Below are 72,089 nucleotides of genomic sequence, written 5' to 3'. Positions count from 1 at the left end.
AATGGCGAATAGTTTGAAAGAAGAAAGATATATATTGATATATTTTTTCCTCTCTCTTGCAGACTCGGACCTAACAATAATTACCACAGAAGGTCAGCTGTCACCACCTGAAAGTGTCGAAGCTCCAGCCCCTGAGACTCTAGGTAGGCAGGTGTTTGGAGAGTTCCTGTCCTCTTATTGTATCGCCCTTTATCCATAGGTTTATCTATATCAGTGTTACAACATTACCTCCTCTGGTTGAAGTTAGAAAATCCGGTGTGATTACCAAAAGTGAGAGAGTATCCTTCCATGTTGTGTGTAGTAATAGTGTTTAAGGGAACTAATCTGTAAAAGAATATGCATATGTTCAGTTCAAAACAATGTTTGATATAGGGAGGAGACTTTTCAGCAAATTTTTAGATTTCTTCTCGTTATGATCATTCACTTTAAGGTTAGGGATGAGACTTTTCACCATATCTGTAGATTTCTTTTAGTTATGCTCATATTGAAGCTGTTTTTATGTAAATCTAAGGATAGATAATTTAGGGGAGGGAAATGATATCATAGGTTTGTCACCAGTCAAATTTTCCTTGTAGAGTAAAGAATTTAACTCTGAGAAAAAGTAACCTCTCTTACCAGTTCAGTCCTTATGCATGAAGCACTTTTCATCCGAGCCAGTGACATCCTTTCTCGTAAGATCATGTAGACATACTCATGCAACACTATCAGAATTCGGTCACAAACCAATCAAACCCATATATAATAAAGTATGAAAAAGCAACTGAAAATCCATCTTGAAATAACCTCACCCTTTCTCCATTCTCACTGATGCTTTCAGTGCAAGACTAATGTGGAGATGTGGACATTCTGCTGTCGGTGAACCACTGTATGATTTGTGTGATGTGTTACTTGTGTGTTTTTACTCGATGTAGTATGAGGATGCTGTAATGTGATTGTGAGGTCATCTGCATATGAAAGAACTTTGACACTGGTTTGTAGGTGGTGGAAGATCATTTTTTTTTTTTTTTTTTTTTTTTATACTTTGTCGCTGTCTCCCGCGTTTGCGAGGTAGCGCAAGGAAACAGACGAAAGAAATGGCCCAACCCCCCCCCCCCATACACATGTACATACACACGTCCAGACACGCAAATATACATACCTACACAGCTTTCCATGGTTTACCCCAGACGCTTCACATGCCTTGCTTCAATCCACTGACAGCACGTCAACCCCTGTATACCACATGACTCCAATTCACTCTATTTCTTGCCCTCCTTTCACCCTCCTGCATGTTCAGGCCCCGATCACACAAAATCTTTTTCACTCCATCTTTCCACCTCCAATTTGGTCTCCCTCTTCTCCTCGTTCCCTCCACCTCCGACACATATATCCTCTTGGTCAATCTCTCCTCACTCATTCTCTCCATGTGCCCAAACCATTTCAAAACACCCTCTTCTGCTCTCTCGACCACGCTCTTTTTATTTCCACACATCTCTCTTACCCTTACGTTACTTACTCGATCAAACCACCTCACACCACACATTGTCCTCAAACATCTCATTTCCAGCACATCCATCCTCCTGCGCACATCTCTATCCATAGCCCACGCCTCGCAACCATACAGCATTGTTGGAACCACTATTCCCTCAAACATACCCATTTTTGCTTTCCGAGATAATGTTCTCGACTTCCACACATTTTTCAAGGCTCCCAAAATTTTCGCCCCCTCCCCCACCCTATGATCCACTTCCGCTTCCATGGTTCCATCCGCTGACAGATCCACTCCCAGATATCTAAAACACTTCACTTCCTCCAGTTTTTCTCCATTCAAACTCACCTCCCAATTGACTTGACCCTCACCCCTACTGTACCTAATAACCTTGCTCTTATTCACATTTACTCTCAACTTTCTTCTTCCACACACTTTACCAAACTCAGTCACCAGCTTCTGCAGTTTCTCACATGAATCAGCCACCAGCGCTGTATCATCAGCGAACAACAATTGACTCACTTCCCAAGCTCTCTCATCCCCAACAGACTTCATACTTGCCCCTCTTTCCAGGACTCTTGCATTCACCTCCTTTACAACCCCATCCATAAACAAATTAAACAACCATGGAGACATCACACACCCCTGCCGCAAACCTACATTCACTGAGAACCAATCACTTTCCTCTCTTCCTACACGTACACATGCCTTACATCCTCGATAAAAACTTTTCACTGCTTCTAACAACTTGCCTCCCACACCATATATTCTTAATACCTTCCACAGAGCATCTCTATCAACTCTATCATATGCCTTCTCCAGATCCATAAATGCTACATACAAATCCATTTGCTTTTCTAAGTATTTCTCACATACATTCTTCAAAGCAAACACCTGATCCACACATCCTCTACCACTTCTGAAACCGCACTGCTCTTCCCCAATCTGATGCTCTGTACATGCCTTCACCCTCTCAATCAATACCCTCCCATATAATTTACCAGGAATACTCAACAAACTTATACCTCTGTAATTTGAGCACTCACTCTTATCCCCTTTGCCTTTGTACAATGGCACTATGCACGCATTCCGCCAATCCTCATGTAAGATCATGTAAGAAGAAATTGAAAAGGGTTGGGAGAAACCGTTTCTTGGAAAACTCCATTTTAGAATTTAAGGATTTTAGAGGTGAAGCATATGAGTGACTTTGGCTTAGCATTCAGCAATGAAGTTGGCTGTCTGCTTTTTGTCATTGTTACACAGGGTGGTCTTGTGTATCTTTTGTGTGCGAATATATCGAGGAACAGTGTCAAATGTTTTGTTGATGTTTTTTGCCACTAATACTGTCTGGAAATGGGCTTATGGTTGGTTAAAGTCATCTAGGCTATGTTGGATGAGGTCTGTGTGTAGAGTAGTAGTGGAGCAATTTGGTTTAAAGCCATTTGTATTTATGAGATTGGAACATTTTCCTGGATTCTTTTGTGCATCAGTTTTTCAAAAAGTTTGGAAAATGAAGACAAAAGTAATAGAGGGCAGTGAGAGAAGGGTAAGTTGGTAGTTTGAACTGTTTTAGGGCCGGTTTACAGTTGTTTGGGATTGGTCATTTAGCCAGGAGTGGTTGAAGATGAAAGTGCTTGGATTGCAATTGGGAAAGAGTGTTTTTCTGTGAAATTCTGATATGCTATCAGAGTCTGTTGCAGGTTAGTTTTTAAGGTTTTAATTGCATTGCTTGTATTAGTAGTGGTGAAGGATGGGTGAATTGTTTCAGGATAGATTTTGTTTAGGTTTTCATGATTTTATTGTTTAGAAGTTTGGTTGGTTAGAGGCTGAGTTTTGAGTAGTTTTTCTTGAATATATTTATGTGTTCATTGAGAGAAAGGATGTCTTTGGATTGGATGAGAAGTGCTTCATGTGCAGGGGCTGGTCTGGTACAAGTGGTGTGGATTTTCTTTAGCAGATGCCAGAGTTGGTTGCTGTGAGTTTTGTAGTTCATTGTGTTGAGGAAGGAATGGCAATTGGATTTCCATTTTCCAATGATAAGGTTAGTGAAAGACTTAAACTTGCTGCCAATGCATATATTCTTTTTGTTAACTCCAGACTCAGCAGTCATCACCACAGAGGGTCAGCCATCATCATCTGTGAGTGACCAAGCTCCAGCTCCAGAAAAAGCAGGTAGTGAAAATTCAAGTTCTGAATTGTTTCTAGTAGAATTTGCCTCATTTTCTACCCAATTTAATTTTATCTATTGTGTATGCTTCATATAGGTTTAAGAGAAGCCCTTATGATTATCAAGTAAACAAGAAATTATTCATTTATGCAATAAGAAATACCCTTTTGTAGGAATTTGGCCTGATGAATTATAAGAAAATGGCCTTCGCTGCCCATCACTAATACTTGACCAATTGCATCAAAATTGCTGATGCACTCACAAAGTGCCTTTCAAAACACTCTCCCTTCTTCCTCACTCCTCTGTTCACTAGGTGCTTCAGCACATACAATGACCCACATCTCATAACTTATTTTTGTTTTCCCGTGCATCATTCTAGAGCCCTTCTCCTAATATTATTTTTTCACTTTCCCTCAGCATGATGGTACAAGTAATTGATACATGAATATATAAAAACTTTATTTGGAGTCATTACAAAAGTGATGTCAGTTAAAATGGATTTCATGTTAAAGATTAGTTAGTGACAGTTGACACTATGAGTAGGGAGTAATAAGGATTTAGGATTGAACAGACTATGTCAAAAGATTTTTTAGGAAAAGAAAGAAATATGGTAGGGGAAGAATGAGATAGTTTTGGATACAAGCAAATTGAGATAGTTTTGGATACAAGCAAATTTATAGATATACATAGGCATATTTTTACTGCAGTGTTTTAGAGATTTGTTAACATAAGTGGAAATTCTCATTATGAAATATTAGATTTTATTATCTTGTTATTGACCAATGATTTAAGGAATTCTAACATATTACAGTGGTTTCTGATCTTGAGGAGAGATTGGCTGCAGGTGAAATTGCACAAGATGTAGAGAATGCTGTTTTGAGTCATGCTTTGGAAGATTTGGAAGCTCAAGCACAGAAGGACATCAGTGCTGCACTTTCAGCTGCAGAGAATGCTGCCACAGCCATTAAACAGCATGCTGAAAAGGCATATCAGGCTATAAGTGCAGGGCAAGATAAGGAAGATCTGTATGGTGGTGTTGCTGAGTTGTCGAAGAAGCGAGCAGAATTAATCAAGATAGCCCAGGAAAAGATTTCTGCAGCTGGGTTGGTAGTCTTGTTTTTCATGGATGATCATGTATGTCATTTGAGAGGTATTGCTATAGCAAAGTGTCATGAAACAAGAGATGACGAGGGACTTTTTTTGATGATTGTCCAATTATTTTGAATAGATAGATAGTCCCCGGGGAATTGAAAGAAAGGACAGTATGTTTCTGGCTGATATTTTTATTATACTTTGATGCTGTCTCCCATGTTAGCAAGGTAGTGCAAGGAAACAGACGAAAGAATGGCCCAACCCACTCACAGACACACATATGTGCATAAATGCCCTCACACACACATATTCATACCTATACATTTCAAAGTATACATACATATACATAGCAATGGTTGTGCAGATGAGGGTGGATGTTTTGGAAATGAGATGTTTGAGGACAATGTGTGGTGTGAGGTGGTTTGATCAAGTAATTAATGAAAGGGTAAGAGAGATGTGTGGTGATAAAAAGAGTGTGGTTAAGAGTGCACAAGAGGGTGTATTGAAATGGTTTGGTCACATGGAGAGAATGAGTGAGGAAAGATTGACAAAGAGGATATGTGTATCAGAGGTTACAGGAGTGAGGAGAGGTGGGAGACCAAATTGGAGGTGGAAGGATGGAGTGAAAAAAGGTTTTGAGCGATCGGGGCCTGAACATGCAGGAGGGTGAAAGGCGTGCAAGGAATAGAATGAATTGGAACAATATGGTATACCAGGGTCGATGTGCTGTCAATGGATTGAACCAGGGCATGTGAAGCGTCTGGGGTAAACCATGGAAAGTTTTGTGAGCCCTTCATGCTAGCCCAGCCATTTTGGCAAAATCTAGCAGGTATGCAGAAGTAGGCTCTCTCTCTCTCTCTCTCTCTCTCTCTCTCTCTCTCTCTCTCTCTCTCTCTCTCTCTCTCTCTCTCTCAGGACAATCCACCTTAGAATAGTTTTTGCTCTTCTCTCTTATCAGACAGGGCGTTGAAAAATTCCGTGAGCAGATTGCAAGTGGTCTTTCTTCAAGTTTGACAAAGGAGAACAAGAGCCTTATTACTGCAGAAGAGACTTTGGGAGAACTCCAGTATGCTTTAGAAAACATCATAGCCATTGTGTCAAATTCAGAAAGAGATGGTAAAGTTGTGAGTAAGTATCAAGATTATTTCTTTACAGGAGTTAGGAGTATTTCTCTTATAAATAGTTTATTTACTTGATAATTTTGTGATTTGTAGTGTTGAGAGTATTTAAATTAGAATTGCTTGTGTTCCAAACTTTTTCTTTCTTTCCCTAGAGTGCTTCCATCATAATGGCCGGTAGACTGAAAGTTATCTTCCTAGGGTTTTTCCCTCTTTTACCAGAAATGGCATCTTTTGCAGTTTGACAGAACATGTTTTACACAAGTTCTGATATTCCCAACTTCCTTTCATAGTTCAATAGCATGGAGTGCAAGAGATGTGATGAAAGTGTTGACTTGATTATCTTCATCATTATCACTTTTACTATTATTACTGTGATTATTAGTATTATCATTTTTATTATCATACTGCTCCAGGACCCCTTTCATGGGGCTTCTGCAGATTGAGAGCTTAAATGTTGCACTCAATTCAGAAGCATGGAAATTATGGATTTCTTTGGAATGAAACATTCTTAGACAAGACTTTATTTTTTTCTGTCCACTAATGGTGACACTTTTACAGAAGGTGACATCTTGCTTGTAATGTAATAACTTTCAGATGCTCTAACAATACACATTGTTTGCATTAACATTGTGTGAATGCATGTACATGTTCACCTTTCATGTTTAAGTATACACTTTCAGTAAGAGCACCAAAGCTCAAATGGGTGCATAACAGTAGTGAATGGTCATGGAAATTTTAAACAAGACACCTTGTAGAAGCACCTAGTACAAATCCCCATTGTGTAACAGTATATATTAGTGTTTTGAACTGAAAGTGAAAATATGTATTAGAGGATGTTTAATGAAACATTTATGAAAATACTCTAAGATTTATTGGATAAGGACTTTGGTTTAATACCTTGTGAATGTTGAAGGTTTTGTGCCATATACTTATAATGAAGATAATAGCAGTTAGAAATTAGTGAGAATAATATACATTTGTGTAAATATGAAGTTTATGCTTCGCTTTAACATGGTCATTGTTTGAGGAAGTATATGATTATTTTGAGAGGCTCTGTACTTAAATCATGCCCTTTGAAAAATCAGCAGCAGATCTATTGACAACAAACACTTAAGAAAAAAATAACGTGTGAGGTTATTGGTTGATGTAATTTCTCTTTATTCCTGTTAGATGATTATCGTGATCTTGTTGAATCTGGTCAGAAGGAGTTTGAAGCGGAACTTAAGTCACTTTTACCAGAAGTGAAATTGGGTGAGACTAGTGACAAGTTGACAACAGATGAACTTAACTTATTAATTGCCCATGCCCATCGTAAGGTCTTACAGCTTCAAAAGCAACTTGCCCATCAGCAGGTAGTTATTCTTCAATTTGAAACATAAGTATGAAATTTATTTTGTTATATTTTGTTGTGATATTCTGATATCTGAAAACTCATACTTGCATTGCATGCATTGCATTACCTTTGCTTCTTAAAGAGTGTAATATTTATACTCTGAAATCAGTTTTACTATCTGATTATTTTCTTTATGTTGCCTTTATGTTTTACAATTTTAAGCTTTGTCTGATGGGAATGATGATTAATTTTTTTTTTTTTTTTTTTTTCATACTATTCGCCATTTCCCGCATTTGCGAGGTAGCGTTAAGAACAGAGGACTGGGCCTTAGAGGGAAAATCCTCACCTGGCCCCCTTCTCTGTTCCCTCTTTTGGAAAATTAAAAAAAAACGAGAGGGGAGGATTTCCAGCCACCCACTCCCTCCCCTTTTAGTTATTCATATGATTATTTGTATTTACAGCATTTTGGTCTGTTTAGATAATAGGAGTACAAAACATTTCATATTTAATTCCCATTTAGTTTTCCCACCTTAGCAAGATAGCGTCAAGAACAAAGGAACAGTAACCTCATTTGCATGCATCCATTTTGTAGCTATCATGAGAAATGCACTGAAATCAGAACCTTTCATTCACATCCAAGATCTGTAAACCATTCCATGGTTTACTTTCACAAATTAATCTGTCACGGTTCAACCCACTGACTACACATTGCCTACCACATTGATTCGATTCAATCTGCCCAATGCATGCATCTTACCCTCATGGATGCTAATGCTTCAATACTCCAAAACCTTCACTCCATTTCTTCATCATCTCAATCTCCTTCTACCCCTTGCTGCTTCCACTACTAACCTATATATTTTCTTTACTTACCCTCTCCATATGCCCAAACCATTTCAACACACCCTCTTTGGCATTCTCAATCTTACTGCTCCTACTTCCACACCTCCTTACATGATCAGTCCATCTCTCACCACATTTCATTCTCAAGCATTTCATTTCCAGCACATGCAATAATTACCATTCCTTTGCATTCAGAGCTCAAGACTCACACCTGTACAACATTTCTAGGACTGTTGTATTCATCTTTGCCATGATAGACATTGCCCTCTCTTTCCACGTGCTCCTCAATGCACCCAGGACCTCACCCTTTTCTTGTACTGCATTACATCCCTCAGCCTATATGGTTCCATCCACTGCCACATTTCTCCCATTAACATTAAATGCTGCACTTTCTCCAGGTTCTTCTCATATAAACTTACACTCAAACCACCCTGTCCTGCCTCCTGCTGCACCTCATGTTACTCTTGTTTCATGTTAATTCACTTTTCTCCTTTCCCACACTGCCAAACTGTCACCAGCTTCTGGAGTTTTTTAAAAGAGTCTGTCAGCAGAGCCATGTCATCTGCAAATAGCAGTTGATTTGCCTCCTGAGACCACCACAGCATTGATGTAAAATTCATTTTGTATGGTGCTTGTTTTCAGTATTTTACTCATTATTATGAATTTTACAGTTTTGTACCAGCTAAACAGCAAATGTTATCTTAAACTCTGAATTCATTGTCTAGAATAAGAAAGTGAGAACATGGGATATACCCAGTTTTACATGAGGTTTGGTCCTTTTGTTAAGGCACATCAGTATTATTGACTAATTTCTAGATCCAGCTTCAGTTTTAACTTTTCTCTGGATTACTGTTTGCTTATGAAGTTAACCTCTGAATTTTTATGCGACATTAACTTGTCACTTTCCTACTGTTTTTTAATTATCGTTGTTTTTCTTCACATCTATACCAGGCTAATTTTGAGGTGGGTATGAGCATTATCTGAATTAGTTTTATCCATAGATATATGAAATTGCCTTGATAATGTATGTCATCATTACATCCATGCTTGCAAACTTGAACCAAATTCTTCCTTTGTCAAGAAGTAAAGTGACTGATGTTAGTTCATTACCTACTTCATGTACTTGATTTTTTTTTTTTCTCATTAGCTTGGCAACATCCTAGGCAAGAAGGAATTAACATGCATTCACATGATTGGTGACTTGTCATGAGCTTTGCTCATGGAGCAGCATTGCCTGCATAGCTTGGTGTTTAGGGTGAAACTCTGATCTTCAAGTTGTCTGTTGTTTGTATGCATTCTGCTGCACCAAATGAATCAAGATCTTTCAGATTGTTATACAATATTAGTGCCTCAAGTTCTTACTGGGATCCCCATGAAATATGTAAACTCCAAGAACTCTGATGTTCAGATATGCAATTGCTTTGCCAGCTTTTATTTTTCTTTTGTGTGCGTGCATGTGTACATGCAAACCTGTGTGCTACATGGTAGACTATCCTAATGGCAAAATTCCATTGCTGGTACATATAGGTACTCCTTGGATACCTTAATTTTCACTTTATGAAATGAAAAGGTTTGCGGCAGGGGTGTGTGATGTCTCCATGGTTGTTTAATTTGTTTATGGATGGGGTTGTTAGGGAGGTAAATGCAAGAGTTTTGGAAAGAGGGGCAAGTATGAAGTCTGTTGGGGATGAGAGAGCTTGGGAAGTGAGTCAGTTGTTGTTCGCTGATGACACAGCGCTGGTGGCTGATTCATTTGTGAAACTGCAGAAGCTGGTGACTGAGTTTGGTAAAGTGTGTGAAGAAGAAAGTTAAGAGTAAATGTGAATAAGAGCAAGGTTATTAGGTACAGTAGGGTTGAGGGTCAAGTCAATTGGGAGGTGAGTTTGAATGGAGAAAAACTGGAGGAAGTGAAGTGTTTTAGATATCTGGGAGTGGATCTGGCAGCGGATGGAACCATGGAAGCGGAAGAGGATCATAGGGTGGGGGAGGGGGCGAAAATTCTGGGGGCCTTGAAGAATCTGTGGAAGTCGAGAACATTATCTCGGAAAGCAAAAATGGGTATGTTTGAAGGAATAGTGGTTCCAACAATGTTGTATGGTTGCGAGGCGTGGGCTATGGATAGAGTTGTGCGCAGGAGGATGGATGTGCTGGAAATGAGATGTTTGAGGACAATGTGTGGTGTGAGGTGGTTTGATCGAGTGAGTAACGTAAGGGTAGGAGAGATGTGTGGAAATAAAAAGTGTGTGGTTGAGAGAGCAGAAGAGGGTGTTTTGAAGTGGTTTGGGCACATGGAGAGGATGAGTGAGGAAAGATTGACCAAGAGGATATATGTGTCGGAGGTGGAGGGAACAAGGAGAAGAGGGAGACCAAATTGGAGGTGGAAAGATGGAGTGAAAAAGATTTTGTGTGATCGGGGCCTGAACATGCAGGAGGGTGAAAGGAGGGCAAGGAATAGAGTGAATTGGAGCGATGTGGTATACCGGGGCTGACGTGCTGTCAGTGGATTGAATCAAGGCATGTGAAGCGTTTGGGGTAAACCATGGAAAGCTGTGTAGGTATGTATATTTGCGTGTGTGGACATATGTATATACATGTGTATGGGGGGGGGGGTTGGGCCATTTCTTTCGTCTGTTTCCTTGCGCTACCTCGCAATTGCGGGAGACAGCGACAAAGTATAAAAGAAAAAGAAAGATGAAATGAAATGAATGTCGAACTGATTATGGATGTAATGATGAGGGAGATATTACTATTACTACCCTTTTGGGTATGATCTCTACTTGTCATCATAGCACTTGACAACACTTAACTCACACAGCTCATTCTTCGTAACCCTAGATTTTCCTGCAGTGAGAACTATACACTTTCCCTGCCTTTTGATAAAATGATAGGAGCAGTAGATAGAAGTAATAGGTAGGAACATTTAGGCAGGAGCATTAGGTAGAAACATTAGGTAGAGGTTATTGGTAGGAACATTAGGTAGTAGTAGTAGTTAGTAGGAACATTTGGTAGGAGCCTCAGCAAATGCTGTGTTAGGTTTGCCCTCTGCTAGTGGCCTGTTAAGGATGAGGCACTAAAGGCTAAGAAGCAGCACTGGAGTTCATTGGTCATAGAAACTATTGCCATGGCCACCCCCTTGAGGGAGTTCCATGTGGAAACAGGCATCAGATATATAGGTGGATAAATAGATTGAGAATGTAAAATAGTAATAGAGAAGCAGATTAAGAGGAACAGTTGAAGAGAATAAAGAAACTGTGAGATAGTGACCTTATTGCAAGTAAAAGTCCATGCTAGGAAGAGAGAAGAATACACTTGACTATATCTTTACTAAAGATGTGGCACTCTTCACAGACATTGGAGTAGAGAAAACAATTAGATCAGAGCATTATGGAGGTACCTGCAACTCCATAGTGAAAATATGGTACAGATTACATTTGTGAATTAAATGATTGGAGCTTTCATTTTGATCAGATTAAATGGAACAAAATTTAAATGAAAATTATGCAAATTTAGTTTGATTACAACAAGAAAACAAATGGGAATATTAGTGTGGGAGGGTAAGTTCGGAAATGATAATAGCTAGAGATGAGTTGAAGTGGAGATGGATTGAGCAATTGGAAAGACTGCTAAATATGTGTAATTGTAGGATACTGGATGTAGGATGTTTAGGTCTGGGAAGTATGTGAAGTGAGTTGTAGTAAGTGATTTTTTACAAAATGATGAGGAAGTGAAATGCCATACTTAAGATAAAGTGTGGTAAGGCAGCTTAATTTCTCAAGAAAGGGGGGGAATGTGTTGTTGATTGTTTAGTTAGGATTTTGAATGTATGTATGGCTTATGGTAAGGTTCCTGAGGATTGTCAGAATGCCTGTATAGTGTTTTTGTATAAAGGCAAGGGGATCAAAAGTGATTGTTCATATAACAGAGGTATAAGTTTCATGAGTACACCTGGTAAATTGTAAGGGAGAGTGGGTGACTAATAGGGTGTAGCATGCACAGTTTCAGATTAGGGAAGAAGTGTGGATTCAGTAGTGGTGGAGGATGTGTAGGTTAGGTATTTGCTTAGAAGAATGTTTGTGAGAAACACTTACAGAAACAAAAAGATTAGTTTGTGGAGTTTATGTGTGGAGAAAGTGTATACATGTCATAGAGTCGACAGAAATGCTTTGTGGAAGGTGTTTGGAATATAACACCATGGCTGTATAAATTGTCTATTGTTGGGGTGGTGCTGGAGGTGATGCAAGGGTATTGGAGAGAGAGAAGCAGGTCCACAGTCTCTTGTGGAACTATGGAAGCTGAAGTAAGCCATGGGGTGGATGAGGGGGGCTAAGGTTATGGGCATATTGAGGAGTGTTTGGAAAGAGAAGTCCTATTTTTTGAGGGTTAAGATGGCAATGTTTGATGGGATAGTAGTATTAATGGTGGTGTATGGGTGTCAGATGTGTACTCTAAGTGTAAATGTACAGTTGATGATGATTGTGTTGGAAATGAATTTATTTGTTTATCTTTATCTCTGATGCCTGTTCCTTTCTGGAACTTCCTCGTGGGATGGCCACTGCAATGGAGTCTCCATAGCTTGTAAACTCCAGTGCCACTTAGCCTTTAGTGCCTCACCCTTAACAGGCCACTGGCAGAGGGCAAGTCCAGTGCAGTGTTTGCGGAGGCTCCTACCAAATGTTCTTACATATCACTTCTGTCTGGTGCTCTTCCCATTTTCCCAAAAGGCAGGGCTAGTACATGGCACTCTACAGAAAAATCTAGAGTTATGAAGAATGAGCTGCATAATGTGTTAAGTGTGACAAGTAGAGATTGTATGTTTGTGGACAGAGTGCCAGTAGTCCATGTGTTGGTAAGGCAGAAAGATAAAACTGGTACCTGGGTCAGACAAGTGCAACTTGACAACCACTGAAGTGCTGGCTCTCTACGCAATCGTCACCAACCCTCCTGATACCTAGGCAGGTAGTGCTGGTAATATACCTCCCTGGTCATTGGCTGCCTACCAAATGATATGCTTGGAAAGAGGATGTTTGAAGTGAGTGAGTTTGGCAAAGAGGTTTATGCATGGAGATACCAAAAGAGATAAGGTGAAGTGACACAAGGTGAGTGTGAACAAAACTAGGAGAGTGGGCATGGCTTTTTCTGTTTTTGGAAAATTTTAGAAATTTTATATTTTGAGAAAAACTTATTAATTGGTGAAATTTATTTTTGGATACAGACTTTTGGTATGTTTTAGAAATTTTTGAAATAGACTGAGATGGTTTGTAGCTTCAATTGTCCCTTCCACATTATGATGATGAAACTGCATTACTTATTGTCTTAGATTTATGTAATTATTATAAATATGTTCATACCTCGTCAGACTTTAGAGCATGAACGGTTCAAAGAAGCTTTAACTAAGCAGCGTGAGGAGGACACAAAACTACTGGAAGCAAAGATTATAGCTGAATTAGACAGACAAAAACAGCAGTTGGAAGTAGATTACAAGTGAGTATTATTATTTTTTTTTTTTTTCTTCTGGTTATTACTAGAAGATTTTAGATGCATACTATTAGCCTTTTATGGATTATCAGGTTTGCAGAAAAAATTTGATATTCTGTGGGGGGTTTCTAAAGCTGGTATTTATAGTTTTAGAATATTTTTGTCATTCATGAAGAGCTTAGCTATGACTTTGGTCTATAGCATTGACATTTAAGACTCTCTCTGTTGACTTTATCCTAATTCCCATTTGTTATGCATGTTTTCATGCTGTACAGCTCTTATTTTTACCATTCCTGTACCCATTAAAACCAAAATTTTGGAATAGCACTCCACTGTGTAGGATTCCTAAACACACCTTGTTTAAGTTGTAACCAATGTAGAAACAATGAAGAAGTGATTTAAGATTAATAACGTATTGCACAATGGATATGATTAGGAAAAGATTTATTATCAGACATTTGTCAGACCTAGTAAGAATAAAGTACATATTTTGTTAGCTACTCAAGGTTTTAACTTTCTTAATTAGCAACAGCTTTTTCAGTGTCTGATTCAGTAGAACATTTCAGCAAACAGTGAGAGTATGTGGAAGTATGCCATATAGAATTGTAAAGATGCTATTTACTAAAATGCATTTGTGTTGGGAATGTTGAAAATTCTGTATTCAAGAGCTTTCTTGTTAGTGAAATGCTGGATAGTAAAGCTTTTACTGTACCATTTGTTATATGTTTTTTAACTTGTACATCATACCCTTGTTACATAGTGAATGGCATAAACTTTAATAACATTTGGAAATTAAGTGCCTGAGGGTAGTATATGATATGTTGACAGTTAATGATATAAGTTATATATAAGGAGTTTTACTTCATTTGACATGTACACTTCTGTGGTCTTGCTTCAGCAGAACCCTGTGACTAAATTGATAATGAAAGGTTTCACTTACCTTAGTCCATTGAATACTTTTATTTACTTCATCAGACGCAAAATGGCACAGCTTCGTGAAGAATTGGAAGTAGAACTCAGGACCCAGCTGAAGCGCCAAGCAGCTGCCCACAGTGACCACTTGGCTGATGTTTTACATGTACAAGAGAAAGAATTAGAGGCTAAGTAATAATCTCAAAGCTTTAGAACTCTCTACCCTCTCATATCTTTCCCAATATTATGACCTGGCATTTTTTAGAAGACAGGTTTTACCTGCATCTAAAATTTCTAAATGCTTTTATGTCTCTTATTTTTACCTTTCCTTAACCTCTATTTTTTGTCCACGACTGGAGCTTCAAACATAAATGAAAATTTTATATCTATATTCTATTTGCTTTGTCGCTGTCTCCCACGTTAGCGAGGTAGCGCAAGGAAACAGACGAAAGAATGGCCCAACCCATCCACATACACATGTATATACATACACGTCCACACACGCAAATATACATACCTATACATCTCAACGTATACATATATATACACACACAGACATATACATATATACATACGTACATAGTTCATACTGTCTGCCTTTATTCATTCCCATCGCCACCCCACCACACATGAAATGACAACCCCCTCCCCCCTCATGTGCACGCGGTAGCGCTAGGAAAAGACAACAAAGGCCACATTCGTTCACACTCAGTCTCTAGCTGTCATGTAATAATGCACGGAAACCACAGCTCCCTTTTCATTTATCTATTTATAAATGTCCCAGGACTCTTTCTAAGAAAGGGTCCTGATTTTACTGAGGACCTCCTTGCTGGAGCTCCTGCAGCTCCAAGGCTGCACTACTCCCAGCAGGAGGGAGACGGTGGACTACTTTGGAGTGAGAAGTTCTGTGATAAGATTGTGCTCTCAGTGATGCAGTCTCACCAAAGATGACTTTCCACTTGTAATGTAACTTCATGCAGGTGAAGTTTGGTAACAGGAAGTCTTTGACACATGTTATTTTTGACTGGCTTTAGATTAGTGATGGAGTGGAATTTTTTGTGTTAAAATTCAATTTTATGTTGTTAGAATTCTTTCATGACAAATATATTTCTCAAAAACTATTAATTCAAATTCACAGCCTCTAGTCTATCCCTGTAACTCTTCTCCCCTTATTTTAAGTACGATCTAAGAAGTCATCCAGTAATTAAGTATTGCTCGAGTGCAGAGTGCTACCAATATTATGTTTACACTGCATTGCAAAGTACAGTAAGTCACTTGGCATACACTTCAGTTTTGAAAGTTACAGCTTCACTGTTTTAGCAACTTTAAAGCAGAACTTTGCAGCTTAGAGTGAATCTGTATTCCTGGATTTATAGAGGGCATGATGATATGGGCCCTCTTATAAGTAGATTGCAGCTTTGTTAACTTATTGGAACAAAACAGACCGTAAATAGAAATGTAAATCCAACCAACAACTGATGTAATTGCTCCACCCATCTAGCAGTTGAGTGTTCAATGCTTAATCAATGAAAATTCTTAATTTCAAAATAAAAAATCAGCTTTTCCATCCCACATTTAGTCATTCATCCATCAGGTGTGTCACAGCCAAGGTAAATATATCACCATAGCTATTGGGAAAACCACTTTCTGTTTGCTGTGAGTTTTAAGCCTTGCATTGAGTCCATTTGAACCATCCATAAGGTGAAAAGTGCTGTTGTTTGTTATGGATTTATTTTATGTTTCCAACTTCTCACCAGGGCATTAGTTGTTACGAAAACTAAGAGGTACTGATCTGAAACCCATTGGAAGTAACAGTTTTAAGATGTGCACATTTGATTGCTGAGTTAGTTTCTTCTTTGTGTGATTGATTCATGATTGTGAAATTGCCTGTATTCAGTAGTTGTGTAGTATAGTAATTATTTGATATTAGTGTTGTTAATCACATTTGTTGAAATGAAAAGGTAATTGCCTTGTTCAGGAAAATACTAAAAGGTAATGAGAAAGTGTTACCATTAGATTCTTCTTCATAACATTTGCATAAAATACTGTTATTTCAGGTGGACAAATCTCCTTCAAGACAAGGTTCAGTCAGAGAAGGACAAGTATTTAGCATCTCTTTCTAAGATTCAGGGAAATATGGATGGTGTCAAGGTATGAAATGTGCACGATTAGAATATGTAATGTAGAATCAAATTGAAGCATGGTATTTGCATTTGGAGAGACATAGAATGTGGAGTGACTAGATAAATGATGGAGGGTTCTTGTCAAGGGGTTTTAGTACTGTAATGAAGAAATAATGACAAAAAAGAAAGTGATGTTTAAAGATGTGTCTGTTGAGGGGTAAATGGGGTTTTGGTTTGCCAAAGATAATAATGTTTGATTCTACATTTACTACATTTGCTTATAGATGTGCAAATTGTAGCTCTCATTTTTACATTAGAGTAAAAGAATTCCTGTAACAACAAAAATGAAATCCCATGAGTTGGTAGTGTATGCTGTGCAGTTGCATATTGCCAAACTAATGCCTTAAATTAACTTATGTGTTCAGTCTTTCCTGTGCAAAATATCTTAAATTGTAAGAAGTACCTACCTGATACCCTTAAGGTACTGTGCAACATCGACATCTCTGTTATCATGTTTCTTACATTTCCAGAAGACAGTAGATGCCCTGTGCTTTTTCTCCATGTATGAACTTAGGCTTTTTTTATTATTAGTGAAGCAATTAAGGATTTAGAAAAGCAAAAATGAAAAAAAAAAATGTGGAGATTTTAAGGTTTAGGGATGTATAGCAGATCATTAAGTTGTGCTATATTGGGAGTGTGGTAAAGAAAGTACTGACTTTATACATCATGTGAGGTAGGGCCTTTAAGGACTAGCAAAGCCAGGTGGTCTGTTAGCTTGACTTGTAGATCTTATTGTATTTGTACATTGTGTACTATGTATTGCATTAAAAGCAGAGTATTGTATGAAGAATGTTCGTTAATTAGTCTTACTTAAGATATTCTTACAGCTCTTTTACTTTTATTTAAAGATATTCAATGGCCAGTAAATCATTACTTTGTCAGAGTTTATGCGGGCATGTATAAAGCTTCAGTGATTCTAATACATACTGCCTTTTTTGAAAAATTTCAGAATGCATTGAGAGAGCGAGCAGATGCTGATAGAGCTGCTTATGCTGCTCGTGAACTCTGGCTGGCGTGTGAAAGTTTAAGGAGTGCTCTAAGGTAAGGTCTGATTTCAGAATTTGAGGTCCCAATTTTTGTTATTTGTATCCAATATGATTTATATTTTTTTTTTTTTTTTTCTTTTTTATACTTTGTCGCTGTCTCCCGCGTTTGCGAGGTAGCGCAAGGAAACAGACGAAAGAAATGGCCCAACCCCCCCCATACACAAGTACATACACACGTCCACACACGCAAATATACATACCTACACAGCTTTCCATGGTTTACCCCGGACGCTTCACATGCCTTGATTCAATCCACTGACAGCACGTCAACCCCTGTATACCACATCGCTCCAATTCACTCTATTCCTTGCCCTCCTTTCACCCTCCTGCATGTTCAGGCCCCGATCACACAAAATCCTTTTCACTCCGTCTTTCCACCTCCAATTTGGTCTCCCTCTTCTCCTCGTTCCCTCCATCTCCGACACATATATCCTCTTGGTCAATCTTTCCTCACTCATTCTCTCCATGTGCCCAAACCATTTCAAAACACCCTCTTCTGCTCTCTCAACCACGCTCTTTTTATTTCCACACATCTCTCTTACCCTTACGTTACTTACTCGATCAAACCACCTCACACCACACATTGTCCTCAAACATCTCATTTCCAGCACATCCATCCTCCTGCGCACAACTCTATCCATAGCCCACGCCTCGCAACCATACAACATTGTTGGAACCACTATTCCTTCAAACATACCCATTTTTGCTTTCCGGGATAATGTTCTCGACTTCCACACATTTTTCAAGGCTCCCAAAATTTTCGCCCCCTCCCCCACCCTATGATCCACTTCCGCTTCCATGGTTCCATCCGCTGACAGATCCACTCCCAGATATCTAAAACACTTCACTTCCTCCAGTTTTTCTCCATTCAAACTCACCTCCCAATTGACTTGACCCTCAACCCTACTGTACCTAATAACCTTGCTCTTATTCACATTTACTCTTAACTTTCTTCTTCCACACACTTTACCAAACTCCGTCACCAGCTTCTGCAGTTTCTCACATGAATCCGCCACCAGCGCTGTATCATCAGCGAACAACAACTGACTCACTTCCCAAGCTCTCTCATCCCCAACAGACTTCATACTTGCCCCTCTTTCCAAGACTCTTGCATTTACCTCCCTAACAACCCCATCCATAAACAAATTAAACAACCATGGAGACATCACACACCCCTGCCGCAAACCTACATTCACTGAGAACCAATCACTTTCCTCTCTTCCTATTGATTGAGAGGGTGAAGGCATGTACAGAGCATCAAATTGGGGAAGAGCAGTGTGGTTTTAGAAGTGGTAGAGGATGTGTGGATCAGGTGTTTGCTTTGAAGAATGTATGTGAGAAATACTTAGAAAAGCAAATGGATTTGTATGTAGCATTTATGGATCTGGAGAAGGCATATGATAGAGTTGATAGAGATGCTCTGTGGAAGGTATTAAGAATATATGGTGTGGGAGGCAAGTTGTTAGAAGCAGTGAAAAGTTTTTATCGAGGATGATTTATATATAGCAGTTAATTAAGGTGGTTGCTTCCCAGACAGATGGCATACTTGTCTTATATGATTTATCGTTATTCATAGTCTCAAATTTCATCAATATTTTAACTCTTAAGAGGCTGTGTGTCTGTCAGTTGTTCAAGTAAAAAGTTCAAAAAGGTTTTAGATTGAAATGATCACCAAGGATAACATGATAGCTGAATGGTTGGAATCCTTAATTTCTAAGTTTAAGGTTGAAGGTTTGAGCCTTGCCTTTTCTTGTACCTTAGAATGTATGCCAAGTTCATACAACTGGAAACAGGAGTAGAATCTGGCCTGTGTGACTGGTGAAATCGAAAACCAACTTCTCAATTTCAGATAGTGCTAACCCTGAAGCACTAGTAGTTCATCAACATATGAGAGAGGTTAATGACCTGGCATTATTGTAAGCATCTCCATGCCATGATGCTTTAAGCCTGGCAGGTTGCTAAATGGTCTATGGCCTCATTAAATGAGCATCTACCAGCCTCATATATTTTGTAATAATTGATGGAATGAATTTTCATGGATACTCCTCATTTCGGGGTAAAATGCTGTTTTACCATCCATTGAGTATTTACTGTCTTAGATGCTCATAGAGATCTGCCTAAAGTAGATTTTCCTCATTCTCCATTTTTGATATCATGACTGATTTTGCCTTATGCATCACAGACTTGGAGCTGATGATTCTAAATCATGGGAGGAGCAGCTTAAACCACTGAATGAACAAATTGCAGCAATCAAAGTAGCAGCAGGTGAGTTTAGAGTGAATGGGAAATGTCCATACCCTTCTGATATTAACATTATTTATGATGTAATGATCAGCGCTTTCATGTACGTGACTTCAGAAACAACTTTTCACTAATTTCCACATAGAAATTTATTACATTGCAGTTGACAACCTTTTTCAAAAATAAGAACCACGCTCATACTAGGAGTTCCTGATTTACAATAGGGCATGTTCCTGGAAATCCTGTAGCAGTTTAATTCATCTGAAATCAGGCTCTTGATACCCACTATACAAAAGGGGATTGCATTCCTGAGCAAAATTTTTGATATATTTTAAGTGTAGAATATAAGTGAAACACTTATCCTGAGACCAACTTACCATGCTTTTTTAGCATGCAATTAAGATGATATTTAACCCCAAACTATGTAAGGTTTCATTTCACACCCTCAAAATTTACGTTTTTCAAGTTCTTTGAAAAATGTATTACAGTTTCGTAGATATTCATCTAGCAAAAAAGAAATGACTTTGGAAGTGTATTTTGTCCTTTACTTTTCCTCTAATAGTGTGTAAAACTTGTGTATATTTCAACACAGCTTAAGAATGCAGAGTAAGGCCAAAGTGTCAGATGAGTTGCAACAGTTTATAATTTATGATTTATTGTAGCTACACTAAAAAATTTATAACTGGGGCCTGATGTGGATGGGGACTCATGTTATTTGTGCATTATACAAGACAACTAGAGAGTGGATGTGAGTGAGAGGCCATTTCCTAGCTCTGTTTTTCTCATGCTGGAAATGATGACCTTGTTCAGGAGAAAGAAAGAATATATAATGAAAGAAAAAAGAAAATATATATATATATATATATATATATATATATATATATATATATATATATATATATATATATATATATATATATAATTTTTTTTCATACTTTTTGCCATTTCCTGCATTAGCGAGGTAGCATTAAGAACAGAGGACTGAGCCTTTAAGGGAATATCCTCACTTGGCCCCCTTCTTTGTTCCTCTTTTGGAAAATCAAAATACGAGAGGGGAGGATTTCCAGCCCTCTGCTCCCTCCCCTTTTAGTCTCCTTCTACTACACACAGGGAATACGTGGGGAGTATTCTTTCTCCCTTATCCTTAGGGATATATATGGATATTGTTTGTATTATTCACCAACTGAATTTACAAACTGGAAATTTGAAAGAAAGGTATATTTTACCATTTTGTAATTTTCCATTTTCTCTCTTCAGTTTTTGTTCTATCAAGTAGATAGAAGTGTGCATACTATCTAATCTTGTTTATCCTGTAGAATATAGATGATGTAGGTACTTAAGTTTATTTTATCTGCACTACAGGGGAGAGTAATCCATACATTAAAGCAGTTTTGGATTCAGTGTCTGGAGAAGCCATTAATCGTGGAGTGTATGCTGAAGAAGCTCTAAGAGAAAGGTTTCTAAAGGTTGAGCGAATTTGTAAACGTGTGTCCATGATTGGAGATAATGGTGGTTCTCTGATTAGGTAAGTATGCATTAGTAATTTTATCTTTGGTTATAGATGCAGCTTGTTTAATTGCATATATAGGAAGTGTGTCTTTTAAGAGACAGGTTACCAGCTCAATTTTTCACATTTATATGCCCCATATATACTATCATATTATTGCTTGTTGTTTTCCTTCAAATGGTGAATATCATCCCTAGTTCTTACATTATAATTTGTTGTGAATTATTGACGGAAATTAACTATTTTTCTTAATGAGAAATTGAAATGCAGTGTCATGGTTAGCATTCCTGACAGTTACACATTCACGGGCCATCCAGGGTTGAGTACATAGGTTCAAATCGTGGTTATGGGAGTCAGTCCACTGTCAACCCAGCTGTTCATCTATTCCTGGGGTAGGTCGATAAAATGGATACCTGGCTAAGGTTGTGTTGAAATGGTTTGGACATATGGAGAGAATGAATGAGGTAAGAGTGACAAATATTAGACATATAATAGTATATCAGAGAACAGATACCTTAATACTAAATGTATCTGTTAGGTATGACTCACAATAAATCAATGGAATCACTCTCAAAGCACATTTCACTGTTTAGTTGGTCAGCTGGCATCTGCAAACAGACATTGAGTGCAGTGTTGCTCACAAATTCTAGCACATACAGAGGTGTGGCATGCTTTTCAAGAATGTAGGGGGTATTTCTGCTTGTTGTAGTAACAGGAAAAGTTTTTCTGAAGCCTTGGGATAAGTCCAATTGTCACTGTTAATGAGAATATATGTGTGAGCAGATATGTTAGCATACAGCAGCAAAAGGGTTAAGATCATGATGAACGTGCTATCTGATGGCATGTGCAGTTTACAACACATTTAGGGTCATCTGAACTTTTTGTCTTTCAGATACCTACTCTCTTACGTACAGAGTTTCTTGATTTTAAATGCCTTTGAATACCTACCTGGAACTGAAGTCCGTGATGAAGAGGTAGCAGTTGATTCACTCAGCACATATGAGATCCTAGCAAGAGCCAGGTATGGTTGATATTATTCAAGTTTTTAAGTCATATTTTTTTTAGAGAAAATAAGCATAGTAAGTATTGTGTTTATTTGTTTATGGATGGGGTTGTTAGGGAGGTGAATGCAAGAGTTTTGGAAAGAGGGGCAAGTATGAAGTCTGTTGGGGATGAGAGAGCTTGGGAAGTGAGTCAGTTGTTGTTCGCTGATGATACAGCGCTGGTGGCTGATTCATGTGAGAAACTGCAGAAGCTGGTGACTGAGTTTGGTAAAGTGTGTGAAAGAAGAAAGTTAAGAGTAAATGTGAATAAGAGCAAGGTTATTAGGTACAGTAGGGTTGAGGGTCAAGTCAATTGGGAGGTGAGTTTGAATGGAGAAAAACTGGAGGAAGTGAAGTGTTTTAGATATCTGGGAGTGGATCTGGCAGCGGATGGAAACATGGAAGCGGAAGTGGATCATAGGGTGGGGGAGGGGGCGAAAATTCTGGGAGCCTTGAAGAATGTGTGGAAGTCGAGAACATCATCTCGGAAAGCAAAAATGGGTATGTTTGAAGGAATAGTGGTTCCAACAATGTTGTATGGTTGCGAGGCGTGGACTATGGATAGAGTTGTGCGCAGGAGGATGGATGTGCTGGAAATGAGATGTTTGAGGACAATGTGTGGTGTGAGGTGGTTTGATCGAGTAAGTAACGTAAGGGTAAGAGAGATGTGTGGAAATAAAAAGAGCGTGGTTGAGAGAGCAGAAGAAGGTGTTTTGAAATGGTTTGGTCACATGGAGAGAATGAGTGAGGAAAGATTGACCAAGAGGATATATGTGTAGGAGGTGGAGGGAACGAGGAGAAGAGGGAGACCAAATTGGAGGTGGAAAGATGGAGTGAAAAAGATTTTGTGTGATCGGGGCCTGAACATGCAGGAGGGTGAAAGGAGGGCAAGGAATAGAGTGAATTGGAGCAATGTGGTATACCGGGGTTGACGTGCTGTCAGTGGATTGAATCAAGGCATGTGAAGCGTCTGGGGTAAACCATGGAAAGCTGTGTAGGTATGTATATTTGCGTGTGTGGACGTATGTATATAAATGTGTATGGGGGTTTCTTTCGTCTGTTTCCTTGCGCTACCTCGCAAACGCGGGAGACAGCGGCAGCAAAAAAAAAAAAAAAAAAAAAGGTGTAAACACTGGCAATGTTGAAAGGTTTGTCATCATTTCAGCCATCTTGAAAGTTGGTAGTTTTAAACAAAATTATTATTAGATAGTGCTTATTGTGAGGGTAGGGGTATGTATAGAACAACTGATTAGGAAGGAGTGGTGTGGCTTCAGGAGAAATAGAGGTTGTGTGGAATGGGTTTTTGATTCATGAGTTATGCTTACTGTGACTGCGAATTTTTTTTATCCTTTCTGCCTCAGGTATTGTTTGGATAAGGATGATCTTATCCAGAGTGTCCGCTACATGAATCTTCTTCGTGGGGAACCTCGTCATGTAGCCTCAAGTTGGTTACTGGAAGCCAGGCTTACTCTAGAAACCCGTCAGGCTGCAGATGCCCTCTTGGCTCATGCTGCTGCCACTGCTGTCAAGGCTTTATGAAGTAATTTCATTCTTTTCCTGAGTGTATCAGCTGGTACAGGGCACACATTCTCTTCAGAGACAAAAGATACTTTTTTCTTATTTCTTATAAGATGGAAATTGATATATGAACTGTTTAACATATTATAATGAACACCTTGCATTTCTTGGTTGAGACTAAACAATTTGGTCTTAACAATAGTATCAGAGTCTTTTTGAGATAAGTCCTTACCTTTATTGAAAAAATGGAGGTAAGGGGAAGATTTGTCTAGCATTGTAGATCTCTTGCTCATTAATATTTATTTATCAGGAACATTTTGATAAAGCAGTGCTATGATAAATTTAAAGGATAGAAAGCTGTTCAAAAAATTGCTGGAATGAGTAGGTTAAGTACAGTGCTGCTATACATAATATTACAATCGTATATTGTAAATTCTGAGTTTGTAATCATATTTCTGTGTAAGTTCACCCAAATTGATATTTACAGTAACGGGATTTTGATTCCCAGTGATAAGGAGATATTAACAGAATTAATTGCAGAAAAGATGGACATAAAACGTTTAGATGATTTAGACAGTGTGTACTGTCAGACATTGTACAGTATATAAATTCAGTATCTGATTAAATAAGGGTTACATAAATTGAATATCTTTATTATATAAGGGTTAGTACTTAAACAGATTCATATGGCATTTTTTAGAATTGATGGATAGCTAAGGCTAAAATTTTTATATGTATTTGGTCAGGGTTTACATTGTTTGTTTGTTTGTTTTTTTTTGTAAAATTACATGGTTAAGATGTGTGATATGTACATATTGTTTATATTGTGTAAAGTAATAATACTTTGGCAAAAGAATCAGATAAAGTGATGTCTTTTTTTCTGTTTTCTCCCAATGACCTTATTAATAATGTTTGGTGTAGTGAGATTTGCCAACTTATGAGTCTTCAATAAATGGTATCAGGTAATTTATGAATTATCAGAGTAAAATGTTTGCTGAACATGCAGCAGCAATAACAACTATCTTCCCTAATTACATTAGGCAGGAATACTAGGCAAACACATTAAGTAGAAGAGGTAGGTAGGAACATAAGTAGAAGAGGTAGGTAGGAACATTAGTAGGAACCTCTGAAAACACTGCATTAGAGTTGCTCAATGCCGGTGGTCTGTAAAGGGTGAGGCACTAAAAACTAAGATGTGCCACTTTAGTTCAGCAGTTGTGAAGACTTGCAATGACCACCCCCTTGAGAGACTTCCCAAAGGGAATGAATATCAGAGGTATAGATAGATAAAATACATTACAGACTTCCTATAATCTAGACCCTATAGCAAAGTACAAAAGAATTTGTCAAGTTAGTACAGCTGTCGCACATTGAGGCAAATGCCATGAACCTGAGATAATTAAAAAATGAATAAGTCCCTAGCTATATATCAATTTAGTGTTAAAATAAGCCTACACCTGACAAACGCATTTCTTAACCATATTCTTTTTAACTTATTCAGGATTTCATTGTTAAGATTTGTGTGAAATATATATATTTTTCATATTATGTGAAAGCTTATACTTTGGTAAATGAAATCCAGTGAGATATATTCCTCTTTGTTTTTTCCCATAAATTCAGTAGAAACACTTTGTTATAAAAAGATTGTTTAGTTTTAGGTTCAGTTCATTGGTGGAATCATATTCTGTGAGTTGCATATACCTAATATGGAATTTTCTGGACTTTATTAGAGGAGGCCACACATAAATCACTAAATAGTATGCTCATTGTACCTCCCACATTAAACATATATTAGAGTACAAAATGTTTAACAGAAAATCCTTCAAGTTGGTAAAGCTGTCATGCTCTTGATGCAAAAAGCTTCATTTATGATAGAGATGAAACCATGTAACAAACCTAGGCATGTAGAATTAATTGTATATCTGTGGAGAATCTTTTGACGTGGCCATCCCCATGATGGGAGTTCCCAGAGGGATTGGGCATCAGAGATATAGAAAGATCTTATATCATTGTTGATCCCACTCCCAGCTCCATGAGGTAGATGAGACACATGTAATTTCTTGTCACTTGTACACGTCCTTAACCTGAGCACTCATTTCATTGCCTCTGGTACCAAATCATTCCTATCCTCATCCGAAAATTCCGAAGGGTAAGTTCTTGTGGACTCGTTTGATCTCTTCCACCGCCTACTTTTTGTACTTAGGATTGTACTTCTATATATACACCTAGAGTAAACAGTCACCTTTAGTGAGGCTGTATCATTGATAGCACAGTCTCATCAAAGAATTACTCACTCCAAAGGAGTCCACATTTTCCTGCTCCTGGGAGTAACACAGCTTTGGGCTGATGAAGCCAGTGGAAACAGGTCATGAGTAACATCAGGACTCTTTCTTAAATAGGAGTGTTTGGATGATTGTGAAAGGACAAATAAATTGTCATACTATCATTTGCCCAATATATATATATATTATTTATTTTATTATACTTTGTCGCTGTCTCCCACGTTAGCGAGGTAGCGCAAGGAAACAGACGAAAGAATGGCCCAACCCACCCACATACACATGTATATACATATATATATATTTTTTTTCATAGGGTGGGGGAGGGGGCGAAAATTCTGGAAGCCTTGAAGAATGTTTAGAAGTTGAGAACATTATCTGGGAAAGCAAAAATGGGTATGTTTGAAGGAATAGTGGTTCCAACAATGTTGTATGGTTGCGAGACGTGGGCTATGGATAGAGTTGTGCGCAGGAGGGTGGATGTGCTGGAAATGAGATGTTTGAGGGCAATATGTGGTGTGAGGTGGTTTGATTGAGTAAGTAATGTAAGGGTGAGAGAGATGTGTGGAAATAAAAAGTGTGGTTGAGAGAGCAGAAGGGGGTGTTTTGAAATGGTTTGGTCACATGGAGAGAATGAGTGAGGAAAGATTGACCAAGAGGATATATGTGTCAGAGGTGGAGGGAATGAGGAGAAGTGGGAGACCAAATTGGAGGTGGAAAGATGGAGTGAAAAAGATTTTGAGTGATTGGGGCCTGAACATGCAGGATTGTGAAAGGCGTGCAAGGAATAGAGTGAATTGGAACGATGTGGTATACCTGGGTCGACGTGCTGTCAATGGATTGAACCAGGGCACGTGAAGCGTCTGGGGTAAACCATGCAAAGTGTGTGGGGCCTGGATGTGGAAAGGGAGCTGTGGTTTCGGTGCATTATCACATGACAGCTAGAGACTGAGTGTGAACGAATGGGGCCTTTGGTGTTTTTCCTAGCGCTACCTCGCACACGTGAGGGGGGAGGGGGTTGTTATTCCATGTGTGGCGAAGTGGCGATGGGAACAAATAAAGGCAGACTATGAATTATGTACATGTGTATATATGTATATGTCTGTGTGTGTATATATATGTGTACATTGAGATGTATACGTATGTATATTGTGTGTGTGTGGACATGTATGTATATACATGTATATGTGGGCGGGTTGGGCCATTCTTTCGTGTGTTTCCTTGCGCTACCTCGCTAACGCGGGAGACAGCGACAAAGCAAAATAAAATAAATAATAAAAATAATTTTTTTCCCCTATACTATTCGCCATTTCTCGCATTAGTGAGGTAGCGCCAAGGTTGTTGTATGGTAAATCTCAACCCTCCCGAAAAAAGAATAGTATTGACCCCCAAACCAGGCCAATCATGTCACCAAAGTAAACATGTAGATGGCAGCAACATGTTTTGCATCTTTTCCTTGCAGATACCAGAATAATATACTTGTTGCCAAAGCAAGCATTTTTTTGTCAGCACCATATTATGCAATCTTTGTCTAGTGGATACCAGAATGCTCCTATCTGAGATAAACAACCCATCTGAATCTGACAGAGCTGATGATGCTCCTGCACATGATATCTATCTATATCTCTGATGCCCATTCCCTCTGGGAATATCCTAAAGAGGGTGGCCATGGTAAAACTGTCTCCATAATTGGTGACCGCCAGTGCTGTTTCTTCAACCTTAGTGCCTCACCCTAAATGGGCACCACTGGCAGAGGGCAACTGAAGCACATAATGAGATGGGAAATTAGTGCAAGGTCATTTAGCATAAGATTCCGGCAGCTGTCAGAAAGACAGGTAAACATTATAAACTTTTGAACAAAAATACTGTTGAAGCATAGCATCTGCAATTTTTGAAGCTTAATGCCCAGCATGGAGTGGACCTGGGAATATAGTTTTGTGAAAATTTATAGAGAATAAAAACTATGCTTTGGAAAAGTGAGACTTTGAACTTGAGATGGATGTCATGTGAATATGGTTTATTTAACAAAAGAAAGGATGTAGTGTCCCCAAAATTCTTGGTATTTGTGTAGCAGGGATTACAGGGGATTAATGGTAGAAAGAATAGGGTTCAAATGGGCAGAGAACTGGAGATCTAAAAAAAGAAAAAACACACACTAGGGAACCTAAATGTTTTCTTGCATTTTGACGACTTGGGTTCAGCCACTTGGTCTGTGAATTATCCTCTGCTTATTAACGAGGTGGAGGCACAATTACTAAAAGTGAATTGCTAATTAATGAAAGTACAGTGTGGCAGTGATGTATGTACAAACCTGAGGGATGAGGACAAAGGATTGCACCTGTAACTAAAGTTTATTTGCATCCTCTTAATAGATCAGAGATAACATTGGTGACACTATCAAAGCTTACATGTGATGTGTTATGAATGGCCTGAATCAGGCAGACTTTTGTAACTAAAAAAAATCAAGATTCAATTGATAAGAGACCTGATACTACTGCTTTACCAAGAGAGCTAGAATATTTGGCTAAGTGACTGATAAGGCATGTTGAAGATCATTTTCAGTGTCCAACTCATAGTAATGCATCTTGATCACCAGTAGTTCAGAGAAACCAGACTCAGATGTGCAGTGGACAGGGTAATGAGAATTTGTTTTACAATTTGACCACACACACATTTCCTGTCCTAGGAGTCCCTTCTATATGAAAGGGGCTCCAGCAGGGGCCAAAAAGCCTGCCATTACCCCAGGCATGAGTACAAGAAATGAAATGTAGTGTATTGTGAGTGTCTTTGTGGGGAAAGTACATGGCAACTGAGCAGTAAGTGTTCAGGGTCTTTGTTGTGGTAATTGTACTGTAGGCATGATGGATTTTGGGATATGCTTGGTTCTGAGTTTGTGATGTATGGATGGATGATGTCCCAAGCATAGATGGGAGAGTGTGATATCTGTATGCCCAGGGAGTGTGGTTTCTGATGGATGTATGTTTGTTGGGATGGTGTTAAGACTGAGTTAGGAGGGCAGTTGTTCAAGTGTTCATTGGATAATTCAGCAAGCTTGTGTTTTTTCAGTGTTAGTTGGTGGGGGGGGGGGGGGGGTAATCTATGAGCAGAGTTTGCTGAAGTATAAGACAGGGAGGTATGCTTTGTATCTGTACCTAGGGGTTGGTGGTTTGTTATTGAATGGTTTGGATAGCGGGATCTAGTGCTGCTTTCAAAAACTGAGTGCTGAGTGTCTTAAAGTTTAAAAGTGGATATTCAAGGGTATGATGAGGCTCCGTATCTCATGCTCTGGGACTTCTGAGTTGGAAGAAGCATGTGGAATTTGGCACCAGAAGGTATGGCAGGTGGAGCAGCCCCTTTGGGGAATATGGGGCTAGGGGGTATACTCCCTTCCCTAGAACCAGATTTAGTTTCGTGGCAGCTTTGGTGAAAAAATGGTATAGAAACCCTATTCTTAGCTTTATGGTGTTTCTATGTTTTGTTTATTACAATTATTACTAGATATATAGAAGCACATGGCATGTAGATATTTTTATAATGTCACACTAAAGAACAGCCTCAAAAGCTGCATACAGAATATGCTTGTTGATTTGAATGCTTCTATAGTTCACTATTTACCCATAAAATATATTCTGTATCCAAGATGCATATTTCCGTGTGAAACGAAAGTGATTAACTTAGTGGGTATAGTGTGCATAAGGGTGCCCAAACGACCATCTTTTATCCGCCCATAAAAGATAAAGTGTTTGCAGAAGCCTGTTTCTCGCTTTTGGGGAAGAGAAGAGCCATTCATCTGTAAAATATGAAATGAAACTTCCCAGTTTTGGTCACAGCTTGATACGACATTTGTTGGCTTGTCTGACCAGCAAAATGGAAAGTTATATAAAGCTCAATACGAAAAGATACGCGATGCAATTTACAATACACTAGCAGGCCCGACTCTGTAAGTTATAGTTCTATATACTAGACATAATTTACGCTTTTAATGTCAAAGGAACGAAAATGGTACGAACATGAAATTAGAATATTGCTAACGTGCCTGAGGTGATTCCTGAAGAAAGCAACTTTTTCCATATCTGACAACTGTGAGATGCTGATATTTCCTGAAGCCTCAGAATGGATGTCGAGCACACCAGTGACGAATAACTCGGAGTATTCATTGAGTCCATGGCAATGTCTTCATTCTCCCTTACAATTAGTCCTATTGGGCTTTTCCTAGGCTGACTTGATAGGCCTCCACAACAGCACTGAGAAAATCCAAAGAAATCATCCTTTCGGCACATTACAGAAAGATAGGAAAAGCAAAATTTCATAAAAAATTGTATTTATGTCGAGTGTTTGACCAGCGTTGCCAAGCACAAGTCTCCAGTTGACACCTGGCTTCTTGGATGGAGTTTCAGCTGCTTGACTCTTGCATTATTTTTTTTTTTTTTTCGTCCTGGCGACATGTGTGTTTGAACAGCTTTCTGGGAGAAATCGAGTCCACAACCACCACACCTCCCGTCCCCAGAAAAACGGTTGGATACAGATATCTCCCTGCCTGCCGAAATAAATCCTTAACGACTAGTCAAATGGCAGCATACGAGTCGTTTAATTTTTTTTTTTTATAGCTAACGAGCTGTGAGGAGGATTGTGTGAATTATGTCACACGAGACACCTCACGGCACGAGGGGTCAGAGCAGGGATTTCCCATCCCCGGTCATAATCCTGCCACGTGCGGGGAGAGGAGTGCCACTAACACCACACCGCCAAATTATACGCTCGTTGAATTGAGCCACGGCTCTTTCTCCCACTACAAAAATGAAATAGTCTTTTCCTCAATGATAAACTCAACATTTTTGTCAGCTAAGGGGTAAGGGTGGTGGAGGGCAACCACATTTATCCATCCTGTAGATCCGCCATTGCTCACCTACAATATGCTTAGCTTAAATTCTAAACTAAGCGCGCAGTACAGGATCTCATGTGTCGTTATCCGTGCCTCCTGATACCGGTAACTGGTTATGGAACCACAGTATTTCCCAATTCTGTCGCTCTAACAACCGTGATATTCCTTGATGATTATGCTACCACGAAAAAGTCCTACGCGATACATATTTGAGACTAATCTGTGAAGCTCATTTTAAGTAAGGAAGATTGAGGGGAAGCTTATGAAATTAGAATGCGTATTTCACCAAATAACATCTGTCAATCAGTGAATTATACTTTCTAACTTGTAATGGCGAATTTATTTGTTACTCAATTATCTGTCCTGGCGTTACACTACCATTTAGATTTGATCATCTGGAGTATGGTGGATGGGGTCCCTTTTCTCTTCGGAATAAACTTTTGAAATCTGAATCTGAAATCTGCATTATATAGAAGTCCTGAGTAGTGTTCACGCTAATACCAGCAATTTGTAAAAAGGGGTCAATTCATATGTAAAAAAAAAAAAAGAAAATTTTAAAGTTACATAAGAAGAAATTATTTCATACAAGTTATCAAAATAGTATTCTTGCTAGCCCCTTTGTACCTACATTTAAATATTGCGGGCTGCAAATAGAGAATGCAATGATTTGGTATGATTGGCCCTCTGCCTCCATAATGACCAATCCCGCCACTGCGTCGTACCTGCTTATATTCCCTGATGTTTAGGCTATATCCCTTACCATGAGGATATATATAATGTAAGCTCGAATTAGGAAGGAGAACAAGGCTTCTTGTGACATATTAGAGGTAAGTGAAGGGAAAAAATGTAGTCTAGCGAGGGTTGGAGTTTGCCGGCATTTTGGGGTAAGGGGGATAAAATTTCAGGATAGGAAGGGCATCAGTCTATCCTTAGTTCCCACTCTCTCCACAGCATCCCTTATGACTCAGATTTTCATTCACCCTTCATGAACCGTAACGTTATTGTTAGAAAATTACTTATGGACTAATGGGTGTCATCTCTAGATATTTTCTTTGTAACTTCATGTGACTGGGTTGTGATTTCTGGTAACAGGTAAAATTTCACGGCTGTAACTAAATTTAGTGTCTCACGATATTCGTGTACGAGAATGGTTAAGGTGATTGTCAGGGTTCTGATCACTGGAAAAGTTATTGTTGATGAGTTTATAATTGAACTACTAGCAGCGAAAACGGTCTTTTAACTCCTTTAGTCATTATCTTTGTCATTTGCATTCACATACTGAAGAGGTTGTTTTGCCGACAAGTGGGCAACGGTTGATCTATTGGTATTTCGCTGGTTTGTTTTGGTAGTTTTTATCAGTTGACTTATAATGGTACCATTGGAGTCTTTCCATTCTTAATTAGTGATGTACTGTGCTTTTACATCCAAATTTCCCTGTTTGAAAGCCCTGCCCTCTTTATGTGAACTTAAAATTGTTGGTATGAAAGGTGTTTCTGTTAAAATCCCACACTTTATATCAACTCTCAGGATTGCAAGGATTCCATAGCTACTGCATTTGTCAAAATGTCTTAGCAAGAACATGTGTGTCTGTCAATTGATTAATTATCAAATCTTGACTGCTAGGGAGGTTTTCATAAGTGATTTTTTACAAGTACATTGTCTACTCTTAGCTTCACCCCACATTTTCCCACATATCCCATACTGTACAGTTATTTTCTTATGAAGTTTCGATCAAAATATATATATATATATATATATATATATATATATATATATATATATATATATATATATTATCCCTGGGGATAGGGGAGAAAGAATACTTCCCACGTATTCCCTGCGTGTCGTAGAAGGCGACTAAAAGGGGAGGGAGCAGGGGGCTGGAAATCCTCCCCTCTCGTTTTTTTTTTTTTTTTTTTTAATTTTCCAAAAGAAGGAACAGAGAATTCGGCCAGGTGAGGGTATTCCCTCAAAGGCCCAGTCCTCTGTTCTTAACGCTACCTCGCTAATGCGGGAAATGGTGAATAGTTTGAAAGAAAGAAAAGAAAGATATATATATATATATATATATATATATATATATATATATATATATATATATATAGACTCATTGATTTCTTCCTTTCTCTTTTCAAAGCAGTCATAAATGGAAAGGAGGATAATGCTGAGTGATAGCAGTGCTCTCTTTCTGAGTATCTGGTGACCTACTGCCATAGGTGATCTGTCCCAGAAGACTTCCCAGTGTTACGTTCTGTGTAAGTCCCTAGGAGTATGACAGTTATAATTGTGGAAGTAAATGAGGATATTTATGAATGAGATTACAGTAATTTTAAGTGTGAATATCTTCCTTATTCAGCACTCTGAAAATGGAATTATATGTACTGGTTTAGTCTGGACTTAGATTGTAAGAGTTAGGGGCAGTGGAATGATCAAGAGTTAAATGTTATCAGGTTATTGAGTATGAGTAGTTCATCAATGAATTCTGTACCCTCTTATTTAGTTACTGATTATTTCAAAGAGCAGTGCAAGTTAGTTTGGTGTACATCCGTACCTCCTTACTTACAACCAGGTTTCAACATTTGGTTGCCACTGATAAAAAGATTTTTTGAAGAATATATTCTTGACTGTTTGCTGCACATAGAACACCTTTTACTTTTGTCAGTCCACACCTAAATTGCTTAATTTTGCCAGTCCACACCCTTGATTGTCAAAATTAGTTAAAAGTGGTGTTATATATGCATGTGACCAATTTACAGACTCCCCCATTTTGTCAGTCCACATACTTGTTACACAAAAGCAACATTGCTCTTGCAATAACGAAAAGTGAATTCCTTCAATGTGATATTTATGCAAATAATGTGATGATGGTGTAGGCTTTGCTGTAGTTATTAGGGAGGAATCATTTGTAACAGAACTACTCAGAAAATCTTCCAGAATTATCACAGAAGTGTGTGGCTTTCAGGCTGCATTTTGAATTAACATATCACATGATGTGTCCATGGATCCCATGGTTCAAAAATTCCAAGATTAGATTGTAAGAATCCACTCATGTAAGTGTTTAGAATTTGGCTGGTGTCCTGAACATGTTAGTATCAGCAGTAATGAAATGGTAGATATTAGGTCCAAAGCAGCAATTTACATATAAGATTTATACCTCAGTGATTTTATGAGGAGAATAGGTGATTAAGTTAGATGTAAGTGGCAATTTAGATGGGACTTGGAATCCCTGAAAGAATGGCAAACCAGTTGCCTATGCTTAAAATTAAGATAGGTGTTAGGAAACCACAGGATGTCATAAACTTTGCAGTAGGGAGGGGCTTGAGTAATTTCTGTTGCTATTGGATTTGATGAGTTCTTTCATTTTCTTTATAATGATCTTCAAAATTTTATCTCTCCATAAACTAGATACATTGGCATCCATCTGGGTCAGGCATCATCTTCAGAGTGTAATTTTGTCCACTGGGTAGTCTTTTCTGTTTTCTTTCCTTTTATTGGCTAGATTTGCTGAAGCATCAGTAGGCAGAAGTGTTAACAAAACATCATAAAATCATAATATACATATTGCTAATGAGACTGGGTTCCATTTGATGATTTAATGATTTGCATAAAGGTTAGTTGATTTTGTAATTATTTACTTGAAAATTGCGTATTGAGATTTATGCTTATTCATTATTTTTTTGATATTCCACAAATCTTGCTTTTTCAGAAGAGTACAGTATGCTTTTTATATACTGATGAAATTTTTCTGTTGATTCCTTATCAGCCCATGTTTGTCTTGAAACAGAAGCAGTGTGTTTGAATTTTCTTTGATGACATTGTGGAAGCACACAGTAGGCATAGCTCATTTCTTTTTTAGCCTAGGTCATCTTCATTATGCAGGAAGAGCTGTAGGGACTTCCCATCATGATTTAATTTTTCTCTTATTTATATATTCATTTTTCAGGGCACTTGTATCCCCAGGATGCGTGTGGTTGGGTTGGTGTCTGGTGGTAAGGACAGCTGCTTTAATCTCCTGCAATGTGTTGCTGCTGGACATCAGGTGGTAGCCCTGGCTAATTTAGCACCCAGTCATGTTGGTAAGTTTTGAGCAGTAGCATGTCTTTTTATACTTGTTACTTTCTCAAAATATCCTCAGCATTTACACGATTTCTGTTAAAATTCTGGAAGGATTTATCATTGATTCAGTGCTTATTTGCTGCACCAAAAAAAAAGAATTCTACAAGGTTTCCTGTACAGCAAATCATGTATAATATGATATATTCATATATATTTTATCCCTGGGGATAGGGGAGAAAGAATACTTCCCACGTATTCCCTGCGTGTCGTAGAAGGCGACTAAAAGGGGAGGGAGCGGGTGGCTGGAAATCCTCCCCTCTCTTTTTTTTTTTTTTTTTTTTTTATAATCTTCCAAAAGGAGGAACAGAGAAGGGGGCCAGGTGAGGATATTCCCTCAAAGGCCCAGTCCTCTGTTCTTAACGCTACCTCGCTAACGCGGGAAATAGCGAATAGTATGAAAGAAAGAAAAAAGATTCATATATATTTATTTATTATACTTTGTCGCTGTCTCCCGCATTAGTGAGGTAGTGCAAGGAAACAGACAAAAGAATGGCCCAACCCACCCATATACACATGTATATACATACACGTCCACAAACACACACATATACATACCTATGCATTTCAACGTATACATATATATACATACACAGACATATACAAGATTGTTCAGTTTACATTTTCTTTTCTGAAATCTGTGCTAGTGGATGTTGTAAATGCATTTAGTTTCTTTGTGGATGTGGCATTGATATTTATAGTGTGGGGTTGAATGTGATGAGTGTTGAATGTGATACTGCATATAGTTGGTGTTCTGTTGAGTTGGGTAGGTTTATTATTTAGGGTGAAGTGAGGCAGCATGTTGAATTCATGCTTATGTGTGGTCGAGGGGATGACTGTTGTTGTTTGTGGCAATGTATCTACTTTTTTCATTCATTACACCAAGTATTCTCAGTAGCATAAAAAGTCTGGGTTGCCCCACAGGAAATTTATTTGTAATATTATTTCCCTTTCAGATGAACTGGACAGTTACATGTACCAGAGTGTAGGTCACATGGGTGTTTCAGTTTATGCAGATGCTGTAGGAGTACCGCTTTTCCGGCGAGTGATCCAGGGCTCCTCACTTAATACTGCCACCATCACATACAAACCAACAGAAGGAGATGAGGTTGAGGACCTCTTCCTGCTGCTTAAGGAAGTTAAGGTAGACATACTAAAGTGTATCAGTTGAAGTTTTTGGCCTAGATTATAGTCTTTGAGTTTGCTTAATATAATCTTTGACTTGATGCTGTTCACATTCATATGTATGCATTGTATTTTTGAAAGGTGTACTGTCTATCCATATCTTTCATGCCCATATCTTCCAAGGGGTGGCCATAGCAAAATAGTCTCTACTTATCCGTCCTTGCATGCCTCCCTGCCATACACCATTCCATGCACTCTTCCCCATTTTTCTCCCTTCGGCACTCTTCTGCTAGATAAACAGGGATGATACTTCCTTGTTGAATGTGAAAACCAATTGTCATTTATTATATAAGTAATATCAGTACTTTTTATTTACATATGCAATGTATCCCCATGATGTGGAGAAAAAATAATTTTCATGCATCTCCAGTTTGTCTTATGAGATGCCTGATATGGGTGGGAGGAGGGGGAAGGCTGGAAACACTCCTCTATTTTATCATCCCTTGTAAAAACTGGACTAGGAGAATGAGCCAGGTGAGGATCTTCCCACAAGAGATCAAGCAGGGGTGTCTGAATGTTGCAGTTGTGATCAGGAAGAAAAAGGAGGGGGAGACAGATGCTTTGATTGTTGAAAGAAACCTGGATTTCTTTGTTCTGAGCAAAGTAAATTTTAAGGAATTGTATTAACTCTTTTATTGCTGTTGTCCTTGATCAAGGCAAATGTAGTAGGTATGTGCTTTCCTGACACAAGATTAATTATGTCACTGTCTTGGCTGGCAGTAGATGGCTACCTAAAGTCTAAACAAGTCCTTGCAGCTTCCTGGAGGCCTTAGTAACCCACCAGCGACCAAGGTGGGTGGTTGTGCACCTTTTCTAGGGACTTCCGATGTCAAGTTGGAATTTTCCTGTTAATAATGTGTACCATCACATTCCAAAAGAATGACTATTGCTTTAGAGAAACTAAACCTTGCTGTTCACAAATGAAAATTATGAACATGAACTGCCTGTTTTACAAGATCAGAGAGCAGGATTGTTGTAGAACTTGCCATCAAGCTTAACTAAGGGAAGAGAAAGCAGTGAGATGCCTCCTTCCCTTCATCCTTCAACAAAATAGTATTCTGTTATGATATGAGAGATGGAGTGGACAAGGCAAATCCTGTTCATATTGAGGGAGACTAAACTGAAGTGGAAATGATGCCAGACTTGATGTGCTGAAAATATGGCTAAACTTGTGTTGACAGTGTAACAGTAGTAATCTGATTAGGATGATTTGATGATCAGTTTGTGGTAGTTAGCTTGGCTTGTTTTTCGTTTGGTTCACTGTTAGGAAAGGAAAAAAAACATTGAAGTTTAGCACCTTTATGCTGTAGTGATTAGCATTGCCGAATAAGACGTATTTATGGCTGCTTTATTAATTCCTCCCCTCCAGTTTCTGCTTTTCCAAAAGAAGCAACAGAGAAGGGCGCTAAGGGAGGATTTTGCCTCAAAAGCTCGGTTCTCTGTTCTTGATACTACCTCGCTAAAGTTGAATAAAGTTGGGGATAGGGGAGAAAGAATATTTCCCACGTATTCCCTGCGTGTCGTAGAAGGCGACTGAAAGGGAAGGGAGCGGGGGGCTGGAAATCCTCCCCTCTCTTTTTTAATTTTCCAAAAGAAGGAACAGAGAAGGGGGCCAAGTGAGGATATTCCCTCAAAGGCTCAGTCCTCTCTTCTTAATGCTATCTCACTGACGCGGGAAATGGCAAGTAGTATGAACAGTATATATTTATATGTCTGTTAATGTATATGTATGTATATGTTGGAATGTATGGGTATGTATATGTGCATGTATGGTTGTTTATGTATATGCATGTGTATGTGGTTGGGTTGGGCCATTCTTTCGTCTTTTTTTTTTCACACATATACGCCATTTCCCACGATAGCAAAGTAGGGTTAAGAACAGAGGACTGAGTCTAAGAGGGAAAATCTTCACTTGGCCCTCTTCTCTGTTCCTTTTGGAAAAATGAGTGAAGTATTGGTCTCATATGCCCACATCCACACTCTAGCTGTCATTGTATAATGCATTGAAAGTAGAATCCCCATCCACAACGAATTACCACAGAAAGCTTTGATGAGGTGGCTATAATTAGAGCATTGAGGTACCCATGCCATCTCAGCCAAAAAAAAAATGTTTATTTCTTCAGTATTAGAAAATATTATTGCCACTGAAGAATATGCACTGGTGGTTCCATATTAGGGCATTCAGGTACCCATGCCATCTCAGCTTAAAAAAAAGAAAAGCAAGCTACTTCTTCAGTGTTAGAAAATGTCATCACCACTGAAGAATGTGCACTGGTGGTTCAATATGTTTGGCAGTAATAAAAATGAGAAATTGTCACTTTGGTATTAGAAAAATTTAACAAAATTGTTGTATCAGAGTTTAATTTATTTTGTAGAAATCAGATATCACTTACTCCTTAAGATGATTGATACTTGATGTACCGTTTTTCCAGTCTTTTTTGGTTTCCTTGGATAATGCTTTGTATATGCATAAGTGTGGAGATTGGTTGTATGTCTGTACAACATGTAATATATTTATTCTCTCCCACAGGAAAAGTGCTCTGTGGATGCAGTGAGTGTTGGTGCTGTACTATCTGATTATCAGAGAGTTCGTGTGGAAAATGTGTAAGTTCTTGAATGATGTTTTAGCTTGTGTTGCTGTTACTTTATTGCTGAAACTACATGTGAAGAAAGTACAGAAGTGGGGTGTCTTGAGGTGATAGGGTGTAATTCACCTTGTTATCTTGTTCTTTTCTACCCATCACTACAACACCTGTGTCACCATTCATATACCACTTTGATCCATTTCATTCTGTTCCTTGCATGTTTCTCACATTTCTGAATGTCCAGACCCTGATACTCCAGAGTATTGCCCTGTTCTTCCAACTTGGCTAATCTAAGACATGTTCTAAAAACAGTGCTTGTAATGTTGCTTCCCAGCACAACAGCACCATCAGTTCTGCCTTAATAAATAGTAGGCCAGATCATGCAACAGTTGGGAGTGTCTATTCCATCAGATGCCAGGCATGTAAATGTGTTTATATAGGCCAGACAGGTAAAACTGTATCCGAGAGGTATTATTGTTACCGTCATTCAGTATGTGGGTATCAGCACAAAAATGCGATCGCTAAATGCTTTGAAAATGGTCACCCCCATAGATATTGAAAATCCTGATATTTTATATACCTCTGTTGATTATGCTGCACACAGTGTCATTGAATCTGTTCTTAATTGCTAATGTTGAGAACTTTGATTTATCCCCTGGCAGTTTTAAAGCCCATCATCTTAATTGCTATTACTAAGAACTCTAATTTGTCCCCCAGGCAATTTTAAAGCCCATCCTAGCATTAAAACCAAATCATTATGAGAGAATTAACAAAACATGGAAACATAAAAAAAGTGGTGACGGTAATGGATGAAGGTAGCAAATATGAATATGTACATGTGTATATATTATATGTCTGTGTATACATATGTATGTATATGTTGAAATGTATATGTGCATGTGTGGATGTTTATATATATACATGTGTATGTGTATGTGGCTGGGTAGAATATAACTAGAAAAGTGTTTGTGGTGAGTGAGCATAAGAGTAAATGCTTAGGAAGGCTGAGGTGGGAAGTTAAAGTAAGGAAGTAGTTGTGTTAGTATGCTTTGATGGAGGAATCTACTTAGAAATAATGGTATGTAGGTAAGGTTTTGTATGAATCATCCTACCATAGAGGAGGAGGGGGTGGTATAGAGGGCATTAACTTAGTTATATAAACAGTGATCATGAAATGTATTGAATTAGACTGTATTGGATATTCTGTTGTATGGTTAATTCTGTGTGGGTGTAATACAGTATTAGTCATTTGTAATACAGTTTGAAGTAGATGATACTTAAAATGGTACTCTTTTTCGTTAATTGCAGGTGCAGTAGACTGGGCTTAGTTTGCTTGGCATTTATGTGGCGACGGGACCAGTCTGAACTCTTGCAAGAAATGGTGGACTGTGGGTTGGATGCCATAATTATTAAAGTAGCAGCCATTGGCCTTGAACCCAGAAAACATCTTGGAAAGTCAATTAGTGAAATGCTGTCATACCTTGAAAAAATGGTAAGATTCATCCTTCAGTTACATAATATTCATTAGTCCTTCAACATAGATTTCTGTTATCAGGCTTGACTTATGTAATGTTTCTTCTTATTAAGCATAGTCTCCCTCATGCTAAGTCATCAACAATTAATACAGTTATTGTGTTTCCTTGCTCTCTCATATACATTGGTTCCCCTTTTTTTTTTTCCTTTTTTTTGCCGCTGTCTCCCGCATTTGCGAGGTAGCGCAAGGAAACAGACGAAAGAAATGGCCCAACCCACCCCCATACACATGTATATACATACACGTCCCCACACGCAAATATACATACCTACACAGCTTTCCATGGTTTACCCCAGATGCTTCACATGCCCTGATTCAATCCACTGACAGCACGTCAACCCCGGTATACCACATCGATCCAATTCACTCTATTCCTTGCCCGCCCTTCACCCTCCTGCATGTTCAGGCCCTGATCACACAAAATCTTTTTCACTCCATCTTTCCACCTCCAATTTGGTCTCCCACTTCTCCTCATTCCCTCCACCTCCGACACATATATCCTCTTAGTCAATCTTTCCTCACTCATTCTCTCCATGTGCCCAAACCATTTCAAAACACCCTCTTCTGCTCTCTCAACCACACTCTTTTTATTTCCACACATCTCTCTTACCCTTACGTTACTTACTCGATCAAACCACCTCACACCACACATTGTCCTCAAACATCTCATTTCCAGCACATCCAGCCTCCTCCGCACAACTCTATCCATAGCCCACGCCTCGCAACCATACAAAATTGTTGGAACGACTATTCCTTCAAACATACCCATTTTTGCTTTCCGAGATAATGTTCTCGACTTCCACACATTCTTCAAGGCTCCCAGGATTTTCGCCCCCTCCCCCACCCTATGATCCACTTCCGCTTCCATGGTTCCATCCGCTGCCAGATCCACTCCCAGATATCTAAAACACTTTACTTCCTCCAGTTTTTCTCCATTCAAACTTACCTCCCAATTGACTTGACCCTCAACCCTACTGTACCTAATAACCTTGCTCTTATTCACATTTACTCTTAACTTTCTTCTTTCACACACTTTACCAAACTCAGTCACCAGCTTCAGCAGTTTCTCACATGAATCAGCCACCAGCGCTGTATCATCAGCGAACAACAACTGACTCACTTCCCAAGCTCTCTCATCCACAACAGACTTCATACTTGCCCCTCTTTCCAAAACTCTTGCATTCACCTCCCTAACAACCCCATCCATAAACAAATTAAACAACCATGGAGACATCACACACCCCTGCCGCAAACCTACATTCACTGAGAACCAATCACTTTCCTCTCTTCCTACACGTACACATGCCTTACATCCTCGATAAAAACTTTTCACTGCTTCTAACAACTTGCCTCCCACACCATATATTCTTAATACCTTCCACAGAGAATCTCTATCAACTCTTATCATATGCCATTTATCTCACATTAATTTTCCCTCACTTTGTCTTCCCCCTCTTTCATTTGTAATCCACAAGTACAGTTCCTTCATATTATTCAATTGTGGTTTGTCAGTCTTTCAGTGGTGATTTGACATACATATATTGGCTGATATTACCCAAGTATTTTTAGATGCAAAAGGTTAGAGGAAGACATAATTATAAACTCATGTTTTGATATTAGACTTGAGCTGCTTGCAAAATTGGAACTAGATATTATACCCTTCCATTGTCTTAGCTCCATCTGCTACTGCCATTTTTTACTGAGCACACTTAACATGAATGATTGGTGATTTAACTCACTCTGCTCTCACTACCAGAAAGAAAAATATCGATTGAATGTTTGTGGTGAAGGAGGTGAATATGAAACCTTTACTCTTGACTGCCCAATCTTTAGAAAACGGATAGTAGTGTAAGTACCATTTTTCTGTATGTTTCTGACTCACAAATAGTGGAAATTCTCTTATTTGAATGGTGTACATCAAAAATCTTTTGAATCATTTGTATTTAGATACTACAGCTGTTATCTTTTTCAGTCATGAAACGGAAATGGTGGAGACATCAGGAAGTGTTGGTTATCTTAATCTGAAGTCCTTAGAACTTGTTGATAAGGAAATTGTAAGTAGCATTAGTTTTTATCTCTTGTGTATTTCTTATTTTGATAAAAAAAATCTTAATCTGATTATAAGATAATTCAATGAGAGTTCATATAGAATACAATTTTTGCTTTAAAAGAATGCATGGTATTTATGTAACACTTGTCATATTTATTGAAAAAGATAGTATAGGTCCCCCTCTCTATAGTCACATATTGAAAAAAATTTTATGGAAAGATAATTTTAGACTTATAATTGATGAGGAAGTGCAGTATGAACATCACAAGAAACTGTAGGAGATGAGTTGGCACAACTCTAGAATGAATGCATGAACTTTTTGTGTTCATACCTTAGAATGCTTAGGACTGAAATATTTTGTAAAAAGCATTGTTATACATGATGCCTTCATATAATTTCCTTGCAGTTTGATACATCATATCTTTGTACTTTTGTAGGTTAAGCATATTATTTTTGAAGTTTAGCATGGTTAAATTGTTCATGAGAGGACTTAAGGTGTGTATCTCAAGTGTCAACCCTCTCCTCCCATTTACCATATGTTCTGTACCTTTCCAACCATGGTTTTCCCAACCACAGGATCTTCCAGGAACGTAACCCACTTGGTTGTCAAGGGAGTTCTCTGGTCCCCAGTTTTATTTAACTCCATCACAAAGTTAGTGTTAGTAGTTGTTATAAACCTCCATCAGGAGATGGATTATTCGTAACAAAGATTACTGACAGATGCGACTTGTAAACAAAGTATCCATGGGGAGGTAAGATGGATTAGGAAACACATTCTCTAAGATATTACTTTACTTAATCTTAGTTCATTATACATAGAAGGGCAAACATTTACAAAGGGGTGAACATCAAAATATAATGGAATATGAATTGACCTGTTCATCTAAATATTCAGCACTATCACTTACATGAATTGGATGAATAGAAACAGGACTCACCAACCAAACATACGACTGGCTCACTGCTGCTACTAAGCCACCATTCCTTGATAGGCACCTTACCCTAAACTGAAGTCGCTGGTTTCCCATCCATTCTTACTCTTTACAGTTCACTTGTGCATCCCCATCTTGAATATTGTGCTGTTTTGGTCCTCCAGAACATAAAGTTGCCTTTATTTGCAAAGCCAGTTGAAATTACATGTATTGCAATACAAGCACCTTACCATATTGTGGATGGGGTCCCAGGTCGCATGAGAACATAATCTTTGAAATGAATTTTTAAAAAGTGGATGGGGTCCCAGTTCGCATGAGAACATAATCTTTGAAATGAATTTTTAAAAAATGAGATCAGATGGTAGCCATTTTGAGTCAGTTGATATTTCTCGCTGTGGAAAAATCTGCTGTGATCCTGTAGCTAAATATCCTCTGGACATGCCTTAACTATATACCAGATTTGATGCTTGTATAATCATAGTCTCAGTACTTTCCAATATCTGCTGGGCTATGAAGTACGTCTAGAATATTAGGAGGAGGAAACTAAAAACTGCATTGAAGTTGGTAATAACTTAATGTAGGAACATATTGTAGATAGTTGAGTGATTTGTATGGTAAATGTTGAAAAATGTCGAAGATGATTTGTCTTTCTATTGGCGGTCCTTTTACTTCATCTGTTGTGGTTTTCACATATATGGCAAAGGCAAGCCATTGAAGAACCCACTATAACTTTTTATTCAGAATGTGTTTATAAGGTTTAGAGTGATAGTATTTTATAATAAAAAGTGTTTGAACCACTATGTTATATGCTGATTCCATGTTCAGCCTGATGATATGAGTCATTTGGAGCTGGTGAAGGCAGCTGGTGTACATGGCCCAGAAGACTTCTTGAATGACCTAAAACTTGCTGAGGAAGAACAGCAGGCAGAGGACCAGGCAAAAGAGTTGCATATAGAAGAACATCATGATCCCTCTAGTCCAAGGTACATATATATATATATATATATATCCTACCTTTGAAAGATAGTGTAATTTCACTCTATGTAAAACGTACTATTTCATTCAGTATTTCATTAAAACAGAAAGGAGAGTCTTAATAGAATTAGGCTGAAGTTTAAGGCTCTTGGAAACACTGAAATTACTGAGTGTGACTTGGAAATTTAGTTGCATCAGTGCTTTTCATTGGAGGTCTTTCAAGACATTTTGGTGTGTTCCTTGAACTTTTCATTAACAGAATTATTGCATTTGTATTTATCTGTGGACTTTTGAACATATGCTTTTACTGCTTAATCATAGATATTTCCAAATTATATAAACTTAGGCTTACCAATATTAAGAGAAATATGTGAGGTTGATGCTTTTATTGCATTTGAGCAGTGATTAGGTTTGGAGTTTAACATTACTAATGAATACATTTTAATATAGACATTAAGACTTTGACTCTGACTTTTTCTTTTATGACCCTACCTCTATACTGTAGATATCATGCTCTTTATATGTGTGTATGCATAAACTTGGTGGAAGGTTGTGCATGTATATGTGTGTACATGTATTTCTGCTAAACCTTGGTTAGAATTTTCACCAAATTTGTGTAGAAGTATTTGAATGGTAGAAATTTATATCTGAATTTACATATGGGCTTAGGCAAGAGCATCTAAATTGCATGATCTTTTTAAGCTTACTTTGTCTCCTGGCAACCTTGTAGTTTTCTTTGAGCTGTTGTTTTCATATAGACGAAGTAGAAGAATGCACAGCCAAATGTGCGACAATCATATTTGATGCACTGATAGAATGTAAGATTACAATGACCTGAAGGGTAGGTACTGACTGTCAAAAATTTACTTAAAACTATGCTGTAATCTTTCACTAAAACATCCTCCCTTCATATTATTTATGACATCATTCTGCTGAAGTTCCTCATCTTGATTACCATATCATTGAGTTTCTACAAATATCATCATCTTTCTTTCTTTCTTTCATACTATTCGCCATTTCCCGCGTCAGCGAGGTAGCGTTAAGAACAGAGGACTGGGCCTCTGAGGAAACATCCTCATCCAGCCCCCTTCTCTGTTCCTTCCTTTGGAAAAAAAAAAAAAAGAAAAAAAAAGAAAAAAAAAAGAGAGAGGGGAGGATTTCCAGCCCCCCGCTCCCTTCCCTTTTAGTCGCCTTCTACGACACGCAGGGAATACGTGGGAAGTATTCTTTCTCCCCTATCCCCTATTCAATATATGTAAAACATAATAACTGGCGATAAATTTACACTATACAGACATGCACAACCAAGGATTGTACAATAATATTAAAGTAACTTGCACCAAAATTATACTAAAACATAAAAATACTCTTGAATCCCTTTTAATCAATGTCTATCTTGACACCTGCTCCCACCTAAACTCTCTCAATGGGATGGCAATGACAAGAGTCTCCATAACTAGTAAAAGCCAGTGCTCTAAGTACAATAACATTCTTCAAGGTTTCAGTTTCTGTTTAAAAAGAGCAAAAATATAATACTCTATCACAGACTCAATTACTCAAAATATTATATCCAAATGAAACCACTTCATTTAGCCAACAGTACAAACTTCAAACCAAGAGTTGTTTTCGTTTCACGTATGCTTTCACACTCCCTAAAACTAGTTTCAACAATATGACGAACTTTAATCTTCCTATCCATACAAAATATGTCATAAAATATAAATCAAATTACAAAAAATAATATATATCATGTGTGTGCTTAGACATGTCAAACATTCTAATTTAAATCAACAGCACCTATTATTCTTTATATTCTTATTATGGAGGACAATGGTTGAATCTTCCAGTGTAACCATAACTTCGGCATTTTCATTTGCAAAATCTTCAACAACACAGTTAAAGAGTTTCTCATATATAGTGAATTTGTGGAAAGCTTGGCTCCTGTTTTGGCTGAACTTATTAGTTGATAAGTTTCCTAGCTCCATGGGTTAGCTACTGACCTGTTTTGTGATATATGGCATTTTTAGATATGTTGTAGAAATATTGATATGTGATACTGAGCTAGCCTCTCCCTGGTCATTAGTGAAAGCACATGCCATATTAATATATAGTTTTTAAAATTTTTATTACTTCATTGATGATTGATAATAAATAGCCTATGGGTTTCTTTTAAGGTCTCATATGGCCATCATGGCCATCTGATCTGCTTGTCACTTCAAACAGACCTGAAGAGCTGGTTCCATCCTTGGGCAAAAGCTCTCCTGTTTGAAATTACATTGATCATATTGCTCAGACATTTTCAGGTGATGAGAGAAGGGGGCAGGTGGAGACATTTACGTAGTAAATCTCTTGACATTCTGTTTCATTGTCAATCACATTGGATTGAGTATTGTCCCTGCTGGACCAAGCTACACAGGGCATTGAATATTGGGGGGCTTACTTCCCCAAGGTCACAGTATCTCAAAACTGACTGAAGTAGAAGGTATCGTGGTTACAGGCCTTAAATTTTGAAGCCCCTATTTGAAAGAATGTTTAGAGAGATTTTGATTGTAAACAGTCTCTTGCTTGTTCTCCTTTAGAAAATCCCGGAGCTATGAAGGGCTATGAAAAGTATGTATTACCTGTGATTTAGCAACAGTTCCTAAATCAGATAATTCAGGGATTAACAAAGGTAGAATATTACTCTACCTCATATCACTCTGGCAGCACCCTAAACCCTTATCTCCAGAGTTTTTAAGTAATTATTCATCAAATATTGTCTGCGTTAACTGTGATATAGAAACATTTGTTGAATGAGATGATTCAGGGGATGGTAAAGACAATCTTAGCACACCTCCCTCACCTTCTACTTACTCACGCTCCTTCCCATCCCACTCCAGCAGCACCTAAAACCCTCAACACCACACTTTTCAGAAGCTGTCTGTTTGATATCTGGTTTACCTGTGATATGGCAATAGTTGCTGAATCAGATAATCCAGGGGTGATGCAGACAGGTAATGTGCACTTCTCCCTACCTCACTATAATCCTTACTCCAGTCCACCCCACTCCACCAGCAGCACAAATCCTGATTGCCACCTTTTTCAGTACCTTTTTCACAAGTTTTCATTAGATGTTGTTAAATTGTTTTGATTTTTGAAGAGTTGTCCAGAAACATAACTGTGCCAAGATACCGATGTACTCTTTACTAATGTAACATTCTTTGTGTCTTTGTAGGGAGTTGAATTTAATCATTGATCATATAGGCATATCCTCTAGCATATAAGATGGAGTGAGCATCTTCATACATCATTGTGGCACATTTCTAATATTTTAAGTGTCAAACACTTATGAATGTGTGTTGGTAATCCAATTAACAGTTTTATTTTTTTTTTTTTTATTATACTTTGTCGCTGTCTCCCGCATTTTATTCATAGAAAATCAGCTTCATGAGATTGTACACTTACTGGCATTTTATCCTGTATGGCCTTTCATGATATACAAGAAGTGGCCCATGTAGCTTCTGAGATCATGCTCACTGTACATTTCTGCATGTTGCTGCATATTGATAGCCCCATTATCACTGAAACCTTTATTCTGTTCTTACAACTTACTGTAGGTTGTTCCTTATAGCTTTTGTAATTTGTGTCACGTGGGTTTTTTCCTTATATGTATGTACCTATCGCCACACCATGTGAATACTTCATCTTTTACTTCATTAAGTAGATTCCTAATGATGCAATATTTCTCTGGTTTATCCTCATTTTTCAAAGGATTTTCTTCCCCAGTATCATGACTTTGTAAATCAGGCAGCTTCCTACTTTGGAATAGTCACTCTTCACACTAGAGATCCATTTTTCAACAAATCTTCCAATACTTAGAGACATTTTTCTCTCTATTTTTCTTTCTGTTATTTTTATAGAAGTTCTAGCTCTTCTTGCCTTGTGGGTGTTTCTGTGATATCCTGTACCCCTCTGAGTTCATTGGTTGTACCATCCTACCACAGTTCTCATTATGACTTTTCTCAAACATTGTACTTAGCTTTGATTATTGATGTACATGAAGCTTAATGTAATATAACTTCCACAGTTATGGGCCCTTTGAGGATAACCTTGTACCTTCTCCCCAAGTGCAAGATGGCTCAAATTATAGTGTTGTCCGTACCATGACAGGTTTCACTTTTGCTGGTAGTTTCTGTGGTAAAACTGCAGATGAGGCTATCGTCAAAGTAAAAGGTATGATTTGTTTGTTTTTCTATAGGTTTTGTGGACATTTTACATTTCTTAAATACAAATAGATACTGCTTACAGAAAAGAGATATATGGTAAAGAAATAATATTTACTATGCAATTGTGCACTCACATATATGTGAATGCATATGTATATTCATTTATTTATATATTTATATATATATATTTTTTTTTCTTTGTCGCTGTTTCCCGCGTTTGCGAGGTAGCGCAAGGAAACAGACGAAAGAAATGGCCCAACCCACCCCCATACACATGTATATACATACGTCCACACGCGCAAATATACATACCTACACAGCTTTTCATGGTTTACCCCAGTCACTTCACATGCCCTGATTCAATCCACTGACAGCACGTCAACCCCGGTATACCACATCGATCCAATGCACTCTATTCCTTGCCCGCCCTTCACCCTCCTGCATGTTCAGGCCCCGATCACACAAAATCTTTTTCACTCCATCTTTCCACCTCCAATTTGGTCTCCCACTTCTCCTCGTTCCCTCCACCTCTGACACATATATCTTCTTGGTCAATCTTTCCTCACTCATCCTCTCCATGTGCCCAAACCATTTCAAAACACCCTCTTCTGCTCTCTCAACCACGCTCTTTTTATTTCCACACATCTCTCTTACCCTTACGTTACTTACTCGATCAAACCACCTCACACCACACATTGTCCTCAAACATCTCATTTCCAGCACATCCATCCTCCTGCGCACAACTCTATCCATAACCCACGCCTCGCAACCATACAACATTGTTGGAACCACTATTCCTTCAAACATACCCATTTTTGCTTTCTGAGATAATGTTCTCGACTTCGACACATTCTTCAAGGCTCCCAGGATTTTCGCCCCCTCCCCCACCCTATGATCCACTTCCGCTTCCATGGTTCCATCCACTGCCAGATCCACTCCCAGATATCTAAAACACTTTACTTCCTCCAGTTTTTCTCCATTCAAACTTACCTCCCAATTGACTTGACCCTCAACCCTACTGTGCCTAATAACCTTGCTCTTATTCACATTTACTCTTAACTTTCTTCTTTCACACACTTTACCAAACTCAGTCACCAGCTTCAGCAGTTTCTCACATGAATCAGCCACCAGCGCTGTATCATCAGCGAACAACAACTGACTCACTTCCCAAGCTCTCTCATCCACAACAGACTTCATACTTGCCCCTCTTTCCAAAACTCTTGCATTCACCTCCCTAACAACCCCATCTATAAACAAATTAAACAACCATGGAGACATCACACACCCCTGCCGCAAACCTACATTCACTGAGAACCAATCACTTTCCTCTCTTCCTACACGTACACATGCCTTACATCCTCGATAAAAACTTTTCACTGCTTCTAACAACTTGCCTCCCACACCATATATTCTTAATACCTTCCACAGAGCATCTCTATCAACTCTATCATATGCCTTCTCCAGATCCATAAATGCTACATACAAATCCATTTGCTTTTCTAAGTATTTCTCACATACATTCTTCAAAGCAAACACCTGATCCACACATCCTCTACCACTTCTGAAACCACACTGCTCTTCCCCAATCTCATGCTCTGTACATGCCTTCACCCTCTCAATCAATACCCTCCCATATAATTTACCAGGAATACTCAACAAACTTATACCTCTGTAATTTGAGCACTCACTCTTATCCCCTTTGCCTTTGTACAATGGCACTATGCATGCATTCCGCCAATCCTCATCATACATACATTGAATAACCTTACCAACCAGTCAATAATACAGTCATCCCCTTTTTTAATAAATTCCACTGCAATACCATCCAAACCTGCTGCCTTGCCGGCTTTCATCTTCCGCAAAGCTTTTACTACCTCTTCTCTGTTTACCAAATCATTTTCCCTAACCCTCTCACTTTGCACGCCACCTCGACCAAAACACCCTATATCTGTATGAAAGGATCACAATTTTGCGCGTGATCAAGATATTCCTATGAGTCCAGGGGGAAAATGAAACATGATAAGTTCCCAAGTGCACTTTCGTGTAATAATCACATCATCAGGGGAGACACAAGAGAGAAATATAAATCAGTTGATATACATCGAAGAGACGAAGCTTTACCAAATGGCTTCCTAGCTTTGTCTCTTCGATGTATATCAACTGACTTATATTTCTCTCTTGTGTCTCCCCTGATAATGTGATTATTACACGAAAGTGCACTTGGGAACTTATCGTGTTTCATTTTCCCCGTGGACTCATAGGAATATACGTGTATGTATATACATGTGTATGTGGGTGGGTTGGGCCATTCTTATGTCTGTTTCCTTGCGATACCTCGCTAACGCGGGAGACAGCGACAAAGCGAAATATAAAATAAAAAATATAAAATATATATATATATATATATATATATATATATATATATATATATATATATATATATATATATATATATATATATTCTTTTCTCTCTTTCTTTCATACTATTCGCCATTTCCCGCGATAGTCAGGTAGCGTTAAGAACAGAGGACTGGGCCTTTGAGGGAATATCCTCACCTGGCCCCCTTCTCTGTTCCTTCTTTTGGAAAAAAAAAAAGTATATGACCTCAGGAACCCTTTATTGGGCTCCTGTGGCTTCAGAAATGTGGAATATGCTACAGATGATAGCAGGAAATTGATAGATCTTTTAGAGTGGTGAGTTCAAGGATGGGATTATAATCTTTGTTTACTAATGATGGTGTACATCCTTGCTGAAGGTAACTTTTTGCCTGTGCAGAAACCAAATACAGGCAGAGTCCAGTGTATGACGTAAGGAGAACAACATAGCAAATTGTAGCATCATTGAGGAGGAGGTGGAGATGTGGTATAAGGGAAATGGAGTGAATACTCAGAGGACTATTTAATGTTGTAGATGGTTGGGTGCTTGATGTGGTTGCTTGGGATGTGGAGGTATCCAGAGCAAGAAAATTATGGCAAGTGTTTTGGGTGAAGGGAGAAGAGGTGGTGAATGTCTTGTGTAAGATGAACTGTGGCAAAGCAGCTGGAGTAGATGGGATTTCAGTTGACTTTATCAAGAAAGGGGTTGCTGTCTTGTTGATTGTTAAGACTTTCATTATATTTGTGGCTCAAAGTAAGGTTTTTGAGGATTTTGGAATGCTTCTATAATGTTATTGTATAAAGGCAAATGGGGCAAAAGTGAATGTTTGAATTACAGAGGAAGGGGGAAACTCTTTCATTTGATAGAATACTATCACAGTGGAAGGGAACAGAGGACTCATGGTAGAGAAGCCTTTTTCTCAGTGGGTTTAGGTCACCATTGGAATCCCAGAGGACTTCGTCTTAGGATTGTTAATCTTCTTGATCTGTGTAAATGACTTGCATAAAGGTATGGACTTATACTGAAGTATGTTTGCAGATTATGCAAAGGTCATGAGGGAAGTGAAAAGTGAGGAGATCTGCATCATCCTATAAGGGGACCTGAAAAGACTGTGAAGTTGGTCTTATTCATGTTTGACGAAATTTAATGTGAGTAAATGCAAAGTAATGAGGATGGGACAGAGTAAAAGAATGCTTCAGAATTATTATTATCTTGCAGGAAATAAACTTCAGGATTCTGTAAATAAGAAGGACTTGGGAGTCAGTTTCTTACCAACCTGTTGCCAGAGTTTCGCATTAGGAGAATAGTTAAGGAGATAAACTGTATGCTAGCAAATATTAGAATAACTATCAAGTATATTGATAAGGAAATATTTAGCAAGCTGTTCATAACCTACACAGTGCCAAAATTAGAATATGCTTCTTTTGTTTGACCACCACACCTAAAGAAGCACAAAAAGCTGTTAAAGAAGATCCAGAGTAGGGTATCTTAGAGGAGACAAGATTAAAGGTGACCTGATAACAGCCTTTGTTTTTAATAGAGATTGTAGGATTGAGCAACCAGGGGGCATAACATGAAATTAAGCTTGAAAATTGTTAAAAAAATGTAAAGAATTATAAAAAGTGATGGATGAATGGAGTAAAATGACTGAAGAAAGGTAAATACAGACAGCTTATATAAATTTAAGAAGTATGATTGTAGAAAATGTTCAAGAGGCCTCACAAATTTCAAACTCGTTTCCCATGTAGTACAAATAGGTACTACTACTACTAGGTAGTTACATATATGTAAAGATAGAACAAAGAGTATTAGTCAGTGAGAGGAATAGATTAATGTTTCTACTTTTGTAAAATCTGAGATGTTTATAGTAATGTAGGTCTAATTTGAGCCATATTAATGATCTAATATAAAAGGTCCAGAGGAAGACAAAAAAGATGGTAAGTGAAATAAAAGACTTGAGTTGCAGACCATTGTTAGACACCACAGAATTGCAGACTATGGAAGAGAGATGATTAAGGGGAGACTTGGTTCAGCCAATAACTTTCCAAACCAATTTGAGTGGTGCATGTTTGAAAGATGCAAAGAAATAACAACCACTTGTTACTAAAAAGAAATTGCTTGAAATCATTTTGAAAAAAATCTAAATTGCTTCTTCAGCCTTAGAGTCTTGGATGGTTGGAATGTGTTAGTTAATGAAATTATGAATTCAGATAATAAACAGAAGTTCAGAAAGTTATATGATAATAAAGAAGGTACAGGATACGGGGCTCCATGAGTTTAGACACCCCTCCCCTCCTTTCTCTTGTACAAACATATTAATAAAGATAGATGATTAAACACATCCAGCTATACATCCAAGCATGGATGAATATTTATTGGCCATTATGGCAGAGACTGTTGAGAGTATTTTGTATCTCAGAGAATGTTTAGAAGTTTAAACACAGTCTTTATAATGTATAGTTATGGAACTTTGATATGAACTTGTATTTTGAAGTCATTATTTTGCATGGCTCCTTGGAATATGCTATACTTTATTAATTCCATATTGTATTTCCCTACACAATCCATAAACCATGTCTGGTCATTCTCTTGTGGTGCTTTACATTTTATGATTACAGTTTTTGGTTTTACAGTTTACTGTAATATGAATAGTATTATGTGATGAAAGAAATGTATAATGCCATAAGCAGATATAAGTAACTTACATTTTAGCATGTATATATGATAAATCTTCCAAATGAATTTTAGTATTCTGTTCATTATGTAATCTTTTAATTCAGGGGTAGCTTTCAGTTAGATATATTAGATGAAGAAATTTAGTTTTTAGGGATCCCATTAATAATACTACTTTGGGAAATGTGTGTGGATATCATGACCATAGATTTTATATGAAGAATGAAATACTCTAATGAATTTGAGGATTCTAAAAGAAACTGAATACTGAAATTGATTTAGAGACAAGCATTTCTGTGCAGTGGATCGCATATGCTCCTGCTATGTATTTTATTTAATGTCATAAGAGATGCTGTTGACCCATGCTACAAAGCAAGCAGTAACATTAGAGAGGTTAGACAATACTACCATATTATGTGACAAAGAATACCAAAAATATGATATTTAGAAAGGATATGGAGTCCATATGGACCCCATCTTTATCTTTAAACCATTTTCCTGCTGCAGACAGATACCAAGAGGACTAGTTTGTTGAGCACTTCAACAGCTGAGTCTGCCAGGGTTCCTTGATGGTGAACAGTTTTTTAACTGATAATATACTTCTTTCTTAAAGTAAGTAGATATCTAATTTCTCATGGCTTTTAAGCTTCTCTTCAGAAGCATTTTATTAAAAGTTTTTTTTCCCAGCTGTAAGCAAAGACTTTGTACTAGATTATATTTGACAGATCTTCTAGGTAGTTGTTCAGTCAGTCATCTGGTTAGTTAGAGAAATTTATTTGAACCACTGTGATGAGGCAAATGACCTTCCCTTATTAAAAAGGCCATAATGATTTTTTTTTGCTAGAGTTTACTCAGCCATTATATTGATAAATTAATGCTTGCTCATTTAATAAAACGAGAGCTTAGTTTATGGGATGTAAGGTATGTGGCTGTAGGTTTACCATTTTCATTATTGGACAGTTTTTGTCATCCAAGCTGGTCAACGGATGCCAGTAGAGTTAATGGGGTTTCCTTTGCCAATAAAGTTCATAAAGATTGATAAAATTTTCTCATTGAACTTCTATTTGTTCTTTAAGGTGGTCTTAATTTCCCTTACATTTCAGGATTCCATAATGTATCATTGAAATTTTTCAATATTATGAAGTTAAACTATTGCATAATTCAGGATGTCTAATATTTTTATTCCTAAATCTTCTCAACTACAGACGAAAGGTAATGGAAAAGGCTGCTTTCAAAATAGAACACTGAGCTATCACAATATGATGTGATTTTATGAAGATAACAGTAGATTATGGAGAATTTAGGGGTAACCTCAGCTGGCATTATGATCTCTTGCTTGCAAAAACATTCTGAGCTTTGAATTTTTTTCTACTAACAGTGAGGATCATCTAGCATATGTATTACTTTTGCATGTTCCTCTTAATTTGTACCAGGGTTTGATAAAGTAAACTTCAATTTTTTCATAGCTCCTTCTCATTGAATTGTGTTCTTTGTAGTTTGTTTGTTGCATCATAAAGAGAGTTGATGATTTTTTCTGAGTTGACATGGCACAGCAAAAGGATGTCTCAGTCAAAGTCATGTCACTTTACCATTTTAGCAAGGTAGCATCAGGAATTGGGCCTTCAAAAAGAAAATCCTCACTTTTCCTCCCCTTACTTTTGCTACATTTGGAAAGTGATGATAAAGAAGAGGAGCATTTTTGTCCACCATTCCTGCATATCGAACCACTGTTAACAACACACAGGAGATGGATAGTGTTCTGCTTTGCCTCTCCCATAGGATGATGCAAGGGAATTCAATCTCTCTGATTTTTGTTGACCTAGCTGTTTTCATCTGTTACTGTGGTTGCAGCTCACTCTGTTTATTGTCTTTTGGGCAGTAAGTTTCAAGTTTTTTATGTTTTGCCATTTCTAGGAAAGCAGCTGTTGGATAGATCATAAAAAATAATTGTATTTCCACAGCATAAGTTTCTTTCAGCTGAAGTTCAGTCATTTGTTTTAAGGCCCTCGGTATAGGCATATTTAGCCATAGGGGAGAGACTTCAACTTTTTTATCATTCTTAAACATTTCCAGAGCCATCACATTCACATATGGTTATTCTTACGCTTATCTGGAGATGTTGGGAAGCATTTCATATGTTTCTGCTGTTGGCCCTTCTTCCCCAGTACCCAGTACCGACAGATTTCTTTATGTGGTGGGATGAATTTTGTAGCTTACTTCTAATTCTTGGTTTCCTTTTTTCATGCCAGAGGGAGAAATAGCAGTGTGAATTTCAGGTCTTGGAGAAAAAGCACTGAATTTCAGGTTTGCAGAACTTTTCTGTGTCGTGATTAAGCCTCAGAAAGTCTGTCCTCATCTGTTTGTAAAGCTTCATGGTTGGTGACTATATCATATCCAACTCACTGGGTAAGTGGGTTATTCAAAGTACTTTTTCTAATTCTAGTATTTCTCTGATAAGGGCTTGAATCAGCTTAAAAGCATACATTACTTTCATCCTACTGATTAGTTTAGATTGAATGAAATGTTTGGTGGTGTGACATACAAGTTTTCTCATTTTGTGCTTATTGCATTAACAAAAATTTTACTCTTGCGTACAGTCCTTCCTTCAGAACTAGTCTTCAGCATAGATATTCAGTGTTTAATAACGGTTGTTGATAAAAGGACCTTTTGATATTATTCCTCCTACTAAGTCTTAGTGTTCTATAAGTTAGTAAGCTCCAAGCAAAAATACTTTTATTCCTTTGAAGCAGGCTGAGGCACTACATATTACTTACAGGGTCTGTGGCTTCTCAGTGAAGGCTTAGGAACATGCGTTATCTCTGCCATTGCTCTCTGTAAATAAATTAAACTTTTTTGGTTGTTAACCATTAAACTTTGAAGTTCCAAGGAAATTACCCTTCCTCAAAACGAAAGAAAAAAAGAATATTTACAATAAATGTCTGCATAATTTTTTTTCATGAAAAGAAAGAAAGCATCCAGAAAGGGAGGTTGTTGAGTGGACATGGGAGGACATAGGCTGGTGGCATGTTTATGATAACATTTTATTTTTTCCAATTATTTCCTCCTACATACACCTAATCACATTGCACACTTGTGTTTATCCAGATGTGATTGCACGTATCCATACATATCATATGTGAGTTTTTACATATACATGTTTTTGACACATGCATGATATGCACTTATTCACGTATCATGTACAGAAGCAGAACCTTATTTACATAAGTAAATGAAAATGTACATATATTTGCATAAGAATTATATGTACTGTTACAAGAGAAATTGTTTCTTGTGTTCAAGAAATAACTCAATTGTGGGTTTGTAAATATGGAGTTGCATCAAGATGACTTACTCGCGTTTTCCTTAATGATCTGTGGGTGACTAAGATGTGTAATATTTCTTCTAGCTGTGCTACTAGGCTGCTAATAACATCTATGGGTAATTGGTGGAACTAAACATCAGCTGGAATTTTAGATGATGGCAGGAGCTAATGAAATATATGATGCATGGAACAGGACCGTAATATTGTTACTTGTCATGTGATGCTTGGAGCAGTGGAAGGTTTACTAGTTTATTACAACATGTATGGTAATTTATCCAGTGAAACAATTTTCTTGTATTCTTTAGACTTCTTTTGATGAACATGAGGTGTTTTTATGCCTAGGCAAGGTATTGCAGATATATTTTTTGACTGTAGGTACAGTAGTTGGAATATGCTTCTCTGCCATGTTCTAAATTTTTTAGTTAAATTTGTAATTCAAGCGTACTGGTTATAGTAGCTATATATTCAGTAAGTCAAAAGGAGTAATCTGTTTAATCTTTAGAGTAGTATGATCATATCTCCCCTCCACTTCTGAAAATTTGATGCATCTTAATGTGTTACACATCAGCATGAATGACTCTTGAGTTCTACCAAAAAATTTCTTTGTTTTTTCTTTCATTTTTTTTAAATATACCATATGTTCTTTTAGGGAATGCTATTTTTCAAGTGTAACCCATGGTAGTATCTTTCCCTTTGATGATCTAGAAACATCAGTAACTTTACTGGTCAGATATGTTGGGTAGGGCTTCCACACCGGAAATTATTAAATGATTATTTGCTCAGCCCTTCTTAGCTTGATCAGATTCTAGAAGGTGTTGCAGATTGGCTGAAAAAAAAATGATCTTTAGGTGTGATGTTTATCTTAATGATTATCAGTGTCCCTTGTGTCAGCTTTGGTTTAGTTTTGTTTCCTCTTTTGAACTGGACAGGAACCTGTGTCCTTAGAGAAATTTTGCTAATACATTCATCAGCTACTGCGAATAAGCATGGCTAATGAAGAAAGTGGAAGGTGCAAATCTGCCTTTAGTATTTTTTTCATGATCTGCAATATTGAGGTAGCAACAGATTCACTTACATCCACTGTCTAGCTGTTTTGTGTAATGCACCTAAACAACAGCTCCTTATCCACACTTATGCCCCACAAACCTTTCCATGGTTTTCCTTGGCTGCTGGATGTACTCTGGTTCAGTCCATTGACAATACATTACCCCATGTATATACCAAATCATGCCATTTTTACTCCTATTGCCTGCATGCCTTACATCCTTTGTATGTTCAAGCCCCAAGCACTCAAAACCTTTTACTCTGTCCTTCCATCTCCAGTTTGGCCTATCCCTACTTGTCCCCTTCACTTCTGACTCATATACCTTCTCATCACCATTACCTCACTCATTCTACCCATATATTGAGACCATTTCAGCTCAATTTCTTCAGCTCTCTCAACCATGCTTTTATTATGACCAAACCTTTCTCATACCCTGTCGTTTCTTAGTCAACCATCCTCACTCCACATATTGTTCTCTATCCATCTATTTACATCTCAGACACCTGTTCCCTCCAGGAACTCCTGCAAGGGATGTCCACAGCAAGAGAGTCTCCACTACTGGTGAACTCCAGTTCTCAAGTATTTCATTTCCAATACATTCACTCTTCTTTGTACTTTTTCATCAAGAGCCCATGCCTTGCATCCATACATGCCCACCTTTTCCCTTCCAGATAGTGACCTATCTTTCCACACATTCATCATTGTACCTAGGAACTTATATTCCTGACTCACTTCATCTTCCTTGTCCACTTCCAGGTGACTAATATAAGTTTGGAAAGCAGTTTTGAAAATGTTTGAGGTAGTACCTCCCACCCTTTTCATGTATTGTTTTGGGAGTGATATATTCATCGGCCACACACATTTTTTTTAAGAGATGAATTAGGACAGTGGTATAGTCATTAGCATGAAGTATATATAAGGAGCATACTCTCTTCCTATTGTACCAATATCTGTGGATGTCATTTTCTTTCTTTTACATCGGGTATAATTGTCCAGCTAAGTCCCTATTGGACTCATATCAGCTGATAGAACAATTCATCTCACTTGTAGAGGAATAGTTTAATGTTTTAATCATCTTTCTCCAAGTAATCTGTGGATTATTAGGTATAGATTACCTCTGTTCTTTTTATTTGTGTAAAATAGGCTTTACACTGTTTTATTAAATGGTTGTGGTCAAGCTCTTTTGATATGATATCACCTTTTCACATTCAGACTTGTCTAACTTATCCTGAATCATCTTCAGGTATTTTAGGTACTAACCAGTTTCACATCTTCATGTGTCAAAGACCTAGCAGTAATATATATGCGTAATTAAGTTTTGCTTATTGGTTTAGCTCACACTAATGAAATCGGCACGCCTCTATTATATATGAAACAATATGGGAAAAGAATGAGATTTTTTGACAAAGTTGTACTGTAGGAAATATAAAAAGAAAAAGCTAGTAAGAATGATAATAGATGAAAATGGAAGCTTCTAATCATTAAAGGTTAGTGTATAGTTTGTGAGTATATGGCAGACCAACAAGTTGACTTTAGTAGCTTACTCTGCCTGAAGAATTGTCACCCCCAGTCAACCCAAGTTAGTCCAGCAGGTTATTTGCCTTCCCACACTGGTGTTGCAGTATTAATGCAAATTGTGGACTCTATATTATTGGGTTAGAGTAAGGTAGGTTACTCAGTAAAAGATTCCCCCCCCCCACATTTTATTCCTCCCGAAGATTAACCATTTTAACATTACCTATTGGGTGAAGATCTTCAGGTATCAAAAAGAATCATCGTTATTAGAAAGGATGCTTCTCTAATGGTTGTACATTACTAAGGCCAGCCATTCTGCTGTTTAAAATGTTATTGTTATTGTGATATTTCTTTTCAGAATGTCTGCTTGGAGAAGAAATGGGATTACATCACCTAGTTTCTGTGAAGATGTACGTACAGAATATAAATGATTATGTTCCACTCAATGCCCAGTACATCAGACACTTCTCAGTCAATCCTCCTGTTAGAGTTTGTGTAGAGGTAGGTAGAGCTGTACCCCAATTATGTCATCTAGGCATTGCTTACAACAGATAAGAGCAACCAATCTAATGTTATACTGGGCTACTTAGTGCATAGATTTATACCATTTATGCTGTTTTTACTGAAGTAGTTCTTTGATGTTACTATGATTATTTTGTATTTATGTCCTCTGATCTTTATGAGTTCTTTCTTTTTTGTTTTACTACACTCTTGTTTGTACTTTTGTTAATTTTTTCATACATGTTCACTACTTTCTGCATTGATGAGGTAGCACCAGGAACAGAAAAGGAAATGTAGCACCAAGAACAGAAAAGGAAATGGCCTAATCTGTTCACATCCACCCCTCAGCTGTCATGTATAATGCACTGAATCCAGAGTCCCCTATCCACAGTCATACCCATGGATCTTTCTGTGGTTCTCCTGACTGCTTCATATGCCTTGGTTCAGCCCATTGACAGCACATCATCCCTTTAAATCACAATTCACCAGTTATCTCTATCTCTTGCACACTTTGCACCCTCCTGCATGTTCAGGCCCCAAGCTTCAAAGTATCTTTTACTTCATCCTTCATCCTCTTCTTTGGTTTCTCCCTTTTCCTTGTTCCTTCCACATCTGACATCCATTCCACATTATCATCTTTGACATTATTGTGCAGTTTAGGTTGTACACAGTGATCACCTATTATTCAGTTATTAGTTTTCATGTTTTTTTTATTTTTTAAGAACTGATTGATTCCTCCATTTGGACATTTTTTTAAGATTCATGAAAATTATAGAATAAAATTCTTAATGAATTTATTAAGTTGGAGTATGTTTGTAGATATTCTAGAATATCAGAACAGTTTAGAAATGTTGACTGACTTTTTTCACTTGATCCTCTGGCTATAACCACTCACTATCTATACTCACATCAAATCTTTTTTAATTTAGCTTTTATTATAGATCTCTGATATTTTGTACTTGAACTGTGTGATGATAATGGTTATCATACTTAACATTTATTGATCAATGCTGTTACATGGTTTTTGAAATATTATTGTATAAAACACAGGAAGCAAGGAAGAGAGAAGTGGTTGAAGAATGCAAGGGAGACATGTAAGGATAGGGATAAGTGGAGACTTTTGCTGTGGCAACTCCATTGATGGGACTTCCCAGACGGCAAGGGCATCAGGGATGTATAATAGAATAGAAACATGATGAACAATGTAGTCCAGCTACTACATTGTTCATGTCATACTTTACACCAATAATATGAATCCTCTTACTTCATTTTGTGACACAAAAGTGGATTAGTGTTTTTTGTTTGTCTTGCACTTCCATCTGTCTGAATACTTGCTATGCTTAATATTCATTGCTTTTGTACTTTCTATAATGGCTTACATACCTCACTGTCCTTGAATTTCCTTTATATCCTGTACTTTTAACTTGTTAACATTATTTGTTTGCTATACAATTTGCTTTATTTTTCTTTCATTACTTGATATTCTAGAACACTGTTTTCCCTTGCATGATATTTACATATAATAGACAGGTATTTCCCTTGTATTTGTCTGTTACATAGATATTGAGAAAGTACTGATTGACTTCATTGTTTGTTTCTGCCTTACCCCACACATGGACTGCGGGCATTCTGTCCTTAAACATACAATATCTCCTTGTCACACATAAAACTTGACAACACTGAACCCATACAACTTATTTTTCATAACTATGATTTTCCTTGTGGTGAGTGCCATGTGTTAGCCCTGCCTTTTGGCAAAATGATAGGAGCAGTATATAGGAGTAGTAGGTAGGAACATTAGACAGGAGCATTAGTAAGAAGAAGTAGGTAGGAATATTAAGTGGGAGCATTAGATAGACATAATAGGTTGGAACATTAGGTAGAAGTAGTCAGTAAGAACTTAAGTAGGAGCTGTGGAAAACACTTTTCTTGAGTTCCTCTGCCAGTCTGTTAAGGGTGAGACATGAAAGGCTGATAGGCGGCAATGGAGTTCACCAGTTATGTTGACTTTTTCCATGGGGAAGTTCTAGAAGGGAATAGGCATCAGAGATATAGATAGGTTGATAGATGATAATTTGTTTCACATTTTTATCTAAATCTGTATGTCTTAGGTTGATTATAAATTTTTCTTGAAAAACCCATCTCTATTTTAGGTACCACTCCCAAGTGATGTGCAAATACAGTTAGAAGTGACTGGTTGGAAACAAAGTCATGTGACTGCTGAAGAGGAACCTGAACAGATACACCCCAGGTCTCGTACCACCATGCACGTCCAGGGTATCTCTCATTGGGCACCAGCCAATATTGGTCCATATAGCCAAGCTGTAAAGGTATTGTTAAGTCCATAAGTATTGTGGAGTTGTGTTGCACAATGTGTATTTTGTATTTAACAGAATGGAAAAAGGTGAGAGCAAATGACGTAAGGGGAGTGGGGGAGGAATGGGATGTATTTAGGGAAGCAGTGATGGCTTGCACAAAAGATGCTTGTGGCATGAGAAAGGTGGGAGGTGGGCAGAGTAGAAGGGTAGTGAGTGGTGGGATGAAGAAGTAAGATTGTTAGTGAAAGAGAAGAGAGAGGCATTTGGATGATTTTTGTAGGGAAATAGTGCAAATGACTGGGAGATGTATAAAAGAAAGAGGCAGGAGGTCAAGAGAAAAGTGCAAGAGGTGAAAAAGAGGGCAAATGAGAGTTGGGGTGAGAGTATCGTTAGATTTTAGGGAGAATGAAAAGGTGTTTTGGAAGGAGGTAAATAAATGCGTAAGACAAGAGAACAAATGGGAACATCAGTGAAGGGGCAAATAGGGAGGTAATAACAAGTAGTGGAGAAGTGGGAAGGAGATGGGAAGAGTATTTTGAAGGTTTATTGAATATGTTAGATGATAGAGTGGCAGATATAGGGTGTGTTGGTCAAGATGGTGTGTGAAGTGAGAGGGTTAGGGAGAATGGTGTGATATACAGAGAAGAGGTAGTGAAAGCTTTGTGGAAGATGAAAGCCGGTAAGGTGGCGGGTTTGGATGGTATTGCACTGGAATTTATTAAAAATGGGGGTGACTGTGTTGTTGACTGGTTGGTGAGAATATTCAATGTATGTATGGTTCTCGGTGAAGTGCCTGAGGATTGGAGGAATGCATGCATAGTGCCATTGTATAAAGGCAAAGGGGATAAAGGTGAGTGTTCAAATTACAGAAGTATAAGTTTGTTGAATATTCCTGGGAAGTTATATGGAAGGGTGTTGATTGAGAGGGTAAAGGCACGTACAGATCATCAGATTGGGGAAGAGCAGTGTGGTTTCAGAAGTGGTAGAGGATGTGTGGATCAGGTGTTTGCTTTGAAGAATGTATGTGAGAAATACTTAGAAAAACAGATGGATTTGTATGTAGCATTTATGGATCTGGAGAAGGCATATGATAGAGTTGACAGAGATGTTCTGTGGAAGGTATTAAGAGTATGTAGTGTGGGAGGTAAGTTGCTAGAAACAGTGAAAAGTTTTTATCATTTTTATCGAGGATGTAAGGCATATGTATGAGTAGGAAGAGAGGAAAGTGATTGGTTCCCAGTGAATGTTTGTTTGCGGCCTGGGTGTGTGATGTCTCCATGGTTGTTTAATTTGTTTATGGATGGGGTTGTTAGGGAGGTGAATGCAAGAGTTTTGGAGAAAGGGCAAGTATGCAGTCTGTTGTGGATGAGAGGGCTTGGGAAGTGAGTCAGTTGTTTTATGCTGATGATACAGCACTGGTGGCTGATTCGTGTGAGAAACTGCAGAAGCTGGTGACAGTTTGGTAAAGTGTGTGAAAGAAGAAAGGTGAGAGTAAATGTGAATAAGAGGAAGGTTATTAGGTTCAGTAGGGCTGAGGGACAAGTCAGTTGGGAGGTAAGTTTGAATGGAGAAAAACTGGTGGATGTGAAGTGTGTTAGACATCTGTTGATTTAGCAGCGGATGGAACCATGGAAGCAGAAGTGAGTCACAGGGTGGGGTATGGGGCAAAGGTTCTGGGAGCGTTGAAGAATGTGTGGAAGGCGAGAACCTTATCTCAGAGAGTAGAACTGGGTATGTTTGAAGGAATGGTTGTTCCAACAATGTTATATGGTTGCGAGACTTGGGCTATAGATAGGGTTGTGCGGAGGAGGGTGGATGTGTTGGAAATGAGATGTTTGAGGACAATATGTGGTGTGAGGTGGTTTGATCGAGTAAGTAATGAAAGGGTAAGAGAGATGTGTGGTAAAAAAAAGAGTGTGGTTTAGAGAGCAGAAGAGGGTGTATTGAAATGATTTGGTCACATGGAGAGAATGCGTGAGGAAAGATTGACCAAGAGGATATATGTGTCAATGGTGGAGGGAACGAGGAGAAGTGGGAGACTAAGTTGGAGGTGGAAGGATGGAGTTAAAAAGATTTTGAGCAATCAGGGCCTGAACATGCAGGAGGGTGAAAGGCGTGCAAGGAATAGAGTGAATTGGAATGATGTGGTATACCGGGGTCGACTTGCTGTCAGTGGATTGAAGCAGGGTATGTGAAGCATCTGGGGTAAACCATGAAAGTTTTGTGGGGCCTGCATGTGGAAAGGGAGCTTTCCACATCCTTTTATCCCAAGGGGGTAGAGGAAAAGAATTCTTCCCACGTATTCCCTCTGTGTTGTAGAAGATGGGAGGGTGGGAGCAGGGGCTGGAGACCCAATCCCCCTTGTATTTTGATTTTTAGTTATTGGAACAGAAGAAGAAGCAAAGCAATGAGTGCTCATAGGCTCAGGTGTCTGATGTGAGTGTATATAACCAGGATGAGGATAAGGGAGATATAGGTGGTGTGTTTGAGGGGAGATGCTTTGGATGTTCTATTCTGTGAAGACTAAGGGGAAAGGATGGTTTGGGAATGTCTTAGGGGTATAGTCAGGAGTTAATGCAGGGACAAAATCAAAAGAAGGGATGGCACTGTGATGGGATGACTGAGGTTGGGTGTTTGGCTTTGAGGTGGCATCTCAAGTGAGAAACTTTTGGTGAATGGTTTGGTGAAAAGAGAGATAGTGAAAGCCTCTAGCCTTTTCCTGTAACTCAACTCTCCTAATGTACCATATTTGTTGTTTTCCTCAAGACCATCTCTACTTTGTGATTCTTTAGGTGTGGTGACCAAATTTTAGAAGCACGTTCTGATTTTCGTCTTATGTATGATGTGTAGAGCATTTCTGTTATTTGCTGGTAGATACATGGTGTCCCTGATAATTCTGATAAAGTGGGACAGTGCTGACTCCTAAGTTTTTGTAACATAGATTTGTGCTGCTTGTTTCCTGCTAGATGATGATCATATCAAGGCCATCATTTTCTGTGATCCATCTTCGTTACTTTACATTTACTTGGGATGGACTTCATTAAACATGATCTCACCAACTGTGAAGTTTGTCAAGGTCCCTTTTTTCAGTTGATACATTCCTCCATGCTTTTTACTGACCTCAGTCCATTTTGAGAAATGACTTCTGACATGCATTCTTTGTTTCCATCCACTTAGGTAATCTGTCCATCGAAGGACCCTTCCCTTTAATCCATCTTCCCAGTAATCCATTTTTGTTCCACAAGGAAGTTTTGATGTGCTGCATTGTCCTTTTGATAGCTACCTTTCAATGGCTTATATGATGCAGACTTGTGTTTAAATTTTCTAAATGATGAAAAAGTCATGTGATGTATGGTCCAGATTGTTTAAGATAATGTATGACTGGTCAGGCATATTCCATGGTCTTTACATTCCTAAATCCATCCCTGGCTTTGGCAGTAAGAGCAGTTATGATTGAGAGACCTAACCAATATTTGCTGAAATGGTTCAGGCATATGGAGAGGATGAGTTAAGAAAGATGAACAAAGAGGATCTGGAGAATTGGAGGAAGAAAGAGGGAGAGGGAAGCCAAGAAAAAGATGGGAGAATTAAGTGAAAGGTGGCTTTAGGTTTTTAGGGCTGAAAATTCAGGAGGATGAGAGGAATGCATGGGTTAGAATGAATTAGATCAGTGTGGTATATAGGGAGAGACTTACTGTCACAATAGGCTGAACCAAGTTATATGAAGTGTTCTAGGGCTTGACCGTGGGTATCAGGCTATCTTTGATGCATTATGCATGACAGCTCTAGAATGCATACATGTAGCAGAGGCTGGTGTTCATCTGTTCTCGATGATAGCCTGCTAAGGCAGGAGAAGCAATTAAGTATTAAAGAAAATTATTATACAATGCTCCTTGGAGTGAGAATGGCCATGACAATACTGTACTCCCATGCATTCAGTTTTGATGATACAGCTTTACCACAGGTGATTTCTGCTCTTGGTGTAACCATTAGCACATAAGAAATTGAGTAGGATTGTTTAATAGGGATATGAGTATTTCAGTCAAATGTCTTTTTTCTTCTTATCAGGTAGGCAATGTGGTAGTGGTAGCAGGCATGATTGGATTGGTGCCTTGCACACTACAGGTGGTAACTGGAGGTGTAGAAGTGCAAGCTCGCCTTGCTCTCCGACATGTTTCTAGAGTGATTACAGCAGTTGCTCCTTCTAAAGATATTAGAGCTGTTGTACAGGTATGTGTTTGTACTTTCTCATCAGTAAGATTGTTAATCAAATTTATATATCCATCACATACCCTTTTGTACCAAATATTTTATTAACTTATTGTGTACACAAATGTAGTTTAGTTTGAATTAGGACAGATAAAAAAAATATTATGAAGACACAAGAAGGATGCTATTATATGTGCCTGAAAGTTTATATACCTTATAATTTTTGAGACTAATGTCTCCTCTCACACCATCATCACACAAGATGCCTCTATTGCCTCTTAATCTGAAATACCATCAACTCTAAATTGTTCACTCTTCATCTCTTTCACAGATAATATTGACATAATCAGAGTACAGTTTCTATGATTGAAGGCTGGTCATTTTTAGAAATAGAATGGAAAAAGAGACTGAGGTTTTCCTTATTGTTTAATGCACCAAAACCACAGCTCCCTTTCCAGCTGTCAATTTTTAGTATAAAAAAGGGGTAGCAATAAGAATGGCTTTTGTTTTCCAGGGAGTTTGTTTTGTGACGAGACTTTCTGACATAGGTGTAGCTCGGAGGATGATGGCACGTCTTAGTGAGTCTCAAATCTCAACCTATGTTGTGGTGCCTGCCTTACCTCGTGCTGCATTAGTGGAGTGGCAGACATGGAGCTGTGTCGAAAATGACAAATTTGAATGTATGTATATCCACAAACTAGGGTTACATGTACTATCATTCAGACTTTGCTTGAAGATATTTGAAGTATATGATTACTGAATTGGGCTTTGAAATTCTTTTGTTATTTATTGTTTGTTTCTGATAATGCTTTTGTGTTTTGTAACCATTTCTGGAAACAGCAAGTACTTGAAAAAGCAAAGAAAGAGTATGATAGTTATACAATAAAAAATGTTCCACAATCATCTTGAATATTTTACTATGGCATTTCTGAAGTATAAAGGTAATCAGACTCTTTTGCAGCAGATACTGAAACAATTATGGCTTTTCTATAACTTTTTTGATATCTTTTACAGATGAGGAGAAAGGATATACCAGAGGAAATGTTAGTGTAAGATTAAGGCGTAGATGGTATCATGACAACTCAATATGTGCAGTAAACACAACAGCCAGTAAGTTCTAAATGATCTTCATTGGATTGCTGTAAATTTGTGAACTCAATCCTCAAATGATATTCTTTTTTCAAATAATTTATGTGGTTTTATTACTTTTAAAGCTCTAAAGCATCAGAGTCGTGCTGGGGCTGAGGTGAAAAGAAATACTGCATGTGCCTCCTAGATCTATAAGTGGGAAACTGCCTACTTTCCTTACACCTCATACACTATTTTAAATGGATCCTCATAGTTTAACCGTCTTGAGAACATTTGTACTGTTATTACAGTCTGATAAAGTGGTTACATGGTTGCTTTGGATATGGGATGGGAGCTCTTGTTTGTAGGGTAGTGGGTGATGAGAAGTAGTTAATGTAGTGTTATCCTGTTCTTAATGTCAGGTGGAAGGTTAACTGAGATATTGTCCCAGTTTTATGACACTGATTATATGTCAGGTGTAGGAGAGTTAACTTGTCATGGAGAGAATATTGTCATGGCCAATCCATTGAGGGGGCTCCTGAAGGGAACAGGTTGTCCCAGTTTTATGACACTGGCATTCTCACATTCCTTAGTGGCTTCTCAAATAGGAACAAATAGCTTTCCATAGCTTAAAAACTCATTTTTTATACCCTTGATTTCTTTACAGGTTGTTTTTCACCAGAAGACTTAAGTTCCGAGATACTAGAGGAGGTCATCAAATATACTGTCACTAAAGCTGATACCACAATTCCTTTGAGACTGGCATTTTATTACCGTAGTGGGGGTTTGTCCCGAACTCTGTTACAGCAAGCTATAGGAGAAGCAGTCCCTCAAGGAATAGCTACAGTTTCACTAGTACCAGTATTAGCTGTGGAAGACGGTCACACTCTTGTCGCTGTAAATGCCACACGACATTGATCACATTAAATAATTAGGGAAGGTCTTTACAGTGCAATTAAACAATCATGATTTAAATTTTATTATTGTACACTTGAAAATTATATCAATTATTAAGTTGTGCTTAATACATCATTTCTGTTGAATGTGCTGTAAAATTTCTGACACCCAAGTGTGCAGTGCACAAGTAGTTTTTTTATGAAACATTGATCATAAAATTTTTGGCAATTGAACAATGATTATGTTATGATTGTTGATTATTGTAATGTAATTGTAATGTAAATGTTTGTAATCATTAGGTCATATTAATGACCCAAACAGTCTTTTCCAATGTATGCTGTGAATATTCATATGTAATTCGGGGTAATGAAATTATAGTTTTTTATGAAATTAGATTGGATGTTTTACTGTAAAATTTATTTATGTTTTCAGTTTTGATTATGTCAATAAAACTAGTCTTCTTTTGTCATAAAAAATAGCCTAAGTGCAATTTTTAAACTTATGATACCAAGAAACCTTATTTTTATGGGACTCATCTCCTAAGCAGTGAATTGCTCAATGGTGTCTGGTGAATGTATGAATCCTCACATTAAGTCCAAGAGGATGGATTTGTTAATGTACATAAAAATTTGTAGGAGTTGTCCCGGTTCAGTTTTGTTCTGGCAGTGTAATGAAGAGCAAGTTGTGAACCTTGGATGTAATCTGATTTTGTATATACTGAAGTAACTGGATTACATCATAACAACTTTGTCTTTTTCAAAGGGAGCTCCGTAATCTGTGTATAGTTATTTTATAAAGGAAAGAACACAGTTTTATTAGATTTCTATGGATATCCAAGGTTCAGCATTGCTAGTTCTTATAACTGCATTGTATGAAGTTGGGAGTAATGTATGGCTTGTGGAATAGTATCATCTTCGTGGCTTGTAGAGGTGTTCATTATATCATCCCTTTTGAATGCTCAGGTTATCATATTCTTGTGATCATAGCACATTATCATAACTTCACAGAAAATATTATTGACATTCATTATCATGCTGTTCATAAGACAAAGGCCTGAAAATTTGGAGATCCTTACCACCAGAAGTGACAGATAGTGTACTGATTTTTTTTAAGCTTAGTATTTCTGTATTATAACAGACATCAAAGCCCTCTGGATCAGCTTACTCCATCCCACCTTTCATTATACCAATCACACCTTATGATATGACCATGACAAATAGTTTCATTGTGAAATACCATTACTCATTTATTTGAACTGAATTTTAGCATACTTTGATAATAGTGATTATGATGGTAATGGTGAGGCAGTACTAGGATCAGATGAAGATTAGTGTCATTAATTCATATCCACTCTCTAGCTGTTATATACAGTGTGACAAAACCTGAGATCCCCATCAGTAACCAGGCCTCACTGATCTTTCCATGATTTACCCTGACCACATCACATGCTCATTGACAGCACGGCCCCAAATACCTTGTCATTACTGTTCTTTTTGTCCCATGCACATCCTGCACCCTTCTGAATGTTCAAGCACCAGACACACAAGGTTTCTTTCACACCATCCTTCCACCACCTCCATGGTTTCCCCTTTTCCCTTGTTCTCCTCACTCATTCTCTTCGTATGTCCAAACCATTTCACTACATCATTTTCAGATCTCTCATACATGATCCTCTTACTACTCATCTTTCTTTTAGTTGTTTTTTGATTGATTCATCCTCCTTGTACCATATATTATCCTGAAACATTTCATTTCCAACACATCTACCCTCTTCCATACTTGTTTAAATAGGGCCCATACCTCACATCCATACAACATCATTGGAACTACCATACCATCAAACATATCTATCTCTTCTCTCTCAGACAGTAACTTCGCTCTCCCTTCATCCACTCTGTGGCTCACTTTGACTTCTTTGGTTCTGTTTACTGCCATGTCATCTCAAAGGTATCTATTACACCACCGTCTTCCAGGTTCTACCCTTTCAAATTTAAATTAACCTTTCTATGTCTCCACTTCTAATCCAAATAACCTTGCTTTTGTTCACATTTACTCTTGTCTTTCTCTCTTTACACACTCTCCTAGTCATTCAGCTCTGCTGCTAGAGCCAATTCAACAGCAAGCAACAGCTAACTTGGCTCCCAGGCCTTCTTGCACCTAACAGACTACAGACCTGCCCCTCCCTCACCACTTCATCCATCAACAAATTAATCAGCAGCATTGTGGTCACATACCTCCTCTGGAGACCCATGTTTACCTGGAACCACTGACCTACCTTCTTTCCATTTGCACACACATCTTAATATATAGATAAAATTTCCTATGTTTTGCAGCTTTTCTACAATATCCAGCTACAGGAAGTAGCACAGCCTTAGGCTGAGGAGCCCTTATAAAGGTCCCGGGTAACACTGGGACTCTTTGATGGAAATTGTTCCTCAGTTAGTTATGAATAGATATATAGATATACTGTATTTATTTGCTGTAGTTATCATACCACTGTGTTTAGACACCTTTTTGAGACAAATTCCTAAATCGTAGCATTTTGTTTGTTTTGATTTATGAAATTGCACACATGAATATAAGAATTCATGTACAGTTAATTTTGATTTGAGATGAACTTTCACCTGTTATCATTGCCTGACAATTTGATAAAGTGAGTACGTACAGTATTTTTTATATGTTACTGATACCTGATTATGATATTGGAATAGGATCAAAATAGCACATGCAAGGCTTTTTTGTACTAAACAATTATTTTGGGATGAGTTTATTATAAGACTTTCATTGATAAACTGATTTATAATAAAAGTCACAAATGATTTAGCAAGGGTAAGTAAATGGAAAAGTAAAGTGGTTAATCCATAACTGTATGGTTCATCTTTGCTGTATATGTTTGATGAGCAGAACTCTTATTGTAGGACCAGGTGTGAGCAAACATTAACAGCTAATTGATCTTGAAAGCCAATCAGGCTGTGAGTGAAAATGTGGTAAAGACATTAAGTATTCTTATCTGGGAAAGTTTTCATACAGATCCATGATGTAAGAATACCAAGCTTACAGAATATTAGAATATTTTGCTACCTCAGGTGGTATCTACATTGGCATCAGGCCTATTGATTGATAGTGCACCAGATATTCATAACTGGTAATTTTTACAAAGCTTTTCATATAGGCATTTAGTGATACTATTGCATACTCATTGAATGCCGTATTATATAATTATATCTAAGAGTCTTGTTTAATTTTCCCAAATTTCTGACTGTTTCCTTATAGATAAGGTTTTGATAAAGTGGTATACATAATAATCTGCAATCTTCACAAATCTCATTTGATTTAGAATTTGTGGTATATCATCAGGAAGTTTATGAAATTCAAAATTTAAGATGAAAGATTATTTGGTTATGTGCATATCAGATACAAGTAGATTTTCAAAGATGTTCCAAAAATCTGTAAAATTTCAATATCCATGGTCTAG

General features: G+C 37.9%; 2 protein-coding genes across 4 annotated transcripts in view; both read left to right on the top strand.

Annotated features, from left to right (window-relative positions):
* The window catches only part of Mitofilin (inner membrane mitochondrial protein mitofilin), a 33,644-nt gene extending 8,830 nt beyond the window's left edge, over positions 1–24,814 (top strand). The window contains exons 4-16 of the mRNA XM_071693872.1: positions 63–143; positions 3,566–3,640; positions 4,447–4,738; positions 5,686–5,855; positions 7,019–7,200; positions 13,381–13,505; positions 14,475–14,603; positions 16,469–16,562; positions 17,544–17,635; positions 19,823–19,905; positions 21,244–21,406; positions 22,281–22,409; positions 23,793–24,814. Of these exons, the coding sequence (XP_071549973.1) occupies positions 63–143; positions 3,566–3,640; positions 4,447–4,738; positions 5,686–5,855; positions 7,019–7,200; positions 13,381–13,505; positions 14,475–14,603; positions 16,469–16,562; positions 17,544–17,635; positions 19,823–19,905; positions 21,244–21,406; positions 22,281–22,409; positions 23,793–23,970 (1,793 nt within the window). The 3' untranslated portion in view covers positions 23,971–24,814. The remainder of the gene's footprint in view (positions 1–62; positions 144–3,565; positions 3,641–4,446; positions 4,739–5,685; positions 5,856–7,018; positions 7,201–13,380; positions 13,506–14,474; positions 14,604–16,468; positions 16,563–17,543; positions 17,636–19,822; positions 19,906–21,243; positions 21,407–22,280; positions 22,410–23,792) is intronic.
* Positions 24,815–31,802: 6,988 nt separating this feature from the next.
* On the top strand, positions 31,803–71,843 carry LOC139765915 (uncharacterized). 3 transcript variants are annotated; one of them, XM_071693869.1, is made up of 16 exons: positions 31,803–31,937; positions 33,251–33,365; positions 35,054–35,186; positions 36,180–36,367; positions 38,939–39,012; positions 40,302–40,485; positions 42,284–42,375; positions 42,500–42,581; positions 44,335–44,492; positions 48,551–48,696; positions 59,980–60,122; positions 62,276–62,452; positions 66,509–66,670; positions 67,164–67,329; positions 67,664–67,759; positions 68,385–71,843. In XM_071693869.1, exons 3-16 carry the CDS (start codon positions 35,072–35,074, stop codon positions 68,633–68,635), a joined length of 2,034 nt encoding a protein of 677 aa, XP_071549970.1. In that variant the 5' UTR covers positions 31,803–31,937; positions 33,251–33,365; positions 35,054–35,071; the 3' UTR covers positions 68,636–71,843. The 3 variants fall into 3 exon arrangements, with proteins under 3 accessions (XP_071549970.1, XP_071549971.1, XP_071549969.1); XM_071693868.1 differs by having other exon boundaries at positions 31,808–31,937; positions 33,248–33,365; XM_071693870.1 differs by lacking the exon at positions 33,251–33,365 and having other exon boundaries at positions 31,806–31,937.
* Positions 71,844–72,089: the final 246 nt, after the last annotated feature.

This window comes from Panulirus ornatus, chromosome 56, assembly GCF_036320965.1.
Source record: "Panulirus ornatus isolate Po-2019 chromosome 56, ASM3632096v1, whole genome shotgun sequence".
Taxonomy (NCBI): Eukaryota; Metazoa; Arthropoda; class Malacostraca; order Decapoda; family Palinuridae; genus Panulirus; species Panulirus ornatus.
The sequence above is the reverse complement of the archived record's forward strand: the minus strand, read 5'-3'. Positions and strand labels throughout refer to the sequence as shown.

What these genes read in the sequence shown, in the direction of transcription:
- LOC139765915 (XM_071693869.1), top strand. Translation starts at nt 35,072, where the DNA reads ATGCGTGTGGTTGGGTTGGTGTCTGGTGGTAAGGACAGCTGCTTTAAT. An exon ending in TTTAGCACCCAGTCATGTTG is followed by an intron (nt 35,187 to 36,179) that starts GTAAGTTTTGAG and finishes TTTCCCTTTCAG; the next exon opens with ATGAACTGGACAGTTACATG. An exon ending in TGTCATACCTTGAAAAAATG is followed by an intron (nt 40,486 to 42,283) that starts GTAAGATTCATC and finishes TCTCACTACCAG; the next exon opens with AAAGAAAAATATCGATTGAA.